The sequence below is a fragment of the Strongylocentrotus purpuratus genome, unplaced genomic scaffold (genome assembly GCF_000002235.5).
Source record: "Strongylocentrotus purpuratus isolate Spur 01 unplaced genomic scaffold, Spur_5.0 spur5_scaffold_17, whole genome shotgun sequence".
Lineage (NCBI taxonomy): Eukaryota > Metazoa > Echinodermata > Echinoidea > Camarodonta > Strongylocentrotidae > Strongylocentrotus > Strongylocentrotus purpuratus.
The window spans coordinates 27,181,094-27,232,545 of NW_022145602.1; the positions used below are offsets into that span (position 1 = coordinate 27,181,094).

The 51,452-nt window shown below is 37.2% G+C and overlaps 3 protein-coding genes across 3 annotated transcripts in view; 2 read left to right on the forward strand and 1 right to left on the reverse strand.

Moving 5' to 3' along the window:
* LOC581759 (plexin-B) overlaps window positions 1-4,836 on the reverse strand; it is a 12,646-nt gene extending 7,810 nt beyond the window's left edge. Inside the window, exons 1-2 of the mRNA XM_030988336.1 lie at window positions 3,729-4,836; window positions 497-715 (exon numbers count right to left, since the gene is read on the reverse strand). Of these exons, the coding sequence (XP_030844196.1) occupies window positions 497-715; window positions 3,729-4,742 (1,233 nt within the window). The 5' untranslated portion in view covers window positions 4,743-4,836. The remainder of the gene's footprint in view (window positions 1-496; window positions 716-3,728) is intronic.
* Window positions 4,837-17,779: 12,943 nt separating this feature from the next.
* LOC105439609 (receptor-type tyrosine-protein phosphatase H) lies at window positions 17,780-44,382 on the forward strand. The gene is made up of 5 exons (XM_030988001.1): window positions 17,780-18,490; window positions 32,219-32,258; window positions 41,431-41,685; window positions 42,128-42,397; window positions 43,308-44,382. The coding sequence occupies exons 1-5, from the start codon at window positions 18,434-18,436 to the stop codon at window positions 43,784-43,786; spliced, it is 1,101 nt and encodes a 366-aa protein (XP_030843861.1). The 5' UTR covers window positions 17,780-18,433; the 3' UTR covers window positions 43,787-44,382.
* A 3,229-nt stretch (window positions 44,383-47,611) lies between these two features.
* On the forward strand, window positions 47,612-49,771 carry LOC115925119. Its single transcript, XM_030988337.1, has 2 exons — window positions 47,612-47,933; window positions 49,488-49,771. Exons 1-2 carry the CDS (start codon window positions 47,870-47,872, stop codon window positions 49,769-49,771), a joined length of 348 nt encoding a protein of 115 aa, XP_030844197.1. The 5' UTR covers window positions 47,612-47,869.
* Window positions 49,772-51,452: the final 1,681 nt, after the last annotated feature.

Here is a 51,452-nt window from a genome sequence, read left to right on the forward strand (position 1 = left end):
ACCTACATCTACGTAACCATTATATATTGGTAAATAGGTTTTGATGTAAATTAAAGGTATAGACCAGATTTTGTAAACGCCCCCCTCTCAAAAAATGAAATGGAAGCTCTTATTACGAATCATGTGATAGAATATGTTCTGACTTAAGTTATGGTCACATCACCTAAAAGTAGCCTGCTCGGCGGCCAGGCGGCAAGTTTTGAGCCAATTTCGCCCAGGCACTAAGCGGCGGCTGCCCGGGCACCGCTTGTTTTTAGGGTATCGCTCGGTCGCTGCTGAAGTTAAAATTCGGGCGATGCCTGCTCACTTTCACTCGCCGCCCAAAGTATGCTCGGTGCCCAGGCAGTCGCAGCCAGGGCGGTCGCCGTCCAGGCACCGGCCTAATCAAGCCTTCACCGTTCAGCGATTTAGGTCCAAAGTTTGCCTACTTATTTTAAAGTGTAAGGTATCAATGCAACATATTCATAAAATTGACATATATCAAAGGCCAACAAACTTTGTGGAGGTATCCTTGTGTATCTCCTATATATGCCACAGTATGTTGTCTCTCTATGGTTGTCACAATGGAGGTTGGTATCACATCAGGAATGATGACGATGGGTGAGGCAGAGAGGGGAACCACTCCACTGGCATACCGGTGGAAAATATTCCCCATACCATCCTCCTCAAAATAAGCTGTACACTGTACTGAATCTGGTGGAGTGAAGAAATCAAACTGCCAAGAAAGAAAAGAAGAAAAGTAATAAGTTTTACGAAAGAGACACAACTTTTGAAAGTCTCCTTATGTACCTCCCATGAATGCCACAGTATGTGGTGGTCTCTCTATGGTTGTCACAATGGAGGTGCATGTCACATCAGGAACGGTGAAGAAGGGCAGAGAGAGGAACCGTCCCACTGGCATACTGGTGCAACTGCTGCAACTGGAAATATGCCACAGGATTATCACCACAGAACTTAAATGGTAACTGTGAAACCATTTTTAAAAATGTTTAGGACACGTACCCCAGAATTACTCATATTTCAGACCTAAAAAATCACAGATTCACATCTAAGATTAATAATCAGGTTTAGTCACAAGATCATCACCACAGAACTTTGACTTAATTGACTTCCATTCAAAAAGATGTTTTAAGACACCTAAGAATTTCTCATTTTTCACACCTTAAAATCACGAATGCGCAGCTTAGATTGATAATCATTTTGAGCCACGTGATCATCACCAAGAAACTTATTGTAACTTTGAAACCATTTAAAAGGGTGTTTTAAAATACCTAAGAATTATTAGTTTTTCACACCTAAAAATCATGGATTCACAGCTTGGATTATTAATCAGTTTGAGTCATGAGATCATCACCACAGAGCCTATGGTAACTTTGACTACCATTTAAAAAGGTGTTTTACGACACCGAAGAATTACATATTTTTTCACACCTAAAAATCATGGATGCCAAGCTTCGATTAGTAATCAGTTTGAGCCACGTGATCATCAACAAGAAAGTTATGGTAACTTTGAAACCATTTAAAATAGGTGTGTAAGACACCTCAGAATTACTAATTTTATACAACCAGAAATTCACGGACAGAACAATAAGACGATTAGCCGGTGTAAGTAACGTGATTATTACCATCAACCTTGGATAACCTGTGTAACCAATCAATAAAGGTGCTTTAAAGACCAAAGAATTACTTATTTATCACAACCATCAGTTAATGGATACAAAACTTGTTGCTTGGTCAAGTGGTTATTTAGTCATAAACACTTGATTTACTCTTGGTAAAGGTATTACAAAGTTTTGGTATGGGGTCATGAATTTGGTTTAAATTACATATTTTTTCACACCTAAAAATCACGGATGCCAAGCTTTGATTAGTAATCAGTTTGAGCCACGTGATCATCACCAAGAAAGTTATGGTAACTTTGAAACCATTTAAAATAGGTGTGTAAGACACCTCAGAATTACTTATTTTATACAACCAGAAATTCACGGACAGAACAATAAGAAGATTAGCCAGTGTAAGTAACGTGATTATTACCTTCAGCCTTGGATAACCTGTGAAACCAATCAATAAAGGTGCTTTAAAGACCAAAGAATTACTTATTTATCACAACCATCAGTTAATGGATACAAAACTTGTTGCTTGGTCAAGTGGTTATTTAGTCATAAACACTTGATTTACTCTTGTTAAGGGTATTACAAAGTTTTGGTATGGGGTCATGAATTTGGTTCAAATTAACATATTGGAAGCATATGCGATCATACAATATTCAGTGATCGTTGTCGCAGTTGAAATTGAGTCTTAAGTTATGAAATTGTAGATAATAAACCTTTTATGTTACATAGCTCCCTCTCAAGGTAAAGATATTAATTAAGTTATAAAACAATGTTTCTTGACTGAAATCGACCAATTAGCTATTCCCGTTTGGAAATTATATATACCAACCACATATTCTGAAATTTTCATGGTCACAGCTATAATTGTACGGCCGTAGGTGCTATTTGAAATTCATCAAAATTTACCGGGAGCACCGGTAGATTTTTTATTATTATACCTAGGTACATAGGTGAAGGTACATGTAGGTATCCCTTAACAAAAATGGTGGTGGGTTAGGCAGAGAGTGGAAGCATTCCACTAGCATACTGTTAGAAATTCCTATAAAGCCCCCATTTCATCATAAGCTGTAAACTGGACTGAATTTGATGAAGTAAAGCAAGCTGCCAGAAAAGAATGAAAATGGAGAAGAATTATTACATTCCACAGCACATAAACTATTATAAATAATTTCTAAGGACAGTTACAGTATGAAGCCTTCTCTATGGAGGAAGAAACCGTGACAGAAGAGGTGATGACGGATGAGGCATAGAGAGAAACTATTCCACTAGCATTTAATTACCGGTACACCAATACAAAAAGTGTTGCTCCATGAAATTTGTTATATAATGCCGTACTTACATGTAGCATCCCCTCGCCAGGTACAAATGGCCTATATTTAATAATTTTTGCATATTTTATGAGCTGTTGACCTTTGACCTTTGACGTACACACTCAACAACATTACTTAGGTTATTGAATGAAAACCACATTTCCGCATATATAATTAGCTTATTTCGCATATATGAGCTATGACCTTTGACCTTTGACCTTTGACCTACATACTCCAAATCAAACTTAGGCTGTATTTTAATACCATGTTCCTTTATATCAAATGTCATTACAATCCATCAAACATTACTAAAGTTTTTTAGTTTTTATAAATTTCGAAAGTCGTTGAACGGAAACCAGATGTTTTTACGGACGGCAGAGTTACTATATCCCCTCCAACTTAATTCATGTAAAAATGTCTGTTTCGATGTCATTGGCAAAAGTTTAAAAACTTTGCAATTGTATCATGCACAAAATTTCCTACAACTATACTTTCCGGTCAATATTCTATTCTTAGAAAACAAGAAAAGCAATATCCTGTTTCATCTTGTATCTACACGAATACAGGAACACCTGGACATTTGTCAGCTTTGGATGCAAGATATGTTTTGTGTTCGTAATTTTACACTGATGTTGATTTTTTAATGCAGGGCCCCTAAGAAAGAATGGGGCTATCCTGTTGAGATTCACTCAAATCAAATCAAATCAACTACATGCTCGGGAGAACTAAAGAAAGCTATGAAAATCAATAAATCATGATTATACAAATGTAGATGTACATGTACCTTGTACTTTAATTGACTTACTGAGTTACAAGTGCTGTCTTCAAGGTAGTTGTTTGTTGTTCCTTTGCCTTGGTCTCCCTGGATACATCCCACGACAGCATCTTCAAAGCTCTGCTGGACATCATTCATCTTATAGATACAAAGACCAGATGAACTCCCACTTGTGAATACAGCATACAGAAGGTCATCAGTACTCTCAATACTGAATGAGTCAGCTAGCTGGGATCCTGCTGTTCCGATATGAGCAGACTGGATCACATTGTGAGAGCTACACTGTAGTTCTATCTCTGTGTAGGATTCAAAATTAAGATCTAATGAATTACGACACAATCGCCCCAAGTATGCACCATCTCCCCTCGAGATAAAATAGTAGAGATATTCCATGTGAGTGATCAAATGTCTGAAAATGTTCTGTGAGGTGTTGGGTTCAGGTGGTGTTACCGATTGTACGACACTCAGGGCTTCAAGATTGTGCTTTTTGACGGATCGAATGCTCACTGTTGCATCACTGATCCCTGTAAACAAGTACAATCCACCATCAAAAATACCCTGACCATTCCTTACAAAGTCAGCACCTAAAACAACAGCTCCAACAGTGGGTGCATCTGATGTTTTCACAACAATCTGAGTGTCGGTCGAATCATATCTCACTACATCATGTGATATATTAGTCAGGCTTCTTGTCTCGCAGTAACCATCACAGCCACCACATGTGATGAGCTTGTCCTCAGGTGATGGAGCTACAAGAAGAAGTTTATTGTTGTTTGTATTTCCATTTGGTGAAGGGCATTGTCCAGTATCCACAGTGTGTTTGAGAGTCAGGTCTGAGTTGAGTTGATAGAGACTCTGCCTTGCTCCAATATAGACCTCTCCATTGATGTTGTTGATGGTGATGTGGTTGAATGGCAGGGTGGGGTCAGGGCTGGTAAAGGATGATACCAGGTAGGATGAGAGAGGAGCTGAGTAGATCGACGGAATGATAAGAAGCAGGCAGAGTAGCATGATGCCCAGCTTCAAAACATCTCCTGGTGGCATGATTGCCTCTTGTATTTGATCCTTGGTAGTTCGAGATGATGAACCTATGGCAAATGTAATGGCAAATTAACCATATGATGAGTTCCAAGTCATAATTCCAATGACTTAGATTGCGTTTTTTAAAATTTAATTCAGTCTATATTATAGTGTATATCAAAGAATTAATTATGATATTTGTAATTTTTAAGATTTTTGATGATTAGCTGTGTATGGATGGAGATTGATATGAATATATTGGCCAATGTGAACATAATCGCAAAGGCCTTTGGAATTCACCTTAGGGCAATTTCAAAAGCCCTGTCCATCATCTTTGAACAGAGATGCCGACCTTTATTAACAACAAAAAAGTATTCTATGAAGGGAAAAAAACAGTATTTTTGGACAAAAAACAGTTTTTTTGAAAAAAATTGTGTATACGTGTACGTACCCAGATCGGAGCATGACGTGCATACAGTACATGTGGGTTGTTCGCAAAAAAAAATGGAACAGTTGGCACCTCTGTTTGAAGCATGAAAACATTAGAATGAGGTATTACATATCCAAACATGGGGTATTGGAGTTTCCCTTGAGTTGATTTTTCAAACGTAGTTAATATCATGTTTGTGTATGTATATTTATAAAGTATGGCAAGATACTCTCGTGAAACCCAGAGAATATTAGCTTTAATCAACAATAAAACATAAAATCAAGAATAGATAAATGAATAAAACCACATTAACATTTTCCCTACCTTATAAGTCTTCTAGGCGGTTCGTTGTAAATGTAATATACTCTACAGTGTATAGGAATATATCGAAAGAGGAAGTAATCGCATTAAAATATATCAAAACAAATTTCGCCAGAAGTAATTTGAATAGAATTCCAAGCTTTGATGCACCCTTAGAAAACACCATGGCACAGGGTGAAAGTTCAATTTTGTAATAAAAGCAGAGGAGGGATCAAACTTGAACAACTTGAACCATGATAAAGAACTAAAAAAGGAAAATACAGTTTTTTTAACAATCACTCACATAATCACGTTTTGAGTACTTTCTTAGAGGCAAGCTGACTAATCTACAGGTGTAGGGTAGTCCACTGGCTTAACCATTTCTATGGTGGTATCAGACCTGCCAACCTCTGGAGTTCAAAAACTGTATTCTTTAATCCCAAAAGTTGTATTTTACTGACAAAAGTTGTATTCTTAAAAATAAACACGGACTGTTATGCGGATCAATGTCTCTTACAGTTCCTACATACAGGAAGAATTTTTGTATGGGTCATTGGTTGAATATCCACTGTTGTGTTCGATGAACCAACGAACATCTCCAAATTATCGATGTGCGATGCTTGTAGGATACTTTACAGGACAGAATGGGCATTTTGCCATTGAAAATGGCACACACGCACAAAATTGAAATTGAAATTTTTTTTAAAAAATTGTGATTTCCTACATGACATGTGTTCCACAATAGTTTACTGGGGGTACCTATATGTATATTAGCAAACTTACTCATATGAAGTGTAGTAGCCATCTCCAGTTAGATATGATCCAGTCAATATCTGTTCTTTGTTCCTCTCCTGTGTTTGTGAACCAGCATGACTTCATCATCCACCGTAGAGAAGCATCATCCAACATGGGAGAAACAATTTTACTTCAAAAACTAATAATAATGGATACATATCCACCATAATATATCCTGTTAACAGTCTTTCATGTATCTTATTTTGCATTCTTCTTCTTCATTTTCATTTTCATCGCTCAAGAAGTGAAAGGCGCCCCTTACAAAAAAAATGCGGGTCCTGTTTATACACTACATGAATGTGCATTAGATATGGCTCTTCTTCTACACAGGACCTCCCTTAAATAAGGACAAATTCCCTTTGTAAACACAAAAGGGAAAGACAACAATATTTGTACGCTAAGTGCAGAACTAGAAAAAAATGTACCCTCCACTATATACGCTTGCAATGTTTACTTTAATAGTTCCATTTCCTTTTTAGTTAATTAATAGCCGGTTGTTAAATATGTGCGTGGTAAATATCCTGAAAATTTTACCTGCATGGGACTTTCTGCTTCATCTTGTAAATATAAGAGGGTTAACCAAGTGCGTCCATATCTACTAAAGATTTTAACAAAAGTTAATCAGCTTGGATGATTAAAGCACGGGCAGATCCAGCCGGCGGCGAGGGGGGACCAAATTCGTGAAAAAATATTAAGCGCCACATTATATCATGCTTCAGTGCTTACGGTACGCAGAAAGAGGGGGTCTGAGGGGGTGTGCTACCCCCCCCCCCCTCTATAAGCTGAAGAAAAATCGAATTTTTCAAATTTATGAAAAGCCTTGGATTTCTAGGTTCTCCTGGGGAAAAGACTGTTTACACAAGAAGCGGGACTATGCATGAATATAGTATACCGGTATAACATAAAGTCTATAGGACACTGGTATTTATGACACAGTTATCTCTAGGTGTAAGTGTTTAATATTGATACATGTATACCTTAACACAGTAATGATTCCCTCAACAAGATCAAGAGTCCATAGAGTATAAGGTTTATCCTTTTTATTTCATTTCTAAACAAGGTCTTCAATCACAACAATGTTGACAACCAAATAATTGACAAGGTACAGTTTCCTAGTAACTCAGGTATCACTGGATTGTAAAAATCAGTCAGTTCAAGACTACCGGTAGTACAGCAGTAGGGATGGGCCAACAGCAATAACTAGCCTTGGGTTTCAGTTTAATTCAACAGCTTTAAACACCTAACATTAGGCCCCGCTCAATGTTTTTTCAAAGTGGGGGGCCTAAAGTATTTAAGATTAGGTGGCTTATGCCGAAAGGGTTGGTAGCATCGTGTCGACTTGAACGTGACCATTCGTCCAAAGCCCCCCCCCCCCCCCCCCCCCCCGGTTGTGCCGAAAGGGTGCGTTGGGAGTGTTGCATTGACCGGAACGCGACCCTTCGTCCAAAGCCCCTCCCCTTGTTTTGCCGAAAGGGTGCGTTGACTAGTCTTCCACATCAGTTGTTATAATAGAATTTAAGGAATAGAAACAGATTAAAAATCAAATAAAACTAGCTTTTACATAGTCTTGCAGATCAGGCGTTTATAAAAATTAAATCAATAAATAACAGAAACACATTCAAATAACTTACTTTGATATTTAAAAATGTCAAATAAAGGTGTTTACTTAGTCTTTCATACAGGTCGTTTATTTATCAAAATTGATCAAAAATAATATCCATTTCTTTCTATGTATGGAATTCAGAAAAGCCCCACTGTTATGCATGACTAGTTTACATCAAAAAATGAATTCTATACATAGAAAGAATTGGATATTATGTTTATTTGACATCTTTAAATAATTCATTTTAATTCATTTTCATTTTTATAAACGCCTGATCTGCAAGACTACGTAAAAACTAGTTTTATCTAATTTTTAATCTGTTTCTATTTTGATTATTTTAATTTAAACAACTAAAATTTCTAGCCCTTAAATTCTATTAAAACGACTGATGTGGAAGACTAGTCAACGCACCCTTTTAGCAAAACGGGGGGGGGGGGGGGTGCGACGCGACGGGACACTACGCACCCTTTCGGCATAAGCCAGATTAGGTAGAGCGTAGCGAGCGAAGCAAGTGGATTGTCAATTGGCGTGGGGAGGGCGGTATCCCTGGAAGGGATTTTAGCAGACCAGGGGCGGCAGATACGCCACTGCTTGATGCAGATGATTCGAGCACCGAAATTCCCTGGGTACGTGGCTCTCACAGAATCTCCCAGCAAAGCATAGAGAGTCAATGCTAATGTGTATTGACCTCTATAGCACTGCACTATATGCTAATAGGCAGCAATTGCACACATGAATAGTCAATACACAAATAACACACAAATGCACACAATGAAACTGATGTAGCTGTAAGTTTGACAGCCAGTAGTAGTAGACTCTAGTAGTAGACTTTAACATCGGTGAGTTGATGTGTTTTACTGCTATTTATGTGGCATCAATTGTCACTCAAGTATCGATTTTGAGTGAAATTAGTTGAGTTTTGTACAGTGGTGTTACATACAGCCAGGATAGTAATGCAGCTATGCGTGGAATTACCCCGGAGCCATAACTGGAGTAGGCTACCACTACCAGGGGCAGGGTGACGGCAACCGCAGTCAAAGTACTTCCTGACGCGTGACGATGAAAATCAAAGAGTAATTTCAAGAGAAACATGTTCCTAGCCTTTTCCAAAAAATCTGTTGAGAACTAGATCACGAAGACTAATACAACTTTTTCAAAATAAATCAGTAAATTCACATTAGTCTATCTACTCATATATTTCAATCATGTATGCTCACCCAATTCTCCAAGACCAAAACCTTCAGTTGTTCCGCCGAGATAACATCTGGCTCCTCTGCCTCGTTGGGGAATGTTGACAAATGTGATTCCAGACGTTTATTTCTGTCTACCATTCTCCAAGAAGAATATCTTGTCATCTAATCATGCGAGTATATAGTAGCGCCGTGCATAAATCGGCAAAATTCTCTCTCTCTCTCTCTCCCTCTCTCTCTCTCTCTCTCTCTCTCTCCCTTCTCTCTCTCTCTCTCTCTCTCTCTCTCTCTCTCCCTCTCTCTCTCTCTCTCTCTCTCTCTCTCTCTCTCTCTCTCTCTCTCTCTCTCTCTCTCTTTCTCTATTTGTTATAGTATTACATTTCCTTCCTTTTTTGTTTCTCGCTCCCTCCATGTACTGCACACATGCTCTCTCCAGGGAGATTGCAGTCATCTCCCTGCTCCCTCTATCTTTCCATGTTCCAAACAGGGCGGTGTAATTCCATAGAGGTAAAAACCAAAGACAGATGTCGTTTTTCTACAGCCAATTAGTTGTTGTTGTTATTTTTTGGTAGTATCGGCGTTTCTTGCTTTTCAAGAATATTTGCGCCTTTCACTTTTTTCTTTCTTTTTCGTTCACTATTTGTAAATTCGTACTATTCATAAATCTCTAGTTATAAAGGCCTATACTTTTTTTTATTTTTTTCTCTCCTTTTCCCATTTCTTTTTTTTTAACCTTCTTCTTGTATACTGAATGCTATAATCTGGTCAGTAGGCCTATTTAAATTTTAAAAAACGTACCGTTCTAAAAATGATGAAAGGATGTTGAGGGTAAACAGCTAGGGTTTTCCTCAAAGTGTTTAGTTGAGTTTGAAGTACCTATTGTGTAGCATGTAGGCCTAATATTCCGTATCCGGACACCTACCCCCTGGACATCCACCCCGGGTAATGCACCCCAGACAACTAACCCCTAGGACAACTACCCCTGGACAACTACCCCCAGACAATTACTACCCCCTAGGACACCTACTCCCCGGGCAACTACCACCCAGACTATACCTCCTAGGATAGTTGTCCGGGGCTAGGTGTCCTAGAGGATAGTTGTCGTAGAGGTTGTCTGGGGGTAGTTGTCCGGGGGTAGTCGTCCTAGTTATATAATTTAAGAGAAATTTTGCCATCAAATTCATTACACCTAAATTACTAATTTAGTCAACAATATTTGTGACAATTTTAAACACTTTTCTAACCATTAAAACAAAAGCAATGTCTATATCAGCCATGTACATTTTTTCGAAGACTTGGAGACGGGAATGGGGTACATATAGGCCTACCAAAGGAAATCTTACCCGAGATGGCCATCTCCCATGCTCCAGAATTAAATTGTTCGTCATCAATATTAACACTGTTGTACGGCATAACACGAAGGGGGGTTTCGCGCACCTCACAATTCTCCCCTTTTAGCGTTTAGCGACGCCCCAGGTTTTTATCTAAAAGAAATGCAATTCCTCAAGCTCTCGCACCTCTCTTCTATCGTTTAATTCTCTTTCATTTTTGTTTCTTTCTCCTTTAACTCACAAAAATTCTCTCTTTCCCCCCTTGTGCTTTTTTTTTTAGATAAAAATCCTAATGGATGACCTAAAAAAGATGACTTTAACCCCCCCCCCCCCCCCCCCCCCCGCGGAACGGAATGTCGATCGGTCACATTTTCAAATTTCGGGACCAAACAAAATATACATATATATATACTTCCCTCTGGACGGCCATGCATTATGGCTCAAGGCATGGGCACACAGAGGATTTGTTATGTTGGGAATCGGGGTAAAATGCAATTAATTATTGCAAATGTATTGCATTTTCAGTGTTTTTTTTTATTTATAGAAACTGCCCCTACCCTAGCCCCCGCTGAGTACAGTCATGATTCAGTGACAAAGCAATGGCCTCGTAATTGTGAGGCCCTATGATCAAAACCGTGTCGATGTGCTATATTAATTAGTGCCCTTTTGTGGGGCATTAATCCTCATTACTGTCATTTATGACTTAAGGGCGTAGGTCCCCTATTTGATAAGCATAGTAGCATACACATGATTTAGCAGTCACGCAAAACACACATTGTCAAATTATTATTCAATAAAATCTGAGAATGTGTACCATTATCTAGATCTATTATTTTTAAATTATTTTTAAAATAATTCCATAAATTGGGGTAAAACTAAAATATTTCAACTTTATGAGCGACAGTGTATAATGGAAGCATATGCAATTTTACAATATTCAATGATTGTTGTCGCGGTGAAATCGAGTCTAAAGTGATGAAATTGTAAATAATAAACTCTTTATGTTGTATAGCTCCCTCTCAAGATTGATATAATATTACGACCGATTTCCTATTCCCGTTTGGAAATTATATATCAGAACTGCATATTCTGAGATTTTCATGGTCGCAGCTACCACGCTATTTGAAATATTTGAAAAATTTGAATTATTAAATTTCTTGAAAGCAGAAATGTTTTAGAGGCTAAATTTTCTAGTGCTTATAATAATCGCACAGGGGCATCCAAAAATATCAAAATTTAAAAGAATTAATTTACTATCAATCCAGTTTTTAAAGTTTCCCAAATTTTGCATTACCTTTAAAGAGAAAAGAAAGAAAGAGACCTGTTAGTGGCACAAAATAATGAAGTATCAAAATATGCTCATCTGACCGCAATTAAATGCCTAAAACCCCTGAGCTTCATATAGGGCTCAGCCCCCTGGACCACCCGCCAAAATAATTATTAGTGACATGCCCCACCTGCAGGGGCCCTAGACGATCCCTCTGCTCATCTGACCATTACGCCACTGCTTCTGAAAAGTGAGCCCCCTGGAATGTTTGCCATGAAGCTACAAAAGCCGGCATCGAATTAGAGTAGATGAAGCTGTAGCTATGATACGTCTTCTTTCTCTCAAAACTTGATGAAACGCAAAAGGAAAGCTTCCTCGCTTTGCGCGGGAGAATGAGGAAGCTCTATCTATTCCTCCCTGCACCCATGCTTTACTAATCACTTTGGCTGACATTTTTGTATTGCAATCAAGTACCTTAATCTTAACACAGAAGCCGGCATCAGTTCAGTTCAGTTTATTAAAAAACACTCAATCATGCAATCATGATGAACAAACATGATCCAAATTGAGACCACCAAAAGCTAAGGTTGTGAGTGGACCTCGAGTTCGTGTGGACGGAAATTTGGGAAATGCGCGATCAGTGGAGAGACCGCGCTGTGTGTGGGGGATAAAAAGAACGAACGGACTGAATCTGGACTATATACCAGTAGCGGATCCAGGGGGGGGGGCCGAAACGGCCGCGCCCCCCCCCCCCCCCCCCCCCTATTGGCGGCGCAAAAAAAAAAAAAAAAAAAGAGGAAGAAAAGAAGAGAAAAAAAGAAAGGAGAAGAGGAGAAAAAAAAGGAGAAGAGAAAAGAAAGGAAAAGAGAAAGGAAAAAAGAAGAGAAAAGAAAAGAGAAGAGAAGAGATAAAGAAGAAAGCCCCCCCCCCCCTCCCTCCCACTCCGGGGTCAGAGGGACCGAATTTATGTTCCCAAAATTTCCGATAAAGAGTTACTTTCCACGCAAGAAAGTCCGGCCCATAATACACAAAAATCCGGCCCGTACTGACTTTACACACCGGAGATAGATGGGTGCTTTCAAAGAGAGGGAACATACATGTGCGTACCCTAGATAACACTGAGTAGGTGGGGGGGGGGGGGGGGAGAAAAGTCGGGTGAGAAATGGGGAAAGACAAGGAAAAGGCGCTAAGTAACAGTAACGACGAATAAGGGAAAACTGTAATCGGGAGATTTGGGGTCATTCCAGAAGGCTTGGCAAACGTTATTGAATAGAGGGGGGCCGGGCCGGCCGCATAAAATCTCGAGCCGCGGATACACACTAAAAAAGAAACATATTTGAAAATTCTGACAAGTCGAGAACGGTACAACGAATCGTCTTCTTTCTCTAATAATTTAATGAAATGTCAAAGCTTCCGCGCATCGTTCGGGAGGGAGGCAACATAATTCAGACAAGGATTGGGAGTCGAGAATGGTAAAATGAATCATCTTCTTTCTCTAATAATTTAATGAAACGTCAACATTTCCGCGCTTCGCGCGAGAGGGGGGAAACTGAATTCAAACAAGGATTAAGAGTCGAGAATGGTACAACGAATCGTCTTCTTTCTCTAATAATTTAATGAAACGTCAAAGCTTCCGCGCTTCGCGCAGGAGGGGGGGGGGGGCTCAATTCAGACAAGGATAAAGATTCGATGACGGTACAACGAATCATCTTCTTTCTCTAATAATTTCATTAAAGGTACTATGTCCCTTTTGCAGCCAACCTCAAATGCTGTAGAACTTCGCAGGAATTATGAATATGTCATGTATGTCCTATCTGTGAAATTTAAACGTTAGCAGTGTCCTCATATTCATATTATGCAAGGAAACCTGTTTACTTGCTAGACTTCACTGTCAGACACTATTGAGTGACTGACTGGCATTTTTTTTCTTTGGTAATAACATACATGAAAAGAGTTGTAAAGGGTACATGAGCATTTGTCTACATCAATAACCCACTTCTTGTGATGGCCAAGATTAAACTGATTGAATCTTTGCGCAGCATAAAACGTTTGACCATCCGGTACAATTGTCAGAAAATCAAGACTATTACTTTCGGGCTTTATAGCCCTAAAGTCGATTTGACAACTAATAGTCGTTATTTTCCCACTTGAAGACATTTTCAAGCCCTACCTTTTTTAGGGAAGTTCTAAATTAGTATTATCTATCAAATGCAGTTGGAATTTAACTTTTTCATTTTTTTGGCCTGCAAATGGGACATAGTACCTTTAAACTATGAAAGGCCAAAGCTTCCGTGCTTCGCGCGGGAGGGGGGCTGAATTCAGGCAAGTAATAAGAGTCGAGAATGGTACAACAAATCTTCTTTCTCTAATAATTAATGAAAGGGCAACTGAGCTTCCGCGCTTCACGCGGGCGGGAGGAAACTGAATTCAGACAAGGATTAAGAGTCGAGAATGGTACACCGAATCGTCTTCTTTCTCTAATAATTGAATGAAACGTCAAAGCTTCCTAGCTTCGCGTGAGAGGGGGGAGGGAACTGAATTCAAACAAGGATTAAGAGTCGAGAATGGTACAACGAATCGTCTTCTTTCTCTAATAATTTAACAAATTGTCAAAGCTTCCGCGCTTCGCGCGGGAGGGGGGGGGGGGGGGGGACTCAATTCAGACAAGGATAATGATTCGATGACGGTACAACGTATCATCTTCTTTCTCTAATAATTTAATGAAACGTTAAGCTTCCGCGCAAAGCGCGGGAGGGAAAAACTGAATTCAGACAAGGATTAAGAGTCGAGAATGGAACAACGAATCATCTTTTTCTCTAATAATTTCATTAAACTATGAAAGGCCAAAGCTTCCGTGCTTCGCGCGGGAGGGGGGCTGAATTCAGTCAAGTAATAAGAGTCGAGAATAGTACAACAAATCTTCTTTCTCTAATAATTAATGAAAGGGCTGAGCTTCCGCGCTTCACGCGGGCGGGAGGAAACTGAATTCAGACAAGGATTAAGAGTCGAGAATATAACAAGCGAATCGTCTTCTTTCTCTAATAATTGAATGAAAGGTCAAAGCTTCCACCATGGGCGTAGATCTGTAGTTGATACCTATATTGTTCAGGGGGGATGATCTATTCATTCATCCCCCCCCCCCCCCCCCTGAACAAATTACGTAAGGACTGACGCCCATGGCTTCCACGCTTCGCGCGAGTGGGGGGAAACTGCATTCAAACAATGATTAAGAGTCGAGAAAGTTACAACGAATCGTCTTCTTTCTCTAATAATTTAATGAAACGTCAAAGCTTCCGCGCTTCGCGCGGGAGGGGGGGGGGGAAACTGAATTCAGACAAGGATTAAGATTCGAGAACGGTACAACGAATAGTCTTCTTTCTCTAGTAATTTAATGAAACGTTAAGCTTCTGCGCTTTCCGCGGGAGGGGAAAAACTGAATTCAGAGAAGGATTAAGAGTCGATAATGGAATAACGAATCATCTTCTTTCTCTAATAATTTCATTAAACTATAAAAGGTCAAAGCTTCCGCGCTTTGCGCGGGAGGGGGGAAACTGAATTCAGACAAGGAATACGAGTCGAGAATGGTACAACAAATCGTCTTCTTTCTCTAATAATTAATGAAAGGTCAAAGCTTCCACGGGCTGGAGGCTATAGCCCCCCCCCCCCCCCCGATGAAAATGTCAAAAATTGTACCGGTATGGTGCTTCTAATATGACCTTGGAAAAACGGTCTGCGCAATTTTCAAATTTCCGGCCCCCCCTATTGGAAAATCCTGGATCCGCGCCTGCATACCGCCCCCTGAAATGAAATCCTGGCTATATACGTCTGCCCCACCCCCCATAACAAAATACCCTGGCTCCGCCCCTGGATAAAACTAATAGGCCTACTGCAAAATTACCAGTTAGGAAAATCTAAACGTGTCCATGCTCTCTAACAAAATAGATGGGCCTTCATCAGTGACAATTCAATTCAATTCAATTCAAATGAGGTTTTATTCAAGACTTGTCAAAAAAATACAAAGACTAAAAATGCTAATTTACATCAAATATTCAATCATATAAAAAAAGCATTCAAGAAAACATAGCAAATGGGGAAAAATATATAAAAATGAATAATGTTTACATCAAAACATCAAAGCAGTATTTTTAAAAAAAAGATACAAACAAAAATACAAGATATAAAATATTGCTAGCAAAAAATGAATAAAATAATGTTTACATCAAAACAAATAAAATGTATACAGAAACGTGAATTCAATTAACTGTAACATAGGAAAAACTGCGATAAAATATAATACAAATTCTATTCAGATGGTATAATGAGTATTAAAAAAGTATTAAATTTGGAGTCTTGGCAGTGTGGTAATCACAAGTGTGACATAAGTACAGTACATGTATAAACATATTGCACATGAAAAAATTGGTCACAGTTGAATAGCAGATAATTAAAGAATGTGGTACTGTAAAACATCATCAGAAGAGAAAGAGGTGAAGAGGGGGAGGGAGAGACAGAAAGTGAGAAACAGAGAGGAGGAAGGAGAGACGAAGGGAGAAAGAGGAAGAGGCAGAGAGAGAGAGAGAGACAAAGAGCTGAGAGAGAGGGGGTGGGAATGAAATATAAATAGAGAGGAAAGACCAGAACTGAAGAAGTGAAAAGGAAATTTGAAAGTAGTAAGTTCAAATAGAGAAAAGGGATGAGAGAGTGAGAGGAAGGAAAAAGTACATGCAATATCAAAATACGATTCATGAATAGAAGAACCTGCTGTGCCAATCATCATGACAGTTAACAAAGAAGGTTTGTCATCCTTAGCACAGAAGTCTACCTTTAGCCCATGGAGGCGAGTTGGCTCAGTCTGCCTGTCTGCCTGTCTGCCTGTCGAACCAAAGATCTCGGGTTCGAATCCTACCCAGGCGGATGACTGAAGCCTGCGTTGTGTGTTAACGTGCCCCGTCCCTTGTTCATAGACGCAGGTTATGTCAAGTGGAAAACACTCCGTCCCTCGGATAGGACGTTAAATGGAGGTCCCGTGTACAGGAGAGTCACCACTCTTGACGTTAAGAACCCATTGCACTATTCGTATAAGAGAAGGGAGAAACCCCGGTGTAATGGTCCACCTGCATACCCCAACCAGGCCGAGTATACGGCATCTGCAAGAATCTTCAGTATTAAAGGACTCCGAGGCAGATTATCTTGAAGAAGAAGAAGAACCCAAACAAACCCAAATTCGGATCAATATCACCCCATCTAGCGTTTGCAACACTGCTTTGTAAGCAAATTAAAAGTTATTATGTATACCATCTAAAAAGGGGAAGAAAAAAAAAAAACTTCCGTCTGGAAAGAGTAAATGTAAGACCCCCCCCCCTTACACACACACATGGGTATGCCCCACCCCTCCCTTTGCGGAGGCCCAGAAACAAACATTTCAGAAGAAAAAAAATTGGAGACTAAATATCGAGAAGAAACAACATATCAGGCAGTGGGTGTCAGATCCCCAGAAAAAGATAAATAAACATAAACACCGCCCTTTTACCAAAATCTATATCCCCCCCCAACAAAAAAAAAGTTGACCGAGAAAGCAGGGCTTCATATTTTTGATGTCTTAAATGTGGTACATTTCGATTTAGTTCAAATTTATATAATGTAATGTTGAAACTCTAATTGTCTTGAAGTTTCCAATATTTTCTTAACCGGCCCCGGCCGCCAGAAAAAAAAAAGTTATAAAGTTTAACATTCTTTTTGAGGGGTCAACACGCAGGCACGTAGCCAGAGAGCCCAGAGTTCCCTTTTTTTTTTTTTTTTTTTTTTTTTTTTGGGGGGGGGGGGCACATACATGTAATCGATCGAGGTCAAATAAGGGGTCTAAAAAAGTTCAACCGATCTTGGAAATTTTAGGAGGGGCACGTGTCCCCCCCCCCCCCCCCCCCCCCCCCCCCGTGGCTACGTGCCTGTCAACACGCCCTTACAGTCTGAAACAAGGACAAATTAGATCCATGTGTCCAGCCCTTCTACAGAAGGTTAATGAAACCAATTCCCACCCTGTCGCCAAAAAACAAACAAATAAAAATCATGGGTCTGCAGAGTTGGTTCGTACTGAAAATTGACAAGCGCATTGAATAACGTCTAGACACAACCAGGAAGTGATGGAACGCCTAAAATTGTTTCAAGAGCTTGTCTAGTTTATGTTTATTTAACTACATGACGGTCGCGATTCCTCTTTCGGGCTTGTTTCACTGATAGGTGATAGACTACGTATAATTCGTAGTGGATCGGATCAGGGAACTATTAATTTTTTTGAGTGAAAGTCAAGTTGTCGTTTATTTCTCTGCCGTTTTTGTCTTTAAAACAAAGTCCAAATATATTTGATTTGTATTTCTGCGCGCGGCACCAGAGAATCAGTGGGGCGTGTACCCATGACTAGCCCGGTGGTTGCGGCATAGAAACGGGTGAACTTCTCTTTCGTTCAAATTCCACACGCGCGGCCAGCCGGATGTTGATATATCATTCATGGACATGGTATTAAATGCTACTGCTGCGAAAATCTACCGTTCGAGCACCCTATATTCTACTCATATGGATTTCACGTCCTGAAGGATATTTGAAAACCATTCACAGATTCTGTAAAGGAAATTCGACAAACCGTTTGTGACATTGACACTGGTTTAGTGAGAGACAGGAATTGTCTTGGATTGCCTCTCGATCTCGAGCCACTTCAAGTTGGATAACTAAACACAATATTTTACAAGACAAGAAGAGGATTGGCTTAAAATAACGTGGATGCTGGAAAGTTGAGGACTACAAAATGGAAGGGAACAGACCATGCAGACATCTTGGCTTGTCGATATTAGGCCTAATTCTGGTAAGTCAAAATGCAAGATGTCTAGACTTCACTTATTTTTTTACTAGACTCTAGCCTAGACTAAAATAAAAGCTCAGGACAGACAAATATGTCTGCTTGGACTCTGGATGAGATTTTAAACATTGAGGGTCATATTTTGTCTTTTGATGCTCTCTTTTAAAACATGTAAGCAAGATGTAGGACAGGGATTATGTGAAGCCAGACATAGTCTATATCCCTAAATGAAAGACGGAGTTTTCTATCTTATCTTGTAAAGTTGTAAGTTGTACTGAGGTTAACTGAGATACATGTACTGTACGCTTGGAAAGTAAGTCACTAAGCATTACTTGGCGCGCCATAACTGGTAATGACACTCCATTCTTAGAATCTTTTGGAATGTAGATTTACATGTACATGTATGTTTGTAATTATACATAGATCTATAGACCTTCTTCTTCTTGGCTTGGCTTCCTCCAGTTTGGAGAACTGCAGTTGGTGTAGGTGTTGGTAGTACACATATAAAAAGGATAGGTAGGTTTAAAGGTGGCATCACATACATGTATATGTAGTGGAACGCTTAACATGGAGGTCAAGTATGAAACTGAGAGAGAGATTGTGAAAGAGTGAGGGGTTGATCCAGTCGGAAAGAGAGGTGTGAGAGCAGGAGCCAAGTAGCGATAGCTTTAGCTTTGTGAAGCATTCACCCTTCGTTTTCGAGTTGGAATAATGGCTCTCCCATCGTCTTGGCCAGTGAGCTATGAAGTTGTCTCTGAGAGTAGTGTACAGAGGGCACTCACCCACCACGTGGATGACCCTACACATGTATATGTAATTTCAAGTTCAACTCGAAAATCACAAGCCAAATTCAGAAAAAAATTGTAGAAGAGCCTATTGTTTTGTTGTCCTCTTTCTTTTGAGTTGGTGTTGTGGTATGTTCACATGGTCAGATTAGCCTGAAGGGCTTGTTGACTCACATGTATGAAATATATTGATACTAAAAGTTGGCAGCTCACTCAGGAAGCTATACTGGGATGATACATGAGTGGACAAAGCACTTGTCATTTTTAAGTAAAATCCATGCCAGTAAACTATAATGTGAGAGCCTACAGGAGGCTGCATCATTCTGATGAAGCGTAGAGCAGCCTCCTTGAAGTATAGGTCATTCCTTTTTGCATTGACTGCTGAGCCAGATGGTAGATGTTTCTAGATCCTTATTGTTCAATTCAATTCAATTCATTTTATTCATTTCCATTTTCAATAAAAGCAATACAAAGGTACATGTATATACAATGATAAGCATTTGCAATATATAAGAAAATGAAAATAGGGAACTAAAAAATAAGGTCAAATGGCCTTGTGGAGGCATACATGTACTAGTTCCCCGAACAGTAGTTAAGAGATTTATATACAAACAAAACTAAAAAGGAAACATACGTGACAAAACATGACAGGGACATCGTTCATGGCAGGTAATACAAATGGAAACGGTCTTCTTGGATAGATTAGTAGGAAATCTTGAAGGAGTCAATCATTGCATCATGAATTACATACTTCGGGTTGTGGTCCTGTCTTCTGAAGTAACTGTATGTAGCAGGGATGACAATATATGGGTTTGGGTCTGGAGACAAGACAGTGAAGAATCTTGGTGATGAATCAGTCAATGTGTACGACCAATGTGGGACACTATCTCTTAATATTTGGGAGACTATATACATGACGGTACATGTAGTATGTATGTCAGAGACTTTGACAAGATTTTGGTAGCCTACATGTACATGTACATGTATGTGGGATACAAATTTAATTAATTTTCATTTGCTGCAAATTTATTACCTTGGGTCAAAATAAAAATATGACTCCTCATGAAAAAATACCTGTGAGTGTCTACAAATTTATTTTAAAAATTCAGTCTACTTTATTGCATGTTTTCATATCAGTTTTTAAATCCAAAGTTCTTGTGGCATAAAATAATGAGACCCAAAGATGAGACATGTTTTCTAAAATTGTCACCAAACTTTGCCCTAAAAGTGAATTTCTATACGAGATGTGAAGTGTGTACTTCGATAATGTAAATGGATCGAAAAGTGATTAATCATTAATGTACATGGGAATCTATGTAGACAGGTGTTTACTGCATACATGTATGTTTACAGTATGTGTACAATAAACTGTACAGGCATTAGATTCCATGTGTGTGCTTCAGCAACCCACAACACAGATGGCTATTACTGTAAGCGCCTATTTTCCACCATAAATTTACAACGTTTAGATGTGCAAAAATTAATTACTGTACTTATCGTACAACTAATACTGTTTAATACAGCCAACATGTTGTTGTAATGTGCAGGATGGAGAGGGAGGGGGGGGGGTATAATTTTATTTCTGCAAGGTCATCAATCAACGTCAATTTGTTATTGATTTCTTGATAGAGTCTCAACGAGCTGCACAGTCCTCTAGGCTGATATTCTTCAAAGAGAAACTTTTACGATCATCTTGTATTTTCCCTTTGAACATCTTGTATTGCCTGACTTTTGCGACCAATTTTTTTTATTTTTATGTCATTTGCAATCATCTGACACTGACAGCCAATTTTGGTTGCCCTTGCTGGTTATCCCCTAACAGCAATAAAGAAGAAAAATACAAGGGAGCAGTGAGAAAATTGCACTTACAAAATGCAAAGCTCCCATGAGCAGAAAAGTATTTTTTTACACCAGCAGTTTGATAAATTCTAAATCTTCATTCTAAGGGCGCGTTCATGCTTGATTTTGACGGCCAGAATCAGGCATCTGTTAAGCGTTTAGGTTAAAACACGCTTGCGTTCATGCTCACTTTTGTAGAATCACCGAAAAACGGCGATCACGATCGCTGATCGTAAACTCACAAAAAGATGCGTTTACAATTTGTAAACGCGTTTAAATGTGGTCAACGCACTGACCTCTAGTGGGTCTACGTAGCATGCGCACACAGGTTTGCGAATCCAGCTGAAGGCCACCCAAGGAGAATTGCCTGGAGAAGTGAGCATGAACAGTGCACCGTGGAACTGCGATTACGATGAGCGTTACAAATCGCTCATTCTGCCTTCAAAATCAAGCATGAACGCGCTCTAAGTCTTTTAAAGGGAGGCTTTACTACTTCAGCCAGAAGGGATTAGACCACAAAGCGAGCCATCGAGGTCACTGTGACAGGTGGTTATCTCATTAACTCAGCTCTCATTTAACATAAGAAAAAGAGGATCATGGGTGACCAACAGGCACCGATTGGGGAAGTTTTCTATATAGAGGGAGCAAGTACTGTAGCTACAAGTAGGACAGTGTGCCTTTAAAGCATAGTACATACAGTTTAAAATACATACATGTACATTACTACAGTTTTGATACAAGAATTATTATGATGGACCACAACATGGTCTCTTTGAAAAATTCTTTGAAAAAAAAAATCAAATCTTGTGTACTGTACACCTGTATACTGTTTGTTGTTTTGCCATATGAATAATGATAATTGTAATATTGATAATAATGATAAAAATAGTGATGAAAATAATGATAATAATGAAAGTGATGATATCAATGATAATAATGATAATGATAAAATACATGTAATTAAATTCTGAAATAAAGTGAGGTTTAATTTACACTTGGGAAAGTATCAGACAAAATCATATACAGGACTACAGGTACATGAAACGTAAATAAATCATACATAAACATTGTGTGATTTTCAGGTACAGAAGCAGGACATGCATGCAAGTTTACACCCTCAGTATGAATTTGATTTCACCGTTTGCCATTAAAGAGTTATCTTTAATCGACGTGATGTCACTGTATTTGCTAAGGTTGTGATAGGGTATTGACTGAGGGTGGATACCCTGTTTGCTCGCATCAGTAGGCCTGTCTTCACTAGCTCGAGATTGCCAAATATCCCGCTATTTGAACTATCCCGATCGCAAACTATCCAGCTAATTTGTGTCCTCATCAGCCCGAAGTTGCAATTAGTGGGATATTTGGTCGGGATTGTCATCCCAAGATATCTTGGGATAGTTTGCAAAATATCCAGCTATTTGTCCGGTGCGTCCTCACCAAACCGAAGACTCGCACAGTCGCACTAGGCGTGTCTGCACTATCTCGAGATTGCCAAATATCCCGCTATTTGAACTATCCCGATCGCAAACTATCCAGCTAATTTGCGTCCTCATCAGCCCGAAGTTGCAATTAGCGGGATAGTTGGTCGGGATTGTCATCCTTAGATATCTTGGGATAGTTTGCAAAATATCCAGCTATTTGTCCGGTGCGTCCTCACCAGACCAAAGACTCACACTATGCGCAAACGCTGAGCAAAATATCTCAAGCTAATTTCTCAAGGTCGAGTTTCAATTTTTGAGGTCAAATCTCGAGCTGATGAAGACGCGATTTGTAACTTCAGGATTATTTCCAAAATCATACCCCCTGTCCAAACACAACATTTTCCGTGATTAGGCGTGATTAGCTATACCGTTTCGCGATAGTTTTACGATGAAAATTGTGTGTGTGGACGCTCACTAACGATACGTCGTATATCGAAACTATTCTAACGAAACCCAGGTTTGGGCATCGTTTCGAACTGAAACTCAATAAAGAATCACGCCTAATCACGCCTAATCACAGAAAATGTTGCGTGTGCACAGGGGGAGTGTAACTAACTGGGCGGGGCTTAACGTGACCTCGAGCGAAAGGAGACCAGACCTCTCATTTCCGCTTCCATTTCATGACCGCAGTAGCAAACTGCGCACCTACATGTATACGTCATTTCGCTGTAGAGTTTCAGGATTACTTTTTTCTGTGTGCGGACATCCTGGTATTTATACGATGATTATTTATACGACGTTTCTTGTGTGTGGACACTCTGAAATTTATACGATGATTCTTTATACGACGTTTCGTTATAGAGTTTCGGGATAAATTATTTTGTGTGTGGACAGTGTCCACTGGACACGCTGAGAAATAGCGGGCTATTTGGCAATCTAGAGATGATGAAGACACGCCTCATTGGAACAGAATCAAGGTACACCTTGTGATGTAGAATTACAGAGACTCCATACTGCTGTCATAAATTTTTAATAACATTTTCTCATTAAATCAAAGTATTATTGATCATACATGTAAACAGGACTTTGGTTGGGAAAAGAGGCCTACGGTAACTTATTAATTATGCAACATTCAATGTTCATGCAAAGCATACTGAAAGGTTGAACAAATTAATGTGATATAAACATACTGTAGGCTTTAATATATACACATGTACTGTACATGTACAGTATGTAGTCAAACCTGTCTATAAAGGCCACCCAAGGGAAACAGAGAAAGTGGCCACTGTAGACAGGTTGCCTTTCAAGACATGTTCTACAACTCAAATTTCTTTCTTGAATTTGGGGGACAAAAAATTAGTGGCCACTAAGACCCCGTTCTCACTCACTTCGTTGGAGCGCTCTGGAGCGCTCTAACTAAGACCCGCTCCTCAGGAGCGGTTCTTAGGTGAGTGAGAACGCTCAAAGTGGTCCAGGAAGCGGACTTCTGGACCGCTCCAGAAGTCCACCTTCCGAGGTGGTCTTGAGGAGCGGGTCTTATTAAGAGCGCTCCAGAGCGCTCTAACGTGCAATGTGAACGGAAGTGAGCTAGTGACCTTCGGTGCGAAACATGTAGTACGGTACATACGGTTTGTATTCCGCGCGCGAAAAAATTGACCCGCCTACCTGAGCTGCCATAGCAACAAGACCACTTTGACTCGTGGAGCGGTTTGAGCCATAAAAACTGCTCTGAGTGTGAACGCTCGCAAACCGTTCCTCAAGACCCGTTCCTCTGGAGCGGTCTAACTAAGATCACTTTCAAAGTGAGTGAGAACGGGGTTTAAGACAGGTTTGACTGTAAATCTTAACTCAAGAATGAAAGGTGGACTATTGAAATCAGGGCCTTTGATGAATACTTTTAGATGCAAGCTTTCATACAGTATGTCACATTCTCAAGAAACATAAATCAAGCCTGGACAAAGCAATATTTCACAAACTGTCATGTTCTCAAGAAACATGAATCAGGACAAATCAAGTTTTTGCATACTTGATTATAAAACACAAAACTTAGTAAGGTATTTATAAGTAATTTAATTTTTGACTATATATATATATGAAACTGTGACTGATCACCTTATGGCCTGACTATAAAATCTTTTTGCTACATGTTCATGTACATGTACATACATGTATTTGTTGGCCACTTGCCACCTGAATGCCAAGTACACTGTGTACAGGGGGGTGTTTCACAAAGATCCTAAAGTTGAACTTATCTCGAAGTTTGACTAAACAATTATGGAAAGCTGTTAGCATCATTGAAAATATTATGTAAAAGTTATTTCAAAAGGCATTAAATGTTGATTTAAATCATTCATATTTTCTATTGTCATGGGAGATTTCATGTTCTTGATGTGAAGTTTATGAAAACTCTAAAATGCTTGAGTTTTGCTTTTGAATATATTTTATTTTAATGCTACGAATGGCTCTCCATAATTTTTAAGTCCAACTAAGAGTTAAGTTTGACTTAAAACCTTTGTGAAACACCCCCCAGGTGTATTTACATATTTAGGGAAGGTTTTTATGTCTTCTGACATGTATATGTACACATACACATTACCTGTATTTTTGTAATGGATCTTTTAAGGGTAATATTTTTCCAGTACCTTAAACGCTTTGTGATTGATTGCGAAGAGTAAATCATCCTTATTCAATTACTGTAATTGGACCTGCAGAACATCTTCAGGATCTCACTGTGGTATCACATTGATGGCATGGCATACTGTTTTAGCGTCGTATTTCAGGAAATATACTTCACAAGTCAGGTCTTTCCTACTTCCTGACATAAGGTTCATAAGGTTCATATTTGTTGTCCATTTAAAGTGACTTTGAAATCATTATTACACAGGGCCTATACAAAAGTTTACCCAACATTGGTAGCTCCTAACTTAAAGGTCATAACCAGTATGACTTTGACAACTATTATATGATGAAGAGTAACTTGTTTTCTGTCTAAAGGACTATATTAATCATATTTCTGTCACAGATGACTGAGCACCAGGGTCTTTAAAAAGTGTTGTCGAAATTGCCTTGTACCAATTATGGGCTGATGGAACAAATGTTGGTCAGGTGTATGTGCTTCTAAATCCTAAATCCTTTTAAAGTTAAATTAATGCTTCATGCTACAATGCTTCATCAATTAAAATGGGGCAATCTAGGCTTTCACAGAACCTTGTTTCAATTCATAGAGTAACTTTCGATTATTTTTAACAGCCTACTAAATTCTTGTCTCATGATATCTGAGTTCTCTCTGCTCATTTGTCCGCTGCATCATTTTACATGTGTAAGGAGCATATTGATATTTGTTTATAAAATCTCAAACAGCGAATGAAAACTCAAAGGTTTCTAAACCCAAATGCAAGAAAGAACACATGTGATGATGAGTAGCCAACAAAATTAAAAATAGATTTTCATAAAAAAAGATAACATTCAAAAGAAATTTGTATCCACTTTGTATTATCACTTGATGAAAATAGTTACACCTTCCTTAAACAAGGGTTGTGAATGAATTCAAGATTGTAAATAATCATCATATTCATAATGAAGAGAATAATATAAATTTTGCTTGTAACTAGCATTTCCTTGAGTTTGAGCTGATATTTTCTATTATTATACATTTTCTTTTCAAATACCTACATGTAGTTCGATTTTGTTCAATGTAAATAAGTGAGCAATTGTTATTGGAATGAGCTTAACACACACATACATGTACTGTAATGGCTTCTGACCCACATTCATTGATTCAGCCCAAACTTGGTAAAAGAGGATTTTGACAATACATTGAAAAGCCTGTTGCACAGTCATCCGTGGCATCGCAATTATGAATATGGTATCATTCCACAGGGTATTACAGTAGTTACCTTTACAATGAAATGTAATCAAGAACACATACATACACATGTATGTTATAACTATTTTTATTAGAAGCCATCAAAGTTGGGTACACATTTTGATACACAAAATTGAATAACAGATTGAGACAAATTTATTTTCTAAACATGCTGAATATACATCATATTCATGGAAAAGTGTAGCATTTCAGGAATTCCTCTTGAAAAATGTAAGTGCACTACTTGCTCTACAGACTTACCCTTTCCTTATCAACGAATATCACAAAATAGATGCATTCTTTTCCGTATTTCATCTCCTTTATCTCACTGTAAGAAAAGTAAAAAAAGGGCTGGCTGAATTTGGAATTTTCCAACCATTCCTAATTTCATATCAATATTTACAGTTTATATTTAATTTTTTGTTTGTATTCTTAAAGAAACTTATAATTTTGTTTATGAAGCAGTTCATGTACAATGGGTTAATTTACCAATCACATGTTATCAATAGTATCATATTAATAAAGGTGAAGACCAGTTGTGGAAACGCCCCCCTCTCAAAAAATGTGAATGATTATGTTTTGCCTAATACATAATGATCCAAATTTTGCCTGGAAATCGCCTACTATTTGATATATTTTGTAAACTATTTGGACCTGATAGATATACTGTAACGCACGTGTTGCGCATGTGTCGCGTAGTTTCATATACATCTTTCTGTGTACAGTGTTTGTAACTTTACCAAGACTGGGCCAAATTTCTTATCATTTTGATGATTCCAAAACCTTGCAGTACACCAATACTTATGTGCTAGATGATCAACCTTTTCTGATCGATTCCACAATGTTTCTTTCACAATGCATGATCATAACTGGTCTTTATCTTTAATGGTATACTATTAGAGGAAATTAAGTGATTTTTAGAAAAATTTAATGTACATGTACACTGCACAGTTCAGGTCCTTACTACTCACCTGCCATATCTTGAACTTATTGTTGCGAAACAGATTTTTCTAAAATTTATTTGGTTCTAAACATTATATTCTGAATATTCTTCCCCTTTTAAAACAAAGGTGCATGAAATATTGGACTTTTAATTCCTCTTTATTACAAAACAGATTCTAAGTTTCTAAACATTATTCTTCCTTTTGAAAACAATAACTCCATGAAATTTTAGAGCTTTCATATTAAGTTCATCCCTCTTAATATTACAAAACAGATTATAAGTTTCTACACTGTATACATTATTTTCTTACAATTCTTCCTTTTGAAGACAGTAACTACATGAAATATTGTAGTTTTCATTTCTCTTTATTACAAAACAGAAATTAAGTTTCATAACATATTTTCTGACAATTCTTCCTTTTGAAAACAAAAACTGCAAGAAATATTGGACTTTTCATTCTTCTTTATTACAAAATAGATTTTAAGTTTCATAACATATTTTCTGACCAATATTCCTTTTGAAAACAATAACTGCATAACATATTAGAGTTTTCATGATAAGTTCATGTTCAAACAGATTATAAGTTTCTAAACATTATGCTTCCTTTCGAAAACAAAACCTGCATGAAATATTGGGTTTTCATTCCTCCTTATTACAAAACAGATTTTAAGATTAATAACATATTTTCTTACAAATATTCCTTTTGAAAACATAACTGCATGGAAGTCATGAGATGTGGGATCCCCCCCCCTTATGCAGTTTTGGTTATATGTTAACCTCATTTTCACAAAGAAAGGATGAGTCAACTTTTGACACCATATTGTGAAGGCTCTCTACTTCCTCTTTGTTGAAAAAAATTACCTGAAGTAGGGCTAATCTTCACTTCTGTTTCTTGAAATAAATTTTAAATGAAAACAGATTTCAGTCATTCTTATTTTCATATCAAGCATTAAAATCCTTTGTGTAAATTACACTGGTGTAGGTGTACACTTACCTGTGACCAAAGTATCCCTGTTCAAACAGTACATTCCTGTCATAAATGTCATACAATGAGTCAATTACCACTCTCTGGGTTTTATTCAGATTAAACAATTTGCAAATAAATATTTGAACCTTGTAGGTGGTACTGAAGGCAATGCTTCATTTGTTTTACAGTTGTTGTGTCCTGTTTCGCTAAATCGCACTTTAGAATATGTGAAATGAGGCGATCAAAATGGGCCAAAAAAGGGGATGCACCTGGGTTTATCAAAAGGTCTTTCAAATTGCACAATTAGATGACTGAATGGTATATTAGCTACAAGGAAATAAAGCAGTAATGGCTTTCTATTAGTCCTGAGCTTCCTAATAACTACCGGTATGGGTGAACTTATATATTGTACATTTTAAAGGTGGATGTTACTCATAAAACATGAGCAACTGAAGTTGAGTACTGGCCATGGTTACATTGTGAACATATAATCTATGATGAAGCAATTTAAAAAGGTATATTTTATAAATCAAAAGAAATTGATTCAGTTTTGCTGAAGTTCTCATGCACTGCACACAGGAATAGGTATATATGGGACTACAAACCCCACATGGTTTGATTGTTTGGTCCAAACTTTTCACGTTACACTGTACCTTTTAAGAGCAACCCTTATCGAGAGAAACAAGTATTTCTAATAGATATTCTTCAAAAATTACATACATGTACATGTACTAAGAATGAGAAAGTTCTCAAATTCTATTTCATCTTTAACCGACAGAACCCATACTTTCTCTCTTTTATTAATAATAATAATAATAATAATAATAATACTGATATTGGGTAGTTATATAGCACACATATCCACCCTGCAAGGTGCTCAAAGAGCTCCAATATTACCCCTGCTCTGCTAGGCTACCAATTTCGGTGCTCACAGCATTCAAGGAATTCCTTCCTACCTGCCCCCATTTACTCCACCTGGGTGGAGTGTGACAAATGTAGATCAATGTCTTGCCAAAGGACATTAGTGCCGCGGCCAGATTCGAACCGCTAACCTTGTGATAGACAGTCCGACGACATATCCACTCGTCCATGCACGATACCTCTTGCATACGTGTGCATGTACATATATATATATATATATATATATATATATATATATATACGGTGTTTGTTCTTTGATCTATAAGAAATTGTTGAAATCATCATGAATGGAAACAAATCAAACTATGTTTATTTTGTCTGGTCTCTCAGAAGCTGAACCTTATATACTGTCCATGTTTAAAGAATGGTCTAAACCTGCGGTAATCATGGAAATTACGTATAGTAAGTAGTTATTACTAGCATGCCGCATGTTGCAACTTTAATCCTTTTGGTCGGATGAAATAATATCTTCTTTATAAATTTACAAATGTAGGAGCACATGACTGAAGCACGCTGTTGTATTGATGTTAATTTAGTTTGATAAACTAGATCAAAAGTCTGTTTGTGTTTGTATATTATCTATTTTGTTTTGTTTTTATTTCTCTCTTCACCATTATGTATACAGTAAGAACATGTATTTTACAAAACGTACGATGTTCCTCTTTTGCATGAGTACTTCCACACTTTTAATTTTTTAACAGTTTGTATAGGTCTGATGATGTATTTTAGTTGATTTATGGAATGGACTTCATGGCAGATTAGCTTTGAGCTAAACAAGTTATCCAATAGTCTACTACTTCTACTACTACTACTACTACTTTTAAGAATCATTAAATATTTCCAGATTTATTTTGCCGTTCATGTGTAAGGGAGCATGCCATGAGCATGTGAATGAAATGTTAGAAATTCAATCAGAATTTTTTTGTTAAGAACTGGAGTTTTTCGTTAGCAAGAAACTTTCATGAATGGCACTTAGTCTTCTTTTATTTTGTGCATGCATTTTTATGCCTCCGTTACGAAGTAGCCGGAGGCATTATGTTTTCGGGTTGTCCGTCCGTCCGTACGTCCGTACGTACGTACGTACGTACGTACGTCTGTACGTACGTACGTCCCGTTCTCGTGATCGCGTTATCTGAAGAACTGGTTGATGGATTCCTGCCAAACTTTGGTCATGTATGTATCTTGTAGAGCCGATGAACTGATTAGATTTTGGGGTTACGAGGTCAAAGGTCAAAGGTCACAGGGCTCATTATGTATGCAAAACGAGCTCGTGATCGCGTTATCTGAAGAACTGGTTGATGGATTCCTGCCAAACTTTGGTCATGTATGTATCTTGTAGAGCCGATGAACTGATTAGATTTTGGGGTCACGAGGTCAAAGGTCAAAGGTCACAGGGCTCATTATGTATGCAAAACGAGCTCGTGATCGCATTATCTGAAGAACCGATTGATGGATTGCTGCCAAACTTAGGTCATGTATGTTACTTGCAAAGCCAAAAAACTGATTAGATTTTGAGGTCACGAGGTCAAAGGTCAAAGGCCACAGGGCTCATTATGTATGCAAAACGAGCTTGTGATCGCGTTATCTGAAGAACCGATTGATGGATTGCTGCCAAACTTAGGTCATGTATGTTACTTGCAGAGCCGATGAACTGATTAGATGTAGGGGTCACAAGGTCAAAGTTCAAAGATCACAGGGCACATTATGTATGCAAAAACAGCTCGTGATCGCGTTATCTCAAGAACCGATTGATGGATTCCTGCCAACTTAGGTCATGTATGTTTCTTGCAGAGCCAATGAACTGAGTAGATTCTTGGTTCATAAGGTCAAAGGTCATGGGCTCATTATGTATGCAAAAATAGCTTGTAATCACAATATTCTGAAAACCTGTTAATGGATTACAATTGAACTTGAATTTGAAAAATTTCTTCTGTTTTGGTTTGTAAAATTGCTCTATGACGGAGGCATCATTTTCGACTGCGCGCAGTCGAAGTTCCATCTAGTTTACAATCTGTTACCACTCTGAAAGCAATCAGTTTGAAATATTTTGGTGTGATATACACACTGTAATTATCCATGCTACTGCATTTGATTTGTCTGATTTCTATATCATTTTTTAAAATCATGAAATGTTTAGTGGTTGGTCTAAAAGTGAGGCAGGTCAACAACATGCTGTACGAGTAGATCCTGGCAGGAATTAATTCCTTAAAATACTAGAGTACCATAATGGCAGCCTTGCTAAAGCCAGGAGTGTCAAGTCTGACAGACACAAGCGCTATACAAGAACCCACTATTATTATTATTATCATCATTGACATGGGTGTCGATCCGTAACTGATACCTATTCATCAGGGGGGATGATCTATTCATTCATCCCCCCTGATGAATAGGTATTACGTAAGTATCGACACCCATGATCATTGAATTCAATTAGCTCTACATGATTTGTATTAATCATGCATTTAATTGTTCAAACAGGTGTTTCAGCAGTTGTTTTAAATAATAGAGTCTTGACAGTCAGCATACTACAGGATTCCGCTCAACTAAAGGGCAATCTAACCCTTGTAATACGTTCATTTGTACGAAAGCAGAACAATAAGATAAAGAAAATGGTAAAAAGTTTGAAAAAAATCATTAGATTAGATTAAATCATTTCTATGTACATGTACCTGCACATGTATGTTGGGTCATTAGATCACAGAGCAATTTATATAATGTTCAGTTGTAATTCAGAAGAAGAAAAAAGTCAGACTTATTTGCTGAAGATTTAGAATACACTGTAATTTCATTGTACATGTACTTGTACTACTGAGCCCATGCACTATCTCTTTTAGACCAAGAAGTAAACGAATCAAAACCCAAGCGGTCATTCACAAAAGTGTTTAATTCCAAAGTCCAAGAACTTGAGTTGACTTTAAAGACATGTCTGAGTGCCCAACAACCAACTTTAACTCTTCACTAACCTGTTTTATGTTGTTTTGTTTGATTTACAGATTTGCACTCTGCAGGACTCTGTGGCGATAGATGCACCAGGTAAATCTAAAGGATGTGTTACTTTTAACTTAGAATAGTCAAGCCCAAAATTATTTGTCAGAATTATTATCTTTAAAATCACATCCATATGCACATTAATATAAAGTACACAGGACAAGCTGCTTCCACACCCACCTCACATAAACAAAAGTAACTATTGGAGATGTCGCTTTTACTTGCGCCACTCCAAAGCTTTGGAATAACCTACTACTAAGTGTCCCTTTATGCCACTACCTACTACTAGACATAAGAAAAGCCTCATATGTTGCTCTCTTCAAAGTTTGGTTAAAGGTAAAGACCAGTATTGGAAACGCCCCAAATTCAAAAAATGAAATGGAAGCTCTCATTACCAATCATGTGAAAGAATATGGTTTGACTAATACATGATGATCAAAAATTTGCCGGGAAACCGCCTACTAATTCATATATTTGGTAAATTTGTTTCTCTCATGGTCAGTGAGAGATATAGGGTAGTCCCATATACATCTTTCTGTGTATAGTGCTTGTAACTTTACGAAGAATGGGCCAAATTTCTTATCATTTTGATGATTCCAGAACCTTGCAGATGCTAGATGCTAGATGATCAACCTTTTCTGATCGATTCCACAACGTTTCTTTCACAATGCAATCGCATGACCATAACTGGTCTTTACCTTTAAAGATGAACTTGTTAGTTTTCAGGAGCTTTTGAATAGTTTTTTTTTTGTGTGTGTGTCAGTAAAGTAGCACCGTTAGGAGTTTTTTTCATCACAGCGCGTTAGAGTATATTTATATTGTACGTGTAGCTGCGCTTTATACAGTAAGTTGATCTAGTCATTATTAGTTATCAACTTTACATTTGGATTGATATCAAAGTGGACATTCTACATAAAATACTGACTTAATGTAACTATTATATTGAATACTGGGTCCTGTTTCATAAAACTTGTTATCAAGAACAAATGCTATAAACTGTCTATGACAAATTTGCTTCCAGCCAATCAAATGCTACGATTTCAGTAGCTTATAACAGTCATTATAACTTATTATTATAACAGGGCCCTGATCATCAGATTGATGTCCACACAAAATGTGGTTGGTATGTCATGTGACATAATAGCTTTGAATAGCATAATACATGTACCATTGGAGGAAGTCTAGACGTAAAATTAAAAAAATGTAAATAAATAAACACCCTCTAATCAAATAGAGGAAGTCTTTGATCCTGTCATTATGATTATCATTATTATTAATGTCAATAAAAGAGAACCAGTCAGAGATATTTCCTGGTTTTTAATTGGAAAGGCATTCGTTGAAAACCACAGTGCAGCTCAAGTGTGAAATTACATGGAATATGCATGAGGAAGAAAATACTAGGCAAACTACAACATACAGTCCATATACAGTTAACAACTAAATTATGCATACCCCTTGTAAAAAAAATTTATATTTTGTTTGTTTGTTTTTGTTGTTGTTGATATTTTTGATATTTTTATTTTTGGGGTGTAACTCAAGAATGAAAGGTGGACTTGCTAAATTAGGTACTTTGTTAAATATTTATAGATCTACAAATGTAAGCTTAAATATATCACATTGTCAGGAAACATACTGGAATTTTTTTCTCCAAAACCATAGCTGATTTTCATTGAATGTACTATCTACATGTACATGTACAGTATGTTTATAGGAATCAATTAAACATTTCATTGAGGGAGAGGAGGAAATTGATGGAAGGCATAAATTGTTGAGGAGAAAAGAAATATTAGATCGAATCGGAAGCTAGTTTAAAGATGAAGTTGAGTTCTGGTCATGCGATTGCATTGTGAAAGAAACGGTGTGGAACCGACCAGAAAAGGTTGATCATCTAGCATATTAGAATTTGTGTGTATTGCAAGGTTCTGGAATCATCAAAATGATAAGAAATGTGGCCAAGTCTTGGTAAAGTTACAAACACTTGCACAGAAAGATGTATATGGGACTACACGAACACGTGGCGTAAAAAGCCGGCCCCCCCCCCCCCCGATTTTTACGATGTTACATGCATATTTAGAATATGAAGGCATTTGAAGAGCCATGCTTTTCAGGAAACATGTCTTAACTGATGTTCTTCCACACTTGCATAATAAGAATGAGTAATGCTCTCAAATTATTTTTCACCTCTTCCCAGAACTCAACCTTCTCTTTAAGTACAAAAGAGGATAAATTGTCTGTTTATAGCCAGAAGGACAGTATTAAGTTAGGCCCCTTGAGCTCTAAACAGACAGAATTTCCTGGTTACCAGATATGCACATAGCAGAGCTGCCAACCATTCTGATTTTGCTGGAATAACTAAGTTTTTTCTTCCAAATTACGGTTCTTCATAAAATACTCTTTTTTTTGCCCTAAAATGTTAATTTGATCACTAATTCAATAGAAAACTAAGTTTAAAACATCCTTGAAGAGAAAAATGTTCTCAAAAAGAATGAAATGCTGATATCCAAAATGAAAAATGAAAAAATACCTGCTTGTATGGCAAAAAACAGCATGAGGAATGAACATTTCTGCATTGGAAGTGTGTCGCGCGTGGTTGTAAGTATTGATTTAATGAATTCCTTTTTTTTGCTATAATGGTTCCTTTTTTGGGTCGCACAATTAAGGTTGGCAGCTCTGATATAGGGCCAAAGAATTTTGATTACATGGGCATTCCAGAGATGAATCTAGGTTAATGCCCATTTGCGTGCAGTATTTAGTTTATTGCTTGCACAATAGAAATTTGAATAATTCACAAAACAAAAATTAATTGATGATTCAAAAGGTCAGACGTAGTCAAAGCATAGTTAGCATATTACTGTAGCTAATCAGTTTCACTAATATTTGTGCTTCCAAGCAACCATACAAAGAAGGATCGTATCTTTGTACATGTATTTTATCTGTAGCTTTGAATTGCTTAAAGATAAACTTGAGTTTTGGTAAATATAGAAAATAAATTCTTACAGAATCCAACAACACTTACATTGAATGTTAAAGATTACAAATAAATGTAATATGTGCCAAACAAAATTTGGTAGAAAATGTATAGCGGCTGATAACGAGCAACTGCATAGAAAGATAAGGAAAAAGGGATAAGGAAATCTGGGTAGGTAGGCGAGATATGCTTAACTGTTTTAAAGACAGGTCACTATGTGCAAATGATGATGCCCAGTAAGTGTTTGTGCATTTTTTTTTTATTTAACTGGTTCAAACAACCAATCTATTGCAGGACAGACAATACAGAATAAATCATAGCAATTTTCTCTCAAAATACATTTCCCATACTGAGCTCAAGATAAGCATTAATTTTTTGTTGTTGAGTTTTTCTTTCTTTCCATTCCAAAGCCTTTAATATGTTCATATATTAGGAACACTTTGTATTTTTTATACCAGCAATTAATCATGACATGAAGTAAACAAAGATTAATGTAAGTGACTAAAGATATTTTTTGATATGGTTCATATTCATATGAATCAAAGTGGAGATGGGCTGGGCATTTAGCAAGACTTCAGAATAGATGGACAAATTGTTTAACAGAATGGCAACTAAGGGTGGGAAAGAGAAGAAGAGGAAGGCAGAAGAGAAGATGGAGAGATGACCTAACATCATACATGGGAACAGCCGCTTGGACTAGGACAGCTAGAGACAGAAGAGAATGTAAATTTCATGAGGAGGGCTTTGTCCAACGTCTGGATGAACTATAGCCTGATAGATAGATAGATAAATATTCATAAACATCTATAGGTACTTCAAAATGTGCAACATACGGTATTAAAGCGTGATGGATTTCCATGAAACATGACACTAATACAAAACAGAGTATTACAGAGCTGCCAACTAGTATGGATTTTCTTGTAATTGGGAAATTAACGATCATTACGGAATGTTGTCTAAAATTACGGATTTTGTAGTTGCGTAAATATGATTTATCGTAGCGAGTGCTGTGCAGTATGGCGGTATTTTCTTAATAGAAACCAATTTTTCATGGAAAACTGATGTGTTGTCATGACCTGATAATAAATATTTAGCAACTTTGTGTGAGTAAACTCACCAAAATTTCAAATTTCAAACAATCATGTGCGTCCGCGCAGTGTTGGCATGCCGTTTTTTTTAAAGATTCATAGCACCGCTTTGATAGGAAATTACTGATTTATTCCCCAAATTACTGTTTTGAGCCTTTTGATATTACTGATTTTCTGTTCTGGAGGTTGGCAGCTCTGGTATTAACATGTTGCCTGCTGCATCCTCTCGTTCCCACAGGGTAAATACAGGAGCTACCTAGTTCCAGTAGGCAAAGGGTTAAGTTCAAGTGTCTCTTAGAAAAAATTCCCCACATTTTTACATGTATTCATGTAAGCAAATAAGCATGCATAGATACTCCTTAAAAATGCCTTGATTGTGCTATTTTTCATTGTTCGTAAAATCCGCCCCTCTTTTGATTTTGATTTTGTGTAAAGAACTTCCTGTTATAGTTGTTTACACAAGTGCATATCACAGTACACATCCAGTTGTGGAGACATATTTAAGTCATTTTGTGTGGCATATCGGCCAATTATTTAGTTACTTGTTGATTGATAGATTTTTCAAATTTACTTGAATAAACACACACATATACACATACTCACCCACCCACATATAAATACATATACATGTATATTATATACTTTTTCAGAGGGGTTAAAACGACTCACCACACAAAATCTAGCCTGTCCAAATTTCTGTTTGGAATCAGAGGAAAGTTTCTCTGTCATCTTTAGTTTTAAAAACAACATTGTTACTATTATTTGTGACAAGTTCACAAGCACTTAAACTGCGTCTCGTAATAAAAAAAGTTCTTCCCTGCCCTGCATGGCTTGGGTTTCCGAATGGTAATGATCGTTGAAATAAGACGCAATCTGATCTGGCTTGCTACCTTTGTGGTGTCGGCAAAACCCAAAGCAAACTTATTTTTTTTAAATCATTTATTTATCTATTTTTTTGGTCCTAAAAATAGGGTTCATCTTATACACAGGTGCGTCTTTATATACACAGAGATTTACGGTATTTATATATACATGTACACCTGTAGCATTGATTCCATTTAAAAAGTCATTGTGTCAAGAAAAAGTTTAGAAAGAATGATGGTTGATTGAATTCTGTCTTTATTTCAAAGAAAGGTAAAGCAATACATGATAATAATAAAAAAAAAGTAAAAACTTATAACAATAATGGTAATAATAATTCTACTACTAATATTATCAAAATTGTTAAGAATGATAATGATGGTAATGATCATAAAAATGATGATAATGATATTAATGATGATTATGATTATAACTATTATAATAATGGAAAATTATAATAATGATATCAATAGTAATGATATTAATAACTATTATAATGCAAATAATAAAGATAGTGTTAATAATTGATTTTGATTTGATTTGATTTATTTACCAACAACAGCAATACATTTCATACAATGATTTGACATGTATAAGAAGAGAGACTATTGGTTGGTAAAAGGGGCCAGATAATAGCACATTATGTGCAAGTCGAGCCTACCCCTTTAGCCTCGGTCACAAATGCCATTACGAACTTCTACGAACGCTGTACGAACGATTTTCAGACAATGGAAAAACAGGGAGATTCGTACAAAATTATGGTTCGTACGAACCTTTGTGACCATAGCATTAAACAGCTAAACAAAGTATTTTGGTACAAATCAGTTTAGATTAAATATTATCATCAATCAGAAGAGCAGTGTTCTAGAAGTTACATAATTGTATTTGTAAATTGGGCTTAGATTAAGATCCAAAATCAAAGTACAGGAATGTATACATGAATGTATGCTAAAGGTTTTGTTATAACATGCAAGAGATTAGGTATAACATTATCAAAGAGGGAAATTCCCTTTAGGACCCCTCGTACATGTACGTATATCCTAATACATTACATATGAAAGGGGAAGTCTGCGCTTCTATGAACTTTAAAAAGGAAGCAGGAAAACAGGAGGAGTTTAGCTAAGGTTCAGTGAATCCAATAATATGCAGTGTACATGTACATGTAGGTCCTGTGTAAGAAAGTTATTTATGTATGATGGTCCTAGATTTTGGAATTTTCTAACTGAAGATATTAAAGATAGTCCATCCCTAAATTCTTTCAAGATAAAACTAAAAATATTTTTGCTCAAATCCTTTAAAAATATACAATAAAAATCAGATAACAGCTGGTAATCATCTTAATTTTTATTTAGGTCTTCATCATCTGCTCGATTATTTTAATATTTATTTGGTCTTATGATCTTACCTTCCCAGAATCAGAATACAACTACCTCTTCTTCCTTCTTCCTTCTTCCTTTTTCCCATTTTCTTTTCCCCCTTTCCCTTTTTCTTTTTAGCTGTTTTCCTTTTCCTTGTTGTTTCGTGGATGTTTGTTGTTTTGTAATATTGTTTTGTGTTTTCCAAGTCTTCGTAGGCACAATTTGAAACAATTTTATTTTTTCTGGGGGATCCACAAACTACAGTGTACAAGCATTGCTTTTTAGTGGATCCCCCCATTTCCTCAGAAATTAAGAATTTTTTGTAATAATTTTATTATGTGTACAATGTATTTGTTAACTTATCAAGATATAAAATTATTAAATGTACATACATTTTTTCATATTTTCTGTAATAATATCTGTAATGCCTTGGTTTATCTTTCTGTTGGAAATGAAATAAATACAAATTGAATTGAATTGAATGATTTTAAAAAGAGTTATTGTCATTCAAATACAGATGGTAGCTTTTCCCCCCATTCAGATACCCAATCTTCATTGCTAAAGCTAAAGAAAGAGAAATAGCTGTATGTAAATATTCCAACTTTGTGGGCAGTGTTTTTTTTTTTTTTTAATGAAGGGTAAGATTCTTAATGGGATGAGTGTAAAACATACTCAACTCTCCCATGCTCTACATGTCATGACATGTTCATATAATAGATTACATTGATTTTTATGCCTCCGCCACCGAAGGTGGTGCCGGAGGCATCATGTTTTCGGGTTGTCCGTCCGTACGTCCGTCCCGTTTGACCGTTATCACAATTTAAGAACCATTTAAGATTTAAACTTAAGACTCGGGAATAGTATTTATCACCATAGGAAGACGATCTGATTAGATTTTGGAGTACGTAGGTCAAAGGTCACAGGTCACAGAGGTCAACTTATGAAATTCCTTGTATTGAGATTGTTAGCGCGATATCTCAAGAACCATTTGAGATTTAAACTTCAAACTTAAGGATAGTATGTATCACCATAGGAAGACGATCTGAACAGATTTTGGAGCACGTATGTCAAAGGTCAAGGGTCACAGAGGTCAACTTATGAAATTCCATACATTGAGATTGTTATCATGATATCTCAAGAACCACTGGAGATTTAAACTTCAAACTTAGTGATAGTGTGTATCACTATAGGAAAACAATCTGATTACATTTTGGAGCATGTAGGTCAAAGGTCAAGGGTCATAGAGGTCAACTTATGAAATTCCATACATTGAGATTGTTATCATGATATCTCAAGAACCACTGGAGATGTAAAAACTTCAAACTTAAGGATAGTATGTATCACCATAGGAAGACGATCTGATTAGATTTTGGAGCACGTAGGTCAAAGGTCAAGGGTCACAGAGGTCAACTTATGAAATTCCATACATTGAGATTGTTATCATAATATCTCAAGAACCACTGGAGATTTAAACTTCAAACTTAATGATAGTGTGTATCACCATAGGAAGACAATCTGATTAGATTTTGGAGCACGTAGGTCAAAGGTCAAGGGTCACAGAGGTCAACTTATGAAATTACATACATTGAGATCGTTATCGCGATATCTCAAGAACCACTGGAGAATTTTCACTTCAAACTTAATGATAGTATGTATCACCATATCATAATATCTCAAGAACCACTGGAGATTTAAACTTCAAACTTAATGATAGTGTGTATCACCATAGGAAGACAATCTGATTAGATTTTGGAGCACGTAGGTCAAAGGTCAAGGGTCACAGAGGTCAACTTATGAAATTCCATACATTGAGATTGTTATCATGATATCTCAAGAACCACCGGAGATTTAAACTCCAAACTTGTTTAAATTGCTCTATGGCGGAGGCATCATTTTCGACTGCACGCAGTCAAAATTCCATCTAGTTTTTTTATAACATACACCTGTAAGGCACATTTACACATCCCAAACACCATAAAAACCATCATACTGAATTTTGGTTATTAGTGTGCATGTTGGCCCCTATCACTTGTTGGTGCCCTAAAGCGAGCAAAAATCGTTATCTTAATGCTGAAGTTTGCATTTACACTGCAAAAATCTGTGAAACTTTGTCAGGGGTTTAAAAAAAACACACTCCAGTATGCAATTACCGGCAAAGAAAACAGAATGTGAGAAAAATCTTTTTTTTAATATTTTTTTTTGTGTTTTTCTTTTTTGTTGCAGTGTAAACGCAGCTATGAACATGTTGTATCTTTACTTCTTCAGAAGTATGTTTACAAGAGATAGCCTTGTACATGAATCTGAGAGCTGATTATTCTATGTACAAACTTCCTTCTTGAGCACAATAAATAATTCCTAGAGAATTTCATATACTACATTAAATTTCAGGAAGAATGGTATCTATAGTGGTGTTGAGGAGTGGTTTAATTGCTTGACTGGAAATGCAGAGGTCGTGGGTTCGATGCCCGGTACAGTACTTGTGTCCTTGAGCAAGGCATTTTATCTGCATTGCTCCTCTCCACCCAGGTGTTAATAGGGTACCCGGTAGGAAGCAAATGTCATGGGGGTTAGGTTTACATGTAAGATGTTAATTTCTTTAATTACGTAAGATACTTTTGATTGTTTTGACAAATTGATGTAAACAAATTTATATCACTTTAATAATAGCCACTTACATGTACTTGTACATGTACTATGTAAACAACATATAATATAGACAAAAACAAGCTCTGTGAAATAAAATGGAAAGATGGGTTGTTAGTTTTTATTTTGAATGTGGATAGTTTTTCTCCTGTTCAAATTGAGCATGGTACATTGTTCCAAATTCTAGAATCAATTACACTAAAGTATTGGGGGGGGGGGGGCAGAATCGATCTGACAATTACAAGAATTGTTACAAATATAAATGATACCTTGCTTTTTTCACTTTTCTGCACCTTAAGATATTGTCACCGTGGAAAATGAAGGAAACACTGACTCTCTGAAAGTGACATGGACTCCTCCAACTGGTGCTACAGATCAGGTGGTCACATGGTCTCCAGCTGACGGCTCTGGCAGCGACACATCATTTGGTCTTAGCGGAACAGCGACTGAGCATACCATCCCTGGTTTAACACCAGGGACGCTCTACAACGTGACTGTTACTGCACAAAATGGTACAGATGAGACTAGTGATGACAGTGAACAGGGTAGAACGAGTAAGTCTCAACATCAATAGATACCTGTATTTCAATGAATTTCAAACCCAAACGCTTGGTTCAAGCGTTTGTTCAAAATGGGATTTAACAAATGAGGTAATAATCTGAAGTCTACATTTTCCTTTGTTAACATGATTTTAGATCGGGGGTTGGTTTCAACTGAATTAGTAAAGTAGGGACCAAAAGTATGACTTCATTTCAATATACTGTACTCTCAATAAACAATGTTTTAATGAAGAGTGATAATGATGATGATAATAACGATGAAGATAATAATGATGATGATAATGATATGACAGATACCATCTAATAAAAATGATAATGATGAATAATACTAATAATAATTTGATTTACCGGTATATAGTGCCTTTTCCAGAGGATACATTGTGCTGTCATATAGTCATAGAGAGTACCTATTTATAATACTTATTCTTTTCTGCAGAACCTTCTCCCGTGAATCTTACTGAATCCGGAGCCACTAACGATTCCATCTCAGCCGAGTGGACCAAGCCTAGTGGAGCGATAGACCAGTACACCTTCTCATGTTCAGAGGGTACAGAAGACCCATCTTCACCAATAACAGACGTTAGCAGTAACATGTACGAGGTATCTTGTGTGGGACTATCTGCTGCCGGGGCGGACTACACTATCACTGTCACATCACTTAGTGGAAATGAAATCAGTAATGAATCTACCACCACCATCACAGCATGTAAGTTCTCTAAAAATTGTCAGTGTCTAGGGCTCAAGGGCGCCATCGACAATAGCCCTCACACACTCTCAATTCATTCAGAAATCCTCAGTTCAAACATGATTTTTGAAAAAGGAAAGTGTCCTTTGAGATCCTGTATTAAGGTACCTGGTGGCAGCCCCTCCAAATACTGGGTAACAGCCCTCTATGTCCACCTCCAATTCATTCTGAAAATTTCTGAACATGACTTAAGCTATGGTCACAAATCTCAGCAGCGACAAACCGATCAGTAGCCTGCTCGGTCGCTGCTGGAATTTAGGCATCGCCCAGCAATTAGGTCGGTGCCCGGGCAGCGACCGCCCAGGCACAGAGCGTATTTTGGGCGGCGAGTGAAAAGTGAGCAGGCACCGCCCAAATTTTAACTCCGCGCTAAAACTTCAGCGGCGACAGAGCGGTGCCTGGGCGGCCGCCGCTTGGTGGCCGGGCAGCCGTCGGGCAGAATTGGTTAAAAACTCGCCGCTCGGCCGCCGAGCAGGCTATTTTGGGTATAAAGGAAGGTCTTAGGTTTGAAAGCAATTCAAAGAAACATTTATCATCCTCTCCAAACATAAAAATGTGATTCATATAAAGTTCATTTCATGTGTTTATGTGTGCAGGGCCCTTAAGAGTAACAGTGTCAAACTAGTCCACCCTGGGTAAAAAAGACCCCAAAAAATATTTTAAAAATAAATAAATAGAAAAATAACATTGAGAGCTCATTTAAATGAAATAGTACTGGAATGCACTTTTCCTCTGTGTTATTTTTTTTTTTTTTTTGTATTAGTAATTTTAGACCAAATACTAGTATGTGCCTGTATGGATTTAATGTAATAAAACATGTTCCTCTTTTTTTTGTTTAACAACACTCATCTATTTCCAACCTGTTTTGTAGTACCTAATATGGTACACATTGAAGCAGGTGATGCTACAAATTCATCCTTCGTTGCCTCTTGGAACCATCCAGAAGGAGAGATGGACTCTTTTCAGGTGTTTTGTTATGAAAATGATACAGCTCCTGAGGAAATTAGCGATGTGGGAAGCAACAGCACCTACATGTACGAAGTCACTTGTGAGAGTCTACCCACTGCAGGGACTGGTTATCAGTTCTCTGTGATTTCTATCAGTGGTAGTAAGAATGTGACTTCAGAAACTGTGTTGTATACCAGTAAGTTGGGAGCTTCCTTTGGCATCAGATTGTATTATTTCCATACATCATCTTGCAATATTTGGCTGATCCTTGGACCATTTTGCAATATTTCGCTGGTTCCCATGCAGCACAATCCAGTGACCCATCTTCAGCCCCTACATGTACATCTTCGACAGCACTTCATCACTTGCATATCATCTGGGGTTTTTTGTAGTATGATCTAGCAACCATTCAACATTTGATTCAACTTCATTTTCTACTTGTTATAAAGTTCATTACAGTAAAGGAGAGGTCCACGTTGGTTTAAAGAAAAATATTATATTGGGTAAGAAAGTAATGAAAGTAATCAGTCGATAGTGAAGGTTGACTGTGATTATCTTTCAGCAATTTTTAAAAGTTATTAACTTTTTTTTAAAATCATGAATTTATAATTTCCTGCGTACAATGATATATCCAGGGCAGAGGTATAATGAAATTATTTCTGTGGAGAAAATCGAAATTCAACAATTTTACAGAACTTACAGGAAAGGCACTTGTAAGGTTCACAGAGTTGTGATTAATCTGCCATGAAGTAAAAAATCTACAAAGCTTTCCAGTCCTTTACCAGATTTTCTGAAAATTTCACTGATTTATTTCGTTTTTGTGCCTTATATTTCATCCACCTTGATACCATCTTTCCCTTTAAGAAATACATCCCCCCCCCCCATTTTTTCACCAACATATAGATGTTATACTGAAAGGTGATTGGGAGATTCACGCATTTCAATGTCTTTGATAGTACGTTTCTTTATAATACTTGATTGATAGATTCACCATTTTCATATAAACATGCAAAGTCAAAGAATACAATGAAATCTTTATTTGAAATATAGTATTAAATAAATAATAACATATATGAACTTTGATTTTTTTTTTTTGAAACAAATTTTCTCTTTAAGAAAAACAAATCATTGATTGATATATCTGATTTACTTAATTGATTTCTTTAATTGATTGATTTATTTGGGGAGCTGTTTTTAGTAAGTACCTGTAGCTAGCTAGTATTTTTGGGTTTTAACGCATGTAGCGCCATGCTTCTAGGTAGTTTTTATGCTGCTTAAATAATGCCTGTAATCAAAAATCAATTGTTTGTTTTAATTCACATATGCTCGTCAGCCACCGGATGAATTGTTTATGTTAACATTTTGCCAGAAATTAATTGTATGTAATATGATTCATTAGGCCAGAGAAAGGCTTGGTTTTGTTCTTCCAATTTGCGACAGGTTGATGAGTCAGATATGGAAAACTGTAGCCTTGCATTTTGAAGAATTCATGAAATAGATGTACATGCTTGAATACATTATTTTGGTGATGGAACATTCATTTGTTTCTTCCTGCAGGACTTCATTTTATAAGGTAATATGCATGTTTCATTTTGAAGTATGCTCTTCAGTAAAAAAGAAGAAAAAGACGAAAAAGAGGCTCCAAATTGTATGGGTGTGTCATTATTCTCGGAAATTACTTTAATAGTCCACTTGTAACAACCATGTTACATGCCTGTCAATTCAAGACGAGTTTTAACGATTCATACAAAAGGAATACTTTGTAAATTGATCATTTACACTACTCTAATTACAATGAAACGTGCTAATATGAGCCTTCATTATTCAAATGGAAACAAATGTATCACTTTGTCCCATGATGCAACTGATACTGAAATATTTAATTGCATTCGTATTAGTTAGGTTCACACAACGGTTTGTTAACTTTAAGTTAAGTTTAGATTGTAGTTTTAGACTTCAAAGTTATCTTGTAGTTGGGGACCATTAGGACGCATTCATGGCTACTAAATTTTAAGTTTACCTAAAGTTATTAACCACAAGCAATCTTAAAGTTACTGTGATAAGTACCAGCAACGGATGGTCCTCACTTAAAGTTACAAGCATGATATGTGTTGTGCATACACAATTAACTTTTGTAGTTAAAATGACTGGTTGCATGTGGTTTTAAACTTTGAATACTCATTTTAGGGACCCTTGTTACCCTTGTGAACCTCCATCATGGTTAGTGGATTGTTGTTAGTAACTTGGATGTTCAACACCTTTTAAAACTAAGAGGGTCCCTTGCAAACTAAGCTAATGTTTTCATTGCAGATGTTTATTAGGAAACTTATTGGAAGAGGTTTCAATTGAGTTTAAAGAGGAGCTTTAGTACTGATAAGTTTTATAATAGGGGAAATTGGAGATGAGAATTCTTTTGAATTTCGGTTTCATATGAAACAACTTCATCCTTGAGATGAATAGGCATGTGTTAATGAAAAGATTGTGGGCTTTCCCACTCTTTGTACATCTGTTTTAATAGCACAATTAAGGCCTTCCATAAATTACAAACAATACATTGTCAGATACACACTGTTGATTAAAAGCATGATTAAAAGCATGCAAATATATGCATAGGGGAACATTGTACATGTTAAAATATCATTAAATATTTACACAGTGGTGAATAGAGAAACAAAAACAAAATGGATACAATGTGGCATATACATGTAACTGTCAATATTAGTTGAAAAAAAGGAAGATAAATACATAAAGCATTTTCAACAGCATTTAGGGAATTTCTTTCTGTGTAGATCGTTCTAAAAGTACACCAATTACATGTATCATGTACTTTGTGTATAAGGAGAAAGGAAAATGAAAAGAAGCATATAACTCTGATTGAATGTAATTCCAGAAAGTTATGTTATGTTCCTGATCGCCCAAATGAAGGAAATGTAATACTTGAAGGGGCAGAAGCAACATCCTTAAAGGGATCCGGTAACTTTGTCTTAGATCCTTTTAAAAAATCCTTGATTTAGCTCATGCTGCAATGTTAATTATAAACCTTTAGGTCAGTCAGGAACCCCATGAATTTTACAAGCCGATCGCCTGTCTGATTATCAAGATATTTATGATGGGAAATCGAAACCAAATTTTGAGTTTGGCTAACGGTTTTCATTACACTACAGTCTATTGGAGAAAACGAGTATGGTACAACCGGTCACTCAAAGGTTTTTACTTTTTTGAGGCACTTCTTGATCATTTTGAAGCGTGATTTTTTTTAAGAGCTTCAATATTACACCATATCACAAAGACTGATATCACGTAGGGCCGTGCATCTCAGATTTAACATTGTTAAACAATCCCTTTAAAACTAAAAACAGTGGTTCCCTATGATAACTGTCCTATTGTGGAACATTTTATTTTATTTCCTGGTCCAAAGCTCAAGTGTCGTAGGTTTGACTTGCTTTCTGATTATGAAGGAAATATCCAAGAATCAACAAATGCTCATCTTATTCAAATAGATACAGTCATGTGCTTGTAATAAATACATAGTGGTTTATTACCAATGATCACGTTGTTCCATAGACATTATACATCATTAATAGAGTATGGAAGTTTATCATGGATTGCAAACTTTTACTTCCAATTATAAAATCAGACAAGTGCATACTATGACAAGAGTTCACATTTTATATGATTTAGTGTACAATGACACTGCCTTCAAATCTACTTATTGCAGAGGTAAAAAGTGCTTCTGTGTATCATCATTTGTTTGTGTGTGACTTCACTTAACATTGACATACATGTATATGTCCCAAATCATGTTTAACAAATATTATTTTTCTCATTTGGTTTATATATACTCTAATTTTGTTTTATTTACTTCTTGAAGAGTCACCATATCATTTTCACATTCTCTATTCTGATTCCACATGTTTACATGGAAAAGTACATTGTATATAAGATTTTCTCTTGAATGATCATTTATCAGTCAGTTTTCACTACATCAGAGGAGAACAAAATATGAATATGAAACAAGAGATCATCATTTCCCATTGCTAAACACTCCCCTTTAAAAAAAAAATATTAATAATGATTATCACAATCTGCATTTACAAAGTGCACCATACTCATCTAAAGCAATTTACACCCTTTTACATATTACACATACAGTACATGTAAATGACCATCAACATGATGATGATAATGTGGACATCAGTGATAGTATTTATATTACAAAAATTAATGTGAATTAAATACAAAATAAATTAAAGATTTTTTAATTTTTTAATTTTTTAAATTACAGTACCAAACCCAGTAGAACTGACAGCAAGCGACTCTGCAGTGGACTCTGTGAGGGCAACATGGCTGAAACCTGCAGGAGAGGTTACGAGCTACGAGGTACAGTGTAGTAATGGGACCGTGGTGCCCCCTCCAGTCCAGACTGGTGATGGTCCTTTCACAGCATCCTGTGAAGATCTTCCAACACCAGGAGATGAGTACACAATGAATGTTACCAGTGTCAGCAATGGAAAGAGTTCGGATGTAAAAACTATCGCCTTGAGAGCATGTGAGTTGTAACTGAAATAGTTGTTTCAAATAATGAATGATTAAATGATACAAAAATAGTAATAACAATATTTCATATACTTTTTTTTATTTTTAAGCAATTTTGTTTTATTTCTCCAAATGTGTAATACAAACCATAACATACAATTGAATAAAATAAACGTGTTCAATATTGATTGCTTGTACATAAACATAATTAAACAAAAATTTATTTGCAGTGTATATAACTTAGCAAGAAAGTAAACGTATAAGTACCTAAACATAATATATATGTCAATTGTAAATGTTATTCACTTACGGTATATAAAAAAAAAAACTTAAACAAATTTTACTGGAACAATGCCTGCTCCTCCCTGCCCCCTCCCTGCCCGCCTCCCTGCCCCCCTCCCTCACACAAACACCCCCGCCCACCCACAGATGCACATACTCACCCATCCTCCCACACCCCCCCCCCATATACACACACATAGACACACACACACACACTCCCTCACCAATACATGGACGTCAATACCCACCCACAACCTCACACCTCACACATTCAAATATAGACCCGAACAGTTGTGGGTAAAATTGTATCCACCTATTCATAGAAGCAACCAAACCTACATCTACTCGCCCACCCACAATCAACCCTTCAAATCACACACTCCCACATGAACCCTACAGTTTAACAGATAAGGTTTAAATTCTACTGTCTCTGCACACACATACACACACACACACCCACACTCTCCCTCAACAATACGTGTTCGTCAATACCCACCACACACACCCACAACCTGACACCTCACACACTCAAACATGGACCAGAATGGTAAAACAGTTATGAGTGAAATTCTATCCATCCATTCAAACATGCATCTACACCCACATCCACTCATACCCCCACATTCCACCCTTCGAACCCCACACACTTACATATGAAAGCTACAGTTAAACAGATAAGCACACACACACATGCACACACCCACTTATACACCTGCCCTCACCAGTACATGTACATCAATAGCCACCTTCACACACCCACCTCCTCAAACACCTACCCTACCCACACCTCACACGCTACCACACGGACCTGAGCAGTAAAAACAGTTAAGGGTGACATTCTATCCGTCCATCCATTCAAACATGCAGCCATTCCTACATCAACTCGCCAACCCACACACCCAACCACAATGCGACCCTAATAATAAAACAGTTAAAGACCGTCAATACTACTGGGCCAGAAGGGATTAGACCACGCAGCAAGGTCACTGACAGGTGGCTATCTCATCAACTCGGCTCTCAACTAAAATAAGAAAAAGAGGATCATGGGGGACCAACAGGCACCGATTGGGGAATTTTCTATATATCTGTAGAGGGAGCAAGTATCTACAAGTAGGACAGTGGGGCTTTATAAGAACTAAAGGTGCAGACAAACCCCCACACACCTATGCTAAAAGTGTCCAGTGATTAATGATTTTAAGGAAGAATACACCCTCCCCCAAATTATTTTACCTTTGACCCATGTATGTGTCAACTCATTTCTAAATATTAATTTTTGTCTGTGCAGTACCTGAAGCAGTCACCTTGAATGAAGAGAGGGGCATGGTAACCACTACCACCATCGCTGCATCATGGACCATGCCCAGTGGTATAGTGGAATACTATGACGTCTTCTGCCTAGTTGGAGACCCTTCACCAGTCATGGGCAACCCCTCAGGCAACCTGACAGCATCTTGTGTCAATCTAACAATGCCTGGAGACGACTATAATATATCTGTGACTGCAGTCAGTAATGGTCAACGTAGTGAGACAGACACTATCACAATCACTGCGTGTAAGTTTATCCCATAAATCACTACAATTTTTTTTTTTTTTTGGGGGGGGGGGCAGGATTTCTTGCTCTAATTTATCGGTGTCTGGAGGTCCCCATATTCTAAACAAATGTACGCTTCTTCGTTGCATGAACAACGGACGATGCAAATTTACTTGTCATTTTGATGATTCCAAAACGCTTACTAATACACCAATATGCTACATGAACAACCTTTAATAATTGCTTCCAGAGATCCTCTTTCACATAACGATTGCTTAACCTGAGCTAAACTTTATCTTTATTGGAGAAGATCCAATATTGCATGTTCTTGACATTTATGCATGAGTTTTTCTTTTGAACCTACATCAAGTAGTCCATTGACTTGAAATATTACCATGAAACCTTACCATAACATTCTCTGCAATATATGTAAAAGTAACTTTTTCTTTGAAGCTTGAAATGTTTGTCAGTATGTCTGTCCGCAGCAAATATATTTTCACTGTTTAATGTTGGTTAAAAATGAATGAGAGCTTGCTTGTACAAAAACTGTTGCCTGCTTTGAACTCTCTTTTCTAAATGCTTGCATACTCCGCTCCTCATTGTCCAATAAATGTTGATTTTCATGAACATAGCAATATATGAAAATATCTTTCTATATAACTCCAGAAATGCTTGAAAACCTGTAATTTCATCAGCAGAAGAAAGTAAAGCAAAAGCTTTCTTGCCACTGCAGCCTTTGTTTACCCTTGTCAAGTAATCCCTTCCCTAACATGTAAAACTGTCATTGATTTTAATAAAAACTAATATCTAGAAAGGCCACCTATCTATACAGGCCTCATTTCTTTTGGTTTCCCTTCAGTGGCATTCCTCAAAGAAACACCCTTTTAACAGAACCTGTATTTAAACACCACCTACAATGTATCTACAAAGGCCACATACCTTTTCTTACTTGAACAGTCTTTATACAGGTCTAACTGTGTATGCAAATGTAATCAATTAAAACTCGGGAGTTGTTAGAGTCAATCTTACTGCTGGAACCTGTTATTTTACAAGACCACGTCTTGCTCTCATTAGCAGTCTCTATTTTACATGTTTAACTATGTATTAGTAAATGTATACATTTGAAATTCAGTACCACTTAGTGCCAACCTTACCGCCGGTAACTCCACAATAAACTCTGTCAGTGCCATGTGGCCCTATCCTGGAGGATTGGTGGACGTCTTTCAGGTGAACTGCAGCAATGGTACCGAGAGTAACGTGACAGTGCTTGTTAATCAGACAAACCCTGATCCTAGTTATCTAGTTAGTTGTGATGGTGTCTGGAATCCTGGTGATGATTACACCATGGTTGTCACGAGCGTTAGCAACGAGCAGGAGAATTCAGCGAGCATCATGTTAACAGCTTGTAAGTGATTGAAGGAGCAAAAATTACAAAAATTGCATAAGATTACATTTCCCACACACACATGTCAACTCTCAAAACATGTACATTGTCACTGAGCAGCAGATTAAGATTAATGTCAGGTATTGATCATTATGAAGTCCCTTCCAACAAGTGACATTATCAGAATGTGTCCATTCTTCTTGAAAGGCAAACAATAGACTAAGTCTGCTGAACTTTTGTCAAATGAAACTTATGAAAAGGTGGAATTTCCCCTACTATTGATATCTTGTTTGATACGTCAATTCTAGAGTTAAGAAAGCTGGGGATTAGCTAAT

Bases quoted from the DNA above. Each gene is read 5' to 3' on its own strand.
- LOC105439609 (XM_030988001.1), top strand. From the start codon at position 18,434: ATGGAAGGGAACAGACCATGCAGACATCTTGGCTTGTCGATATTAGGC. The intron at 41,686-42,127 runs GTAAGTCTCAAC...TCTTTTCTGCAG, and splicing joins CAGTGAACAGGGTAGAACGA to AACCTTCTCCCGTGAATCTT. The intron at 42,398-43,307 runs GTAAGTTCTCTA...CCTGTTTTGTAG, and splicing joins TACCACCACCATCACAGCAT to TACCTAATATGGTACACATT.
- LOC115925119 (XM_030988337.1), top strand. From the start codon at position 47,870: ATGAATGTTACCAGTGTCAGCAATGGAAAGAGTTCGGATGTAAAAACT. The intron at 47,934-49,487 runs GTGAGTTGTAAC...TTGTCTGTGCAG, and splicing joins AACTATCGCCTTGAGAGCAT to TACCTGAAGCAGTCACCTTG.